Consider the following 72,089-nt stretch of genomic DNA (forward strand, 5'->3'; position numbering starts at 1 on the left):
TTCCCTTGTTGCCTCTTCCACCTTTTGACAAGGAAATTGTCTTTCAGGCAAGTGAGGAATTTGCTAGACCTTAAAATAGCAAGAGAGATGACAGGGAGGAGAGGAATCATGCCCCCCTCATGCCATGTGAATGTTGTCCATTGTTGCTGCCATGGAAGTGACCTATTTCACCAGGGGGACTAATGGAATAGGAATGATATTAGGAGCCTATTGACAAGCTTTCCCTTTCAATGAACAGGTGCACTACAAATATAAAGGAAATACAAAGCAGCAACAGAATAGACAACATTGTGGGATAAGTACTGGCCCAATATGCTAATATCTTGCTTTAATTCTCATTTACTCCCTTTTGGGATAAAGTCCAAAGTTTTAATTACTCAAAAAATTTAACTAACATCACTTTAGAAATCCCTCTTAACATTGATATGAAAATGAATCTCAGGGCCTCATCACAGAACTCAGTCTTCCCCATAGGTTCACTGTTGTGTTCCCCATTAAGGATAATGTGCTGCAAGAAAGGGAAAAAAAGAGAAACATGGAAGCAAAACTCACTATTTATAAAATAATTTATTTATGGTGTTTCTTTGTTATTCCATAACTGAAATTCCCTGACGGTATACATAAAAAGTGGTTAAAACAAAAGATCAACAATAAAAAATACAGTATAAAACATGTAATAGAAGTTTAAGTTATACAATTAAGGAAGTCAGGTCTTCACACGTTAAAAAGCCAGACTAAGTACTGGCATAATGTCATGAAAACATCCGTTCCCAGCTAAACTATCTTGTACACTCAGCCCTCCATATCCATGGATTTTTTTTATCCACAGATTCAACCCTCCATGGCTGAAAAATATTCAAAAATATATAAACTCCAATAAGCAAATCTTGATTTTGCCATTTTATATAAGGGACACCATTTTACTCTGCCATTGCATTTAATGGGACTTGAGCATTGACAGATTTTGGTATCCACAGTGGGGCCTGGATCCAAACCCCAGTGGATACCAAGGGTCCACTGTACTACTATTCTGGACTAAATGAAATTCACAGATGTAAACATAAGCATGGGTAATGGCAGCAAGGCTCTCTCAAGCCAAGAAACCCAAAGTTGACAAAATGCATTCTGAACCACCTAGATTTCCACTGACAATTCTGAATTGAAGACATGCTCCAAAAATGCAAGTCCTCTCCAGAAGAGGACAAGGACCATTCCACTAGCTAGACAATGGCAAACCCTCCTCTGAACAAACTTGCCAAGAAAATCCCGTGTGATAGGCTCATTTTAGGGTTGCCGTAAGTCAGAAATGACTTGAAGGCACACAACAAGAAAAAAGCTAGACAAAACGCCCACAGAGAGCAAGTGAAACAGATCTAGCTGTTAGATCTATTTGAGTGTCAGTGTAATGCACCTTAAAGCACATACATTGCTATACAGCCTTATAATTGTCATAAGTTGGGAACAACTTGAAGGAACGCGGTAACAAAACAATAATAGCTGCAAAGAAAATACAAGTAATGCTGAGGTAACTGTAACAGGTTCCACTGTATATATATGTTCAAAAATCTCCTGACATAATTTGCTCCTTCTTAAGCAGAAACATGTGGAGGACTTCTTGTGGTGCCTGGAATGGACTGAGAGCCAGCATGGTATAGTGGTTTAAGTGTTGGACTAAGAATCTGGAGACCAGGATTCAAATCCCCACTTGGCCATGGAAATCCATGGGTAATCTTGGGCAAATCACACCCTCCCAGCCTCAGAAGCAGGCAAGGGCAAACCCTCTTTGGATAAGGACATTATCACATGAGCCACTAGTCTTGCTGCAACTGCGTTATTTAAGGAAACAAAAATATACCTAGTTTGGGATTATTCATTATCACACTTCTCTGGAATAGCAGGAAGGTGCTATTTTGGTGATTGATAGTTCCCCACACTCTCTTCCATGTGTCCTCCTTAACTCCACCTTACTGCCCTATTCCCTGTCCAATATGATTTTCATTTTTAAAAATTTTAATTTTTAATGCAATTACAAAGTTATGGTAACGTGATTTAATTAAAAAATTTAAAAAGAAAAAAAGATAAACAGCCTGCTTGGGAATAGCGAGGGGGAGGAAAAGAGAGAGCGAATAATCCGACTGTCACCACATGCCTTCCCAATATTGGAAAGGCAGCAAAAAGAATGTATCGCATCAGAGTACTAATGGAAAAGCCGTGATATTGGGAGCTTATTGACAGGTTTTCCTGTCAATTAAAAGGGGCACTTTACCAATGCATTAAGGATAGAAACAATGTCATGTGGTAAATGTGGCCAAAGACACTATTCTCCAGCTTTAATTTCAATTTAAAAGCCTCATGTGGTAATCTTGTAAATCTAGCCAAGAAAATCCTATGACAGGTTTGCCTTAAGGTTGCCATAAATTGGAAATTACTTGAAGGCACATAACAAACTGGGAAGAACTAATCAAGGCAGCAGTCTGGAACTCCTGCTAAGCAGCAAATCCATTCCCAAGGAAGTGGTTTTTCAAAATGTTTGTTCAGAAATCACTTCTAAGGTTGCAAGGAAGCACGTTCCTCTTTGATGTAAAAGCCACTTTCCCACAGTAAAATGTAAGAAAACAACTGTACCCAGAACAAGAAGTTTAAGGTAGTATTTTAACTGGGGAAGCAAGAAAGACTCTTTGCAAAAAAGACTCATTACTCTTTGTAACTCAATGTGAGTATAATAGTAAATATTGTTAAAGAAAAAGCAACATGGGATATACAGTGAATGAAATAAAACATGTATGTGAGAGTCAGGATGACTCAGCAGAAGCAATTAAGAGCCACACAGGTGTAGAAGGTAATGGAATTAACAAGTCCTGAATGCCAAGGACAGAAATGCAAAGTGGATAATTGAACACACCTGAGAATTGTTAAGTGGTCAAGGCTGAGATGATGAAATCATTAATTCTGGGTAGAAACAAGAGAACCAATGAGAGTGGATGTACACGCCCACTGGGTGGATACTGACAAGAGTGGGTGGTATTATCCAAGGACTATAATAATGGCTATGATTCCTAATGTATTTTGTGGGTAGTAGCAGTGGATAGTAGTAGTGAGGAGTATTGTTTTATTGGAGTTGTGTTGGATAGTTTTGGAGCTGTATATAGTAGAATAAAGTAGATCTTTTATATAAGACTTCTCTAGAATGAAAAAGAGATCAGAGCTTATTCCAAGTTGGAAAGAAAGAGTTAAAGTCTCTTTAGTTTATTTTTTGTCTTCTCTCCTACCACATTACAAAAAACTAAAGATGGGGACAGGGAACCGGTGGCCCTCCAGATGTTGCTGAACAGCTGGAATCGGCTTGGCCACTGGTGAGACCTGATGGAAGTTGTAGTTCATCTTCAGCTGATGGGATGGTTTGTGGTCCAAAGGATCACAAAGAGCCAGGTAGTTCTCAGTGACATGAGACCATGAAGTAGAAGATTGCTTTGTTTTGACTGAAGAAAAAACATACATATGAAATAGAAGCAGCAGCCTAGGAGTACTGAATTACACTAATAGCCCTCATGTATTGTAACAGAGATGTAACAGTCTCCCAAATAAACTGAGATATAAACAAAAACATAGCACCCTCCATGTTTCAAAGATCTCTGTCTATGACTGGCAAAACCACAATGAAGCCATTCTAAAGCAATTCAGACCTTGAAAAAGTTACTTTTGGCTATATCCCCTAGCCAGCATAGACACTATAGTCGGAAATCTGGAACTTACAGTTTTGTGAGATATTTATACTTTTCTGTCAGAGCGTTCCAGTGCCACAACAAACGACAATCCCAGGATTCTATAGCATCGAGCCATGATAATTAAAGTGGTGTCAAATTGCATTAATTCTGCAGTGTGGAAGCAGCCCCAGTCTATCTAACAGTGTCTGACAGTCAAGTGGAACTGGCAATCAACTATACCCAAAGGTGACTGAGAGCTTAGCCTCAAAGAAGGTTTTAATTTAAAACTACACTTTAGCAACATGACAGGATATGAAAATACTGGAACCTTCCTTTCTTACTATTCAAATTTCAAAGAAAATGGTGATTCTTTTTGTACTTAAAGTTGTTTAGTCTGTAGCTCACAGAAATGGTATATGTTGATTCGATTACGATTCAGGACAGTGTTGCATATATGTGTATATATGAATAATATTGATTCCATTACACAATACATACTACTTAGTTCTTTAACATATTGGAAATAATCTGGCACATTGATCAGAGCATTATGAAGTGGTAATGTGTATCTCCATTGCTTTCATCTTCCCATATAGCCAACATTAACTGTTTCTGAATCAGATGACTCACTTTCTTCACTAGACCCACTAGAATTTTGCCATGCGCACAAGAGGCTATGGACACTCTGCACATTTGGGATGTCAGTGAAATGGATTGATTCAGAATCATCATTAATGCATGCTTCTTTCAAGTTTGCTGAATCCTCTTGGTCAGGATCTAGAGTTGCAGGAACATCCAAAGTGTCAACAGATATTCCTAGCTTTACAGTATTTAAGTTCACATTTAAACAGCTGCTGGGCTTCAGCTCTGGTTCATTTGTGGAATTCACTTCAGAAGAATGATTAAAAAATTGGTTTGTTGTTCCACTTTCGCCTTCATTAATCTCATTCTGAAAGCTTTCTGCTTCAGGAGTTCCAGGCTCAACTGTTTCATTTGCAGAAGATGAGCAATCTATAGACAGGTCCTCCATCGTATCTACAGTGGAACTGTTTTTAAAAATCTTACGGACAGTATAGAAACCATTATTTTCAACATCACTTCCACTGTCATTGTCATCATCAACATAATCATCATCATCATAGTGCCATACTTTTTTTTTACTCTTTTCTGTGACTTTGACAGTGTGCACTTCTTCAGGAACTGAATCAAAGACAGAATAAGCCAGTTTGGGGATGATTTCCTGGAGGGAGGAAAATAAAGTAACTTGGAAATTTACAAAAAAACAAGCAATAATAATAATAATAATAATAATAATAATAATAATAAAATCAATGCTTCCAAAACAGCACTGGTCTGTTTTAAAGATGACAATGAATACCTCACATTTGATGTCAATAGCTTGCTTGGTTTTAAATATGGAACCCATAAAAACATGCATTCTCACAGCTTTCAGTAACACACATTTGTAATTTTGGCATCTTCAAAATGGGAGACTTTATTGAGAAATCCTTTTTTGAGAAAACCCTGAGAATTTAGAATTCTTTCTTCCTCATTTTGTTAACCCCCGTTTCATTATCTTGAGGCTGGATAGCTAATACACCGGTCTGAACATGAGTATAGTTGTGCCTCAGTTAATGAAGTAGATGTGTTTCAGGGCATTATCACTTTAATGTAAAAATTGGTACTGGGGCAGAAAGAACGTGGAAAGAATAGGAATGGATTCTTACATGATACACCACAAAAAAGAAAAGCAATTCAACATGTTTCTGCACACTTTGTATTCAAAATTAATAATACACACATGGGAAATCAACAACCAGGTCAATTGCACCTTGTGTAGGTAAACAAAAATATTTTAAACCTTCTAAAGACCACTTGAAATGCCTCTGTAATGCATCCAGAGACAGTTTTTTCTTTCATCAGTCTCCAATATTATTATGATTTCTGTTTTGGTGACCAAACATAGAAGACCAAATGTATAGATCTATGCTTAAAAAAAATAAGGAGAGGGGAGTTGATAAGGTTGGCGTATCTGCTCTTCCCATTCTGCATTTTATGCATGCTTCGTAAGGGATTCTGGAGAAACCTGTTGTTTACACTGCCTGTTGTAGGCAGGTACCCACAGCTACAGTAAGACTGGCTAGAGCACAATCCCATTCTTTCTCAGTTCAAGCTTTATTGCAGCATTGTTTACTATAGACATGTTGCTGCAACCCAATACTGAACATCTGTGTTTCTCCAGCCCTCCTTTACCATCCTCCCAGTGCTGATGGTGCAATTCCAGCTAGACAGAGCACAAACAAAACAAACAGCTTCATTTATATACTGCTTCATACTGAACTAACAGTGTCTAAGCGGTTTACAACTGTCAGCTAATTGCCCCCAACAATCTGGGTACTCATTTTAGTGACCTCGGAAGATTACAAGCCTGAGTCAAGCTTGAGCCCTTTTGCTGGCATTGAACTCGCAACCTTATGGTTTTGAGTGAGCGGCTGCAGTACAGGCACAAGAAGGGAAAGAGTGAGCTAGAGGGTCACAAAAAGGCTTTGTAAAATGGAATTTCACTACTAGCAGATTTGTAAATTGAGGTATGCCTATATTACAATGATTTAAAACTACACAGCTTATTCACCATGTTACAACAGGAGGACACAAAGTTGCTTGCTATATACCAGATCAGACTATTCTCCATCTGACTGGTAGCAACTCTAAAGGCCAGGTCTAAGTTATAGGAAGTTCATCCACCTTTCCATTTCCCCCCCTTTTTTTATTTAAAAAGGAGATGCCAGGGATTGAACCTGTGGCCTTTCAGTGCAAAGGGGGTAATCTATTACTGAATTATAGCCCCTCACCAAAATTCAAGCTTGCATTCAGAAGCACACCTGCATGTTTACTCATCTAACAGTAGAAAAAGTTGTTTAAAACAAAAGCAGAGATACAACATGCCATACTGTACTGATTTAGTTAATAATGGAAAAGATACAAAATGAAGTGAATATAAATCCTAAATGTCAATCAATTACATTGTTTAAAAATGAATGCTTTCCATCAAGGGAATAAGGATGAGTTTTTCTGTGGGGCTTCTTTGTTTTGTTTCTGCTGCTTTTCTTAGAGCTTGGAAAGGTTACTTTTGTGGGATACAATTCGAGAATATCATGGAGATTTGGGAATAGATCAAAAGAGTAACTTGTCAAGACAAAGATGGGAAGATGGCTCAAATGGAGAGAGCTGCTGTCCACATTGGATAGGGCAGACATGGTTTGTCCTCCCTAGAAAGTCTCTAGGGCGGGTTACAGACCGCCTATTTGGGGCGGGCTGTACCCGCCCCTTTCCCCGGTGTATCGGGGCCTCAGCTGCCAGAACGGCAGCTGCTGAGGCCCCGATCCGCCGCTTTTCAGGTTGCAGGGAAGCGGCAAAACGCTGCTTCCCCGCAGCCTGAAAAGGGGTGTCCTTGGGGCTTCAAGCCCCAAGGACACCCCGCAGCGGCGGGGAGGGGGAGAAAGGGGCTGCTTGGCCCCTTTCTCCCTTGCTTCGCTGGGCGCAGCCGTCTGAAGGCTGCGCCCAGCGAAGCAAAGCGGCGTCGCAAACCAGGAAGGAGCTCCGAAACGGAGCTCCTTCCTGGTTCGCACAAAGGGCGCCTTAGGCGCCCTGGCGCAGAGCGAGGATGTCACGTCCACGCCGCCCCGTATAGAGGCGGCGCGGCCGTGACGTCTTCATGACGGTGGCCGTCTGGAACGGCCGCCGTCATTTTTTACGCGCAGAGCGCGTATTAGGGTTAGGGAGGTGTGGAAGCACCGCACCTCCCTAACCCTAGTACGCGCTCTGCGCGTACTTTCATGGCGGTCTATAACCCACCTAGGTGACCTAAGAAAAAAGTTAAAGCACTTCTTGGAAGGCCCAAGGGACTGAGCTAACATAATTATTCAGGCAGTACAGTAGAGATATCTTTTTCTTTTGGGTATGCCTGTTCCACCAACACAGAGAAAAACCTGCGTATAAAGATACAAAATCTTTTTTTAAACAGTTGAGCAATGTATACTTAATGAAAAGCGTTGGACATAATCTTTTCCAAGAATACATACCAAGACATTAGGCCAATCTGTCTTTAAGCAGATAAGACCGACCTCATAGAGGACAAACAAAACCAGTACCACTAATAATGGCATAAAGACCCCAGTCAAAGCTGCAGTTGTAATATGATCTGCAAAATAAAAAGATATTAAACAACATGGCATTTGGGAGTTACTGCCGAGTATCATGGCTTTGTCAGATGCAGAGAGCACTAAATATGAAAATGCAAAAAAAAAAAAGAAAAAAAAAACAGAGCTTTTGTTGCCCGATATAGATCATTGCTTGGCTTTCCCAACAAAATAAAAGGCAAATCAAGCTCCCATTAACTTCCATTTACTCCCATCATAACTCACAGTACCTGATTTATTCTTGGAGCTGGTGATGATACATTTTGGTGAAGATGGAGTGCACTGTTTGGTAGCTACAGTTGTACACACATCTACAGTAAGGCAATAATTTCTGTTTGGAAGCAAGTTTCCCATAACAGCATAGAAACTCTGTTGTCTGGTTGTATTGTTATCTTGCTGTAAGAGACAAATAGTTCTGTTTAGCAATTGCTAAATGTTCTGTAAACAGACTATAATGCTAATCTGAGAGCATGTGAGATGTAGTGGTGTGAACAGGAGTTTCACCTAGCCAAGACATCAATGCCCTCTCTTAGTTTGAGAAATCTGTCTTTAATGAAGGGGAAAGCAATACTAGTCCAGAGCTTGTAAAAAAGTCATTTTGTGGACTGAAACTTCTAGAATCCTCCAAATAGTTTAGCTTGGTGTGTGCTCTATTTAGACTTCTAAAAGACCATATCTCCCAATATCAACCAGCAAGGATTCTGCGATCTACAGGGGAAGGCTTTATCTTGGTCTGACCACCATCCTGTGAGGACACAAGAGAGAGCCTTTGACAAGGCTGCTCCCACCTTCTGGAACACTCTTCCAGGCGAGGCTAGGCTGGCCCCCTCCTTACTTTCCTTTTGCCAGTTGGGAAATATGTTTTTCTTCACGCAGGCTTTTAATATATAATTGGTCAGGGAGGTTTTTAGGAATGAGAAATTCAGAGCAGATATGCCAGGTGGCTTGGTGGGATGCCTGTGCAAACAGCCATGGTGGCATAGAAGAGGAGACAGAATGGAGCTCCTGTGGGGCCAAGATACTCTGGGTTGCCCTGGAGTATTATGGCCAGTGCAGACAAGGCCATAGTTGTTTCTGATATTCTGCTGGTACAGATGTTGGAATGCTCATTTCTTAATAGATACTGGCACAGGAGCAGGAGAGCCTCTGCATGGTGGAGTGATTTCAGTGTTAGTCTACAACTCTGCATAACAGAGTTCAAATCCCTGCTTGGGCATGGAAACCCGGTGGGTGACTTTGGGAAAGTCACATTCTCTCAGCCTCAGAGAAAGGCACAAACAACCCTGCTCTGAATAAATCTTGCAAACCCCCCCCAAAAAAAAAAAAAAAACTGTGATAGGCTTGCTGTAAGTTGGAAACTACTTGAAGGCACTAAAAAAAACAACAAACTGGAATAGGTTTGCTATATTATTATAACTATTTTAATCCAATGGATCCTTCCAGAGTTTGGAGGAATATATTGATCAACCTTGCTCACTATCAGTCATTTCTACCTCAATAATGTTGAGTTGTCTGTCATGACTAATTTATTCCGCACTGATTTCAATGAGGAAGTCTCAGTATGAGAAAGTCTTAGTTCAACACAATGATAATAATAATGTCAATGTTACTATTCTTTGGCTAAATTTTTGTAATTTGTGCATTGACATAAATCCTCTAGACCCCAAGCCTTGCATTAGAACATTAAAAGAAATCTGCATCAGGGAGTAGTATCATCCTAAAGTAGAAGATACTAGAGCAGAAGAATTAACACTTTCATGATTAAGTATATTTGCTTTGATTTTTTTCTAAGAATTTCCTGTTAATACTGTAACTACTGACCTTGTCTGGCAAACCTGCCGTTGATGCCGTGACTGTATATTTAATGTCTTTGTACACGTTCAGTAATGAGGATGATGAAAGTTTCACTGTCACATTTACACAGTTTGGACAAGCTGAAATATTAAACTCAGGCTCGCTCAGGCATGCTGTTGATCAAATAAATTTAATAAAAAAATATATATCAATGACATTTGCTAACATAAACTTTTCTGGCTTATATTTTTGTAAGTCAAGTGTATGAATTAACCAACCAAAGCACAGCTAATTTGAACATAGGATTTTAAATGAAATTAATTCATTGGAATGACTTACTTCCAAATATATATACTGAAGATTCAAGTGTAAATATTTACTTCTTTTACCTTTGGTGCTTGTCTTGCTTTAATCCTCATTAAATTCACTACATTAATTCCACTAAATTCTGATTCTGAAGGCCAACACTGAATCTAACACTAGGTTTTGTGTGCTGACTTTAACGTCTAGTCTATTTTTTTAAAAAAAGGTAGATGTATAGTCTCTATTGCCACTCCTTTAAGCAGAAGGAAAAGGATTAGAGATAAACATAAACTGTGCTGACTCCAATAAAAATATTCAAATAAATTGCATAAGGGGTGGGCAGTACATGCTCCAGTTCAGTAGCGTGGTGTGATAAAAGTGGTGTTTTTATTTTAAAAGAATAATTTTTCATTTAAATAGGGTGTACAATCTCCATGCATCTTGTTTACAAGTAGAACTGCACTTCTAGGAGAGACTTCTGGAAACACATGTCTGCCTACAAACAGGGTACATAGGGAGATTAAGCACTGTTTAAATGAAAAATGGTCAGCCACTGTCACTACACTGCCAAATTTCAGCAGCAAAATCAGCAGTGGCAGGTTGAGGCAGCCCCAAGTGGTTCCAGAGGAGGGGAAATAGCTCCTGGATGCATGAATGTTGTTTATTTCTGAATTAAATACTTCAAACACTAACTACTCTTAAATGATACTGATATGTTACATCTTGAAATTACTATCCAACTTTTAATGGTAGGACAGCCTTCCTCAACCTGCTGCCCTCCAGAAGGTTTGGACAACTCCCATCATAGGACAACACCAGGTAGAGAATACTAGGGAGGATATTTATACAGAAGGCTTGCAACCAATCAAGCACTTCAAACATAATTAGAAAAAAACACATACTCACTGTCCAAGTATGGATTGAACGACGACGTTGATGAACGTACTCCATTTTCTGTGACCTGCTCCACTAAAATTATGTATGTCTTGCAAGGGTCTGAAAATTCTTTTGTTAGGTTGCAGAATGATCTTGTGATATTGGAACATTCCATGACAGTTCTGGGGAATAATTTTAGAAAAAATTAAATGGAAATGAGAAAGAATGCACAAATATTTTCCAACTGGATCTAAAGTGGCAACTAGTGTGACTACAATCTGGAATCCTATCGGTTAGTTTCAATTACAACACACCTATTTAATAAGTTAGAGAATGGTACATTAAGAACAGTTGCTTACCTGTAATTGTGTCTCTTCAATTGACCATATGTGAACTCACACAATAGGGACATTTCTGCACGTGCACAACAGAGTTTTGGAACATACCAAAGCTTCTAAAGAGTTTTGTGATAGCCCTGCCCTTCCCAGTGTGCATGTCTGGTGCTGCTTCTGCTATTTCCTCTCAGTTCCTAGACCACTGAAGCTCCATGGCAGCAGAAATGAAAAGGACACACAGTGGCAAGGTGAGTAGGTTTGTGTGAGTTCATAGTTGACCACTCAAAGAACCACAGTTCCAGGTAAGCAACCTCTGTGCTTCTTCATGCAGTGGCATCACTAGGGGGATGCAGACCTCACCAGGTGACACTCTAAGGGGCATGACACCATTACTTTTTGGCAAAAATGGGCTGTGGTATTCATTTGCTTACCTTTTAAATACTTTAAAAGATGGTGGGAGTGGGGTGAAGCTCAGTGGGAGAAGAAAGCTGAGGCCTCAGGGTTTTTTAAATTAAAATTTCAAATTTTAAAAAATTGAATTAAAATATTATTTTTACATTTTCTTTTAAAACATCACATTTTAATCAAATATTCACTATGCATATGTTAATGCATTTAGGTTGTGCATATGATATTGTAATTTGAAGGTATAATTTTAATTCTGCTAGTTATTTATGTCACAACTAGTAGCATTACACTCAATGGTATATGGGAATTACGATTTATGAGTAACAGCAGCGTAAAAAGCATTGCTAAAGATTCTGTATGGTGTGAAACAGGAGGAGGTCAATGGGGAGGGTGACACCATGAGTTACTGCACCAGGTGACACAAACCCTAGGAATGCCACTGTCTTCATAAAACCTTTGCAATGAGACTACAGTATCTTTCTTAGATCCATCATTACAGAGAATGTAATTTCACCTGTGTCAGAATGTGGAGCCAGAGGACTGGCAGGTTAATCTTCTAAAACAGGTGAAAATACGATGTTACCTTAGGAAAAAAGGATATGTCAGGTTGTAAAACCACCTTGTCCTAGTGCAATCTCATGCATGGTCTGTCATACTGGAAACCACAAATCTCTCTTGCTTGTTGTGTCTAAGTGATTAACTTACAATTAATTTACACACTGTAAACTGCTTAGGGAGTGCTTAAGTGCACTGATAAGCGGTACAGAAATGTACTTGCTCTTGCTAAGTGTGCATCTAAGGAAGAAGGGTCAAGTATATGAAAGCTCATGCTACCAACTTCTTTATTTCAGTATTGAAAACTGCAAGATCCCTTTGTCATGCTGATTCTCCTCTTCCAAGTGTGTCAAGAAGGAAAGTACCTGTAGCAAGGTGAATGTTCACATTGTATTGTATGCTGGCTCCAAGAAGTTACAAAAACAAACTCTTCAAGTGATAAGAAAGGTTAGTGGAAAACTTGTGGACAGCCTTCAATATCTGCTGAACCTTGTGCAGGAATGCCTGGTGAGATGTATTGTCTACACAGTTAGTCTTAACATCTGTACACCTGGATGGCAAATCTGTTCCTCTGACTTATCAAGACCTTCAGTTCAGCAAGATTCAGAACAGGAAGGAGAGATGAAGAAGAGGTCCCTCAGCCCCTGAGAAAGGCAGAGACTTTTGTGTCTGGCTCAGACCATCCCCTACAGATGGAACAAAAGACTGCATTCCAGGTGACAGTGAGAACTGACAAAACAACTGCAAAATCCACTCCCTAAATACTACTTGGAATCAGGTCTCTGCCTTTATAAGCAGGGACTTTCCTTTAGTCAAACTGCTGGAAACAATTTTCAGTTTACCTCTGGATGGCCTGAGTCAGCTCTTGTAAGTACTGGATTTATGACTCTTGGATTGTTCAACAACTTTGCTACTGCAACTGTTTGGAGTCTGTTCTGTTTGGATTGATCCTGGATTGTTTGACAATGGATACCTCCAGCATCCATGGCTTCTGAACATTGGCATTTTGAATTCTTGTTCAGTGTTGAGAGCAGGACATCCACCTGTTGAACAAAAACTGTGCTACTGACCTCTCAATTTGCCACTCATAGTTGAGTGAAGTTGACTTGCTTAATGTATTGGCAAGCAGGTTCAACTCCTCTGGAGGGTGGACCACTACTGGCCAGATGCCCCTCAGAATGCATGTTACAAAGAGATACCATTAGCTGGGATAACATGTGAGGCATCATTTCCCTGTTTGTGTACTGTATAGCTGTGGAAGTGTCCAATACTACATTGTTAGCTCTGTTGTGCAGAATTAGTTCAAAAGCCCACAATGCACTGCCAGAAGCTCTAAAGCACTGATTACTCCTGAGCTGTCCAGTGACCCTTGATTGTGACAGACTAGACATACCCTCCCCAGCCTGTCATGGAGGCAATTGTACTGAGAGCTTTGTTTGGCTAGAGGATACTGAAGCATTTCTATCTCCAGGTGAGAGGACATAGTTCACCAGTGTACAAATTCCTGAACCTACTGCAACACTCAGTGGATCTGGTGGGCATGATTTCCAAGGCTGCACAGCACTGGATCGTAAGTCCAACGGGGAACCAGGAGTGCTGAGAAGGTTCTGGTGTTGCCATTGCAAGGGTGGCATCAAGTCAGTGTCCCCCGGTAACAAGGGGTGTAAACGTGGATAAGCAAACAATGGGTGATTAACCGGTCACACCCCTTTTATCATCTCAAAGCTTGGCCGTGACCAAGCAATTGGGTTCATTGACCAATAGCAGATTGGTAGATGACAGATCCAAACCTCATGCTTTGCAGGCCAAATCTCTTTCTGTTGCTCAATAAAGTTGTGGCCTGTTTCCCTCCAGTCAAGATTCCTTGTGGCGATAGACATCTTTTAGGTGTGTTTTGGTCAGCCAATCCCCTAATCGCAACAATGACAGAATAGTGGAATGGGTAGCCATATGGTAATGCCTGGGCCTAACAAACCTGTGGAGGTTGCAGAGATCTAGAACTGCATGAATTCTTCAACCTGGCTTTGGAATGATAAAATATCTGAAATAGAAGCCTTGAACTCTTTTGATTACCCTTTTTGTGTAAAAGAATGTCTATCTCCTGCAGAAGTTGGGGAGCTTTATTCATCTGTGGGACATCCAGGTTACTGTCCATTTTGGACAAACAACTACTTACTTTCACCGGATGTATCCACATATACTGTTATATCTTCTATGCTGTAACAACAGCCTATTCCGACCACTGACGAAGACTTGTTGTTGAAACCTGTTTGGTCTTATTTTATCAATTTATCTCTTGTAATGGGCTTGCTATGTTATCCCTCCCATCTGTTTACTTGGAGGTGTTGAAAACTTCATTTGTATTTGTATGTGTATTCAGCATGTATGACATCTCCATATACTCGTTTAATTGGTTGGGATTTATAGTTCTTAAAATAATTTGTTACTGTTAAGACCATGTCTGATTTTGGAAGCTAAATAGCAATAGGCCTGGTTAGTATTTGGATGGGAGACTATTAAGGAATATCAGGAACTGTAGCCTGTATTTCAGAAGAAGGCAATGGCAAACCACCTGAGAACTCCTTCCCTAATGACAGGGATGCCATACGTCAGTTTCAACTTGAAGGCATGTAACAAGGTAGCACTAATGTATTAATGCTAATGATATTGTTACCAAGTTCTACTGCCACTTTTTAATTCTTTGTGATGGATGAAAGAAGGTAGAGAAGAAGGCAGATTGGGAAAAGTGCTGTCTTTTGGCTCTTCTATTACCCATTTGGGTAATAGTGGGAAGTGGAAAACGAAACAGTGGGAAAAAGAAAAGAACAGAGCATATGAGAGTAGCAGCCCTGGATATAGCTTCTAAGTGCAAGCAACTAATTTCTTATGTAAATATAGTGTGTTGCTGCTCTTCCTCCTTCTTTCTCATGACTGTTTTTGATCTGAACGTTTGACTGCCTTTTGACACAAACCTGTACTTGTTGTTTTGCAATTGCACACTTCCTTCTGGCAGAGATGGACAGACAGGTGGTTCCCCTGGTTGAAGAACTTGATGATCTGGGTCCTCACTTTGCTGAGACCTAGTAGACGATAAAGAAGAGAGTATCTGTGGCAGAGAAGCAAGATCTCAGGAGAGAACAACAAGCAATAATCCTTTATTTTCCAGTACTCGTTGATGACTGTTCCAATAATAATAATAATAATAATAATATTTATATACCGCCTTGTGGCAAACCAATCCGGGCGGTTGACAACAGTAAAATATAAAATATAACAATTAAAAACACTTTATCCCTCCCCCCTTAAGACAATATTAAACAGTATAACATATTAAAAACACAATATCAAGCATAAAAACAGCAATTAAAACTAAAAACCCTGATATCCCTCTGTTGATCCTCAACCATCACTAAGATGGGGCCACGGGAGGAATGAGGGAATCAGGGAACCTGGGCCGGGATGGTTAATCTGGAAAGGCGTGTCAAAAGAGATCCGTCTTGACCGCTTTTTTAAAGCTGTCTAATGATGTTATCTGACGGATCTCATCCGGCAGGTCGTTCCAGAGTTTGGGGGCGACAGCAGAAAACGCCCTCTGGGAGGTCGCCGCAAGCCTAGATTTTAGAGGCTGCAGTAAGTTCTTCCCAGAGGACCGGAGAGCGCGGGGAGGATTGTACGGGAGGAGGCGGTCCCTGAGATAGCCTAGACTTTGAACACTTGTGTCACTACTGATTCACAAGTGTGTCAGACCCAATGCCCTGGGAATCTGCTTCACAGTTTGACAATGTATGCATGAAGGAGATACAGAGAGATATTCTGATAAAATGTTCCATAGCTGGCAAACTTTGGGGCTTGACAGACCGCTCCTTTCCTAGCCAGATCAGGGCTGCAGCAAGCTCATGCTACAGCCCCAAAGTGGTCTTTCGAGGGGACAAAAAGGAGCCTCAAAAAGCAGCTCCCTTTACACCCTCGAAAGGGTGCCCTTTAATCTGGTGCCCTCCAGATGCACTGTAATATAACTAACTGCCAAAGGGTTCAATTAAAAGTCAGCTTGTTGGGTTACAGGGTAACTGTCATCCAACACAGAGGTAGGGCACCAAGTTGGGAAATGTGAATGTAGCTCAGATTGAATTAAGAAAATGGGAGTGAACCCTCTTCCCCCTTCACAGAACAGAATTTAATGAAATATATTACAGTAGGCCCTTGCATTACATGGGGAACGGGGGGTGCGGGCGCACTGTTTTGACATTTTCTAAGACATTATGCCTGATTTAATCCTCAACAATGAAAGCCAGTTGCAAAAAAGAAAAATAATGAAGCACAGTGATGTTTAACAGCTAGGCTATTAATGTCTGAATTCAAGGATGTTTATCCCCCACTGATGCAAAAATGCTGTTGTTGCTACCACTACTACTACTACTACTACTACTACTACTACTATATTTATTGGATAACAAAGAAAAACTGTCATTTGGATGTTCTCACTTGGAAACAACCCAAGGACCTACATATATTTGAAAACCAACTTCTAACAGATAACTTACTTACCCGGACTTGCTGGAAGATGGATCTTGTCCCTTGCCTTTTTTGGATAAATCTGACCCTGTTTCAATGGGGCAACTCAGAGTTCTACAATGGAGAGAGGAAAAGGTATATCAAAGGATTAATTTGCTTGATATATTTTCTGTAAGGAACTTATCTAAAAATCTCTAAAAAGTGGGCAACATTAATAATGCAAAGTGGGCAATGCTACCTGCCTGCTGACATCGACCCCCTGCCCTTCATAACAATTCAGGGGTCTCTGGCAGAAATGTAAGTAAATATATGTAACTATACTTAGTATCTGAATGGAAGATCACCAGTAACTATCCCCTGCTGTAGATAGAGGAAAGAATTGGCAAAACCACCTCTAAATATTCCTTGCCTAAAAAGTCCCTATGAAATTTATGGGGTTGCCACAAGCTGATGAGAGGTTTGAAGCCAAGTACACACATACACTTAAAGTAATGTAATTGATCACATCATGACCATTTACAAAATGTGAATATATATTAGATATAGATATAAAATAGAAACCTTGTGCGTTCATAATACATCACACTGAAGCATTTTGGCATCCTTGTATTATTTCCAGTTTCCCATGTTAAAATATATTCAAAATCCCTTGGATTCATTTTCAGTGTTGGTTTATCTGTTATGTGTGAAAGAAAGAACATTTATTATGCTAGCAAGAAGTGCAATTTTATAAATTATGGAAGATTAAATATCATGGCACTACCTTTCCATGGTGATAGGAGTGCATGCTTCTGTGAGGAAAGAAACAATGCTGCTGGTAGCAGTGCATTCCTAGCAGTAGAGTCTCCTATGTCAGACAGGCTTTTGTTAGGGAGTCAGATGAAAAGTGCCAAACAGCTATTGGGCAGTAGCAGCAATACTGGAGCCCCCAATATTGGTGACACTGACAGAGGATCATTCAGAGACAATGGCAGTGGCACTATATTTTACACTTGTTAGTACTGTGCAGAAGAAGGCAATGGCAAACCACTCCTGAGGCTTCCATCTTGAAAACTCTATGAGGAGACAATCCAAAATAATAAAACAAGAGATAGAGCCAGAAGATGAGACTTCTAGGTCAGAAGACACTCAAGGAGCTACTAGGGAAGAGCAGAGGACAACTACGAGTAAGGATGTGGCTAATGACACAACTGGAGTAAAGCCAAAAGAACGATCTGCTGTTCATCTGCCCAGAGGTGAAAGCAAAGTCCAGAGATGCATAACATATACAATAATAATAATAATAATAATTATTATTATTATTATTATTATTATTATTATTATTATTATTTTCCTGTCTCTCCCAGATGGGAGGAGGAACATGGAATGTGAGAAGCATGAATCAAGGGAAACTAGGCATTGTAAAACAAGCAGTGGAACCTATAAACATACACCACAACAGGACTTGTTATTAATCACAGGCAATTGGAATGCAAAGGTAGGAAACAGAGCAACATCAAAGATTGTAGGGAAATTTGGTCTAGAATCAAGAAATGCAACAGGAGAGTGACAGATTGAATTTTGTGAGGCCAGCCAATTGTTCATTGCAGACACATTCTTTAAGCAACTGAAGAGATGACTGTATACAGGGACATCAACTAATGGTCAGTATAGAAATCAAATAAACCACATAATCAGAAGCAAAAGATGGAGAAGCTCCATTCTCTCTGGAAAAACAGGACCAGCAGCAGATTGTGGCAAAGATTATGAATTGTTAATATTAAAAAAATAGAATTAAGCTAAAGAACACTAAATCAATTATCATGCCAAAATACAACCTGCACAACATCCTCATAGATGTTTAAAATAATGTAAAAAATAGATTTGCACTATTTAGCCTAACTGACTGGAACCAGAAGAATTCAGGACTGAACCAAGGGACATTGTCAGGGATGAATGCAAAAAGACCCTGTCTGTAGCCAAAAAGAAACAGAAGCCTCAAAGGATGGCCAATGAACCTCTTCAAGCAGTTAAAGTGAAATGAGAAGTAAAAGGGGACAGAAATAGGCTCAGAACCCTGAATACAACTGTTCAGTAACTAATGCACAGGTATAAAAAGAACTATTGTAATACTTAATGAAGAGAAATAGTCAAAAAGAAAAAGAAAAAAGGAAGAACATATTTCATAAGATCTGAGAAATCAGAGGAAAATTTAAACCAAGAGTGGGGATGCTATAGGACCAGCAGGGGAACACAATACATGATGAAGCACAAATAAAAAGGTGATGGAAACACTACACTACAGAACTACATACAAGAGGTTAAAGAATGACAGATTCATTTAAGGAAGAACAATTTGATGATAAACCTACAGTGTTAGAAAGTGAAGTTGAAGCTGCACTCTGAGCACTTGGTAGAAATAAATCACCTGGAACAGATACCACACCAATAGAGCTGCTTCAAATTACAGAGGGAGAATCTACTTTAGTTCTAGCTAAAATCTGTCATAAATATGGAAAACCAAAGACTGATCCACAGACTGGAAAAACCCAGTATACAGTAGTCCCTTCCTTTATGTGGGGATCCGTTCCGGACACACCCGCGTAAGGGAAATACTGCGTAATCTCAAGCCCCATTAAAGCTAATGGGGCTTGTGCTCTCGATGGTGTGGGCATGCATGGCGCATGTGTCATTACTCTTTCCAGCAGGTGGCACCATTTCTTCCTGCGCAGCTTCCAGCGTTTGTGTATAATGGAAGTGCACTGTACATTCCAGTCCCTCATTACCCATCCGAGCAAAGTGATACCCAAAATTCTACAATGAAGACTTTTGCCATATACGGCATGAAATATGCTAGATGTCCAAGGTTACAGGTGGACATTAAGAAAACAAAAATAAAGACCACAGATGATATACATAGTTTTAAAGTAGACAATGAGGACAATAAAATAGTTCAAGAGTTTCCATACCTCATTTCAGTCCTTAAATCAGAATGGACACTGCAGTTGAGAAATCAGAAGAAGACTTAGAAGAGTAGCTATGAAGGAACTAGACAAGATTGTTAAGTATAAAGGTAGATTATTGAATATTGAAGTTAGGATGGTCCATGCCAATCATATTTTTGAATGTCTATGTACGGTTGTGAAAGCAAGACATTGAAGAAAGCTGATAAGAAGAAAATTAACTCCTTTGAAATGTGGTGCTGGATATCATAGATTACTAAAATGAGAAATAAATGTGTCTTAGAGCAAGCCAATCCTGAACTCTCCCTAAAAACCAATATGATTAAACTAAGACTATCACATTTTAGACATATCATGAGAAGACATGATTCAGTAGAAAAGACATGCTTGATAAGATAGAAGGCAGCGCAAAAAGAGAAAGAACAAGAGGAACACATTACGGATGGATAGACTTAATCAAGGAAGCAATATTGTGACCTGGAGGTCTCTCATTCAAAGGGTCACCATAAGTCAAAGTCGACTTTATAGTACATAACAACAACAGCAAGAAAGTGTGTACAGATGTAGAGATGAAGTGGAATCTTCTATGATGGTTTGTTTCACCAGGCTTTGCTTGGCTTCACAACTCATGTGACAGACATACTGACCAGCCAGGCCAGCATTAAGTTCTCTCTCTTGTTACTTGTCCCTTACACTTCAAAAAGGCTGTCTGCCCCTATTTATGTATTTATATTTATTAATATATTTATATCAAACCCTGTATCAGAAGGGTGGTGCACAAATAAAACAATTTAAAACAGTAAGCAATAACTCAAACAGTCTGAACACATGCTAAAAGAACATGAAACTATGGACCTGTACAGATTTGGGAAATGTAATTGAGATCTCAATGGCTCTGATAAAAAGTCACATTTTAATGTGCCTCTAGCATTGAGAGGAACAAACACCTAAAGTCTAAAAGACAGTTGGGCAGTTTAATGATTATAGCACAACATGGCTAAAGCAAACTAGGGATAAAGAGGAACAATGGGATTGTGAAGGATTAACCAGAACTGTGGAAACTTGCCAGGAAGGCAGGAAGGCAGGAATTAGTCAATGAACTAGTTCTGGAAATTATTAAGAAAGGTAACTTGAAGAAAGGATGTTGCTAAAACTATGCATTTTTGAATGTATAAAAGGTTTGAAGAAAGACAATTGGGGGTGACAGTCTTGGAATTGCCATTTAGGCAGCTGTCACCCCGTACGGAGAATAAAGGTGTGCTTATTTTGAGCTAAAGTCGGACTCTGGATTCTCTTTGTTGCTGGGTGCTCCAAGGACCCTTCCGGCATAGGTTGGGAGGGCTTGCTACCCTCCCCCTTCAGCATGAAGTGTCAGTCAGACCTTGAAAGAGAGGGCATTCTCCAACCAGAACTGAGAATGACATGTGCCACTTCTTCATACAGTGTATAACTCCCACTGGTGGGATATTTTACAGCTGACATCCTGATTTATTCAATTAGATAACCACTCATTTCCTTATCTCCACTTTTAAAAGAAAAATAATATTTAAAAAAAAAACACTTGTTGGGCTTCTGCAGAAGTTATTCTGATGGAGACAGTTTAGAAAATTTACTTTTGAGGACAATAACTGCCAGAACCAATAAGCAAGCATAGACAATTGCTGAGGAGTAGTGCATTCAAGATGTGACAGTAACAGAGATTCAGTTTGGAAAGGAAGAGCTTAAAGCAGTTTAAAAATCACTTACCAAGTAAGCTGCATGAAACAGAAGTTATCACACTGATGTACACTATAAATATAAACAATGCATTAGAAAAGTATCTATAAAAGCCTGATCTACAAAATTAGCATTATTAATACTATGGAAACTGAGTGGAACATATTTCTCATAGAACATAACCCAGTATTTGAGATTCATGGTGATTATTCCAAAGGTTGTTGTTGCTGTTATATTTATTTATATCCCACCTTCCTCCCAGTACAGGGACTCAAGGCGGCTAACAAATCTAAAACAGTCCAAGTTAAAACATCATAAAACATATAAAATACAAGTTTAAAAAAACAATTAAACAATTCAAACAATTAAAAACATTACATTATTACAATTTAAAGTTTAAAACTCTTAAAAAAACAACAGCATCCATGTCATACGAAAGCCTGGTGGCATAAAAATGTCTTTATCTGCTGTGGGAAGGACAGCAGGGATGGATCCATCCTGGCCTCCCTACGGAGGGAATTACAGAGATTGGGAGCAGCCACTAAAAAGGCCTTTTCAGTTGATGCACACAGGAGGTTTTTTTCAGACAATCTTCAAAATAGTTTTACAAAGTGTTATTGGGCAACATCTGCACTGTAGAAATAATCCAGGTTGACATGACTTTAACTGCCATGGCTCCATCCTCTGGAATCCTGAGACTTGTAGTTTGTTGTGGCACCTGTGCTCTTGGACAGAAGAGGCTAAATATCTCACAAAACTACAGATCCCAGGATTCCATAGTATTGTGCCTTGGCAGTTAAAGTTGTGTCAACCTGGATTATTTCTGCAGTGTGGATGCAGCCTAGGAAAATGACCACATCAGGGGATCTGCTCACACTACCACAGTTATAGCACTATGATTCCCTTTGAAGCCATAGCTTCATCTTAGGAAATCCTAGGAGTTATCGTTTCATGAGGCACTGGAGTGCTCTGGCTGAGAATTCTTAATCCCTATCCTTGAATTGAAAATCTCAGGATTGCACAGGGCAGAACTATGGCAGTTACAATAGAAGAATAGTGTTAAAGACACCAGATCCTGGCTGATCTTGGAAGCTAAGCAAGATCAGCCCTGGTTAGTACTTGAATGGGAGACCGACAGGTGCTATAGGCTATATTTCAAAGGAAGGAACTGGCAAGATCACCTCTGAGTATTCCTTGCCTAAAAAAACCCTATGAAATTCATGGGGTTGCCAGAAGTCAAGAGGTGACTTGAAGGCACATTCAGACACAGTGGTATATTCCAGGGTGATGGGGAATGTCTATTATCTCTGACCTTCTCCAGGACTCCCTCATTTAATCCATTTAAACTGGTTTGTGGCTGCCATGATGGTGAGGTAGGGAAACCACTCTAGGTTTTAATCTGAACTGTAAAGCAGTTATCTAAGGTACACAAACTATATAACCGAGTTAGGCAGACTTCAAGCCTGCAAGATCTACTGAAAATGAACCTTGAGCTTGTTTGGAGGTTCTAGCAGGGGAGCGCAGCTATCGTATACCCTTGACTGAAGAACGGTACACTCCTTCTATCTAGGATGGTCGTCCTCTTCCACCGAGCTGCAGCTTCGGGAAGGACGCACATGGAGCGGTGAGGGAGGAAGGGGACACCCGCCTAGCCAGCCAGATCAGCCGAATCAACCCTGGCGATCAATGGGGTGACAGATGTCGCAGCCAGATCGCCCTCACATCCGTGATCTACTGTATTTGATTTCCTTCCTTCCTTTTTTCTTATTTAGTAAATCTCTGAGATTCATTAACTGAAGCCGCATCCTCACAGCAGAAATAATTTAGGCTGATACCACTTTAACAGCTGTGGCTCCATGATATGGAATCCTGGGATTTTTAGTTTATTGTGGCCCCAGAGCTCTCTGATAGAGAGTGCCTCAGAAAACTACACATCCCAGAATTCCAAAGCATTGAGTCATGGTAATTAAAGCAGGGTCAAACTGGATTATTTCTTCACTGCAGACACAGCCTAGGGCACAATGGAAAAAATGTTGTGGAATTAACAAATCTGGATACGAAGAATTTGTTCCAAATACTGGAACTAAACAGAACTCATCGACCTCCTTGAAAAAAAAAACCCTCTTGGTTACCTCATGTTTTCTTTATTTCGGAAATATAACTGAAGAAAACTATAGGGGGAACAAGCCCTGTAGGGAGGAATCATTGCTTGGCCTAGGTGTCAGCAGCATAGCTGACCGATACACCTTTTGGATCCAACCCTTCCTTCTAAGGTAGGGTTGCCATAATTCTGGACCTCCAAACTGGGACAAATGTAGGACAAAAGTAGGACAAAATTTTCAAATGTAGGACACATTTTTTTTTAAAAATGGAGGACACGCAAAAAAATTGATGATTTTTTAAAAAATGTTAATATAAATGCATGTTTCTTAGGCATGATCAAAATGGAGGACATTTTGGCATTGTTCCTAGACAGATGGCAGAAATGTACTTCCCTTTCTGGCTAACCTCCCCCCCATTCCAAACAGCATATTTGGGCATTGAAGAGGAGGAAGAGTGGAAAAGGCAGAGGAGGAGGAAGAGGAGAAGAAGAAGAGGAGGAGGAAGAAGGGGAGGAGGAGAAGAAGAGATGGAGAAGAAGAGGAGAAAGAAGATGAAGAAGAGGAGGAAAAGGAGGAAGAAGGAAGAGGAAGAAGGGGAGGAAGAAGGGGAGGAAGAGGAGGAGTAGAAGAAGAGATGGAGAAGAAGAGGAGGAGGAAGAAGATGAAGAAGAGGAGGAAAAGGAGGAAGAAGGAAGAGGAAGAAGGGTAGGAAGAAGGGGAGGAAGAGGAGGAGGAGGAGAGGAGGAAGAAGAAGAGGAGGAAAAAGATGAAGAAGAAGGGGAGGAAGAGGAGGAGAAAGAAGAAGAAGAGGAGGAGGAAGAAGGGGAGGAAGAAAAGGAGGCAGAAGAAGAGGAGGAGGAGAAAGAGGAAAGGCTCTTTCCTCTGCCTGGCTGCCTCTGTCGCCAACGGAGGAAGCCAGGCAAGGGAATGGGGCCTCGCTGAAGCCAAGCCCCAAACCCCTGCCTGGCTGCCTCCGTCGCCGTTTTGCCCCCACCCCCGGGATTTCCCCCCCCCCCCCCCAGAGACGGAGGCAGCCAGGCAGAGGTTTGGGGCTTGGCTTCAGCCGTCCTCCAAGCCCCAGCCAAGCCTGCAGGACTCTGCGATCGCGGAGGAGCCCCCTGGGCATGGCTGGGGCTTGGAAGACAGACGTCCTCCAAGCCCCAGCCAAGCCTGCAGGACTCGCTGGGGGGGGGGAGTCCTGGGGGCGGGGCCAAACCGGGGTGGGACCGTGCGGATCCGCCCCAAATCGGGAAAGTCCCGCCCCCAGGCGGGATATGGGAAGCCTATTCTAAGGCATTGTTGAACTTAAGGTGGAAGAAGATCCTCCTAGAATGCTTCATTAAGCTCTCCTGAAAATATGTCTTCCCAGCCCCAAGAACCTATCTAATTTTACTTTGATTATAATTTCACTGATTTACTTGTCTGAGACTGGTTGACTTTGATATCCCCTTTGTACTGGAATGGTTGGCTGTATTTTAGCAAGCAAATCATTGTAAGGGGACAACAGCAACAGCAGCAGCACAGTCTGTTTTATAGACATTGGTACCTATATATACATCTTGGAAGGTTCCACTGATTTTTCCAGTCTGTGCCAACAACTTTCCCATCCCTGATAAATAGCACTGGTAATTCTGATCTGCTTGTGTATTTGCACTCTGACTAAAGGCCTGGGGGTTTGATTAACCAATCCACAGCCCTGGAATTGTAGGCAGATCAGGGGTATCTGGACTGAGTCTTGTTCTAAAGCTTGTAGCTCTACAAACAATTGTACAACAGAGAATTCTACTTCCCAGTCATTTATGTTTCATAGAGAGGGACTTATTTGTGGCTGCTTAATGCTATTCTGTTGTACACAATCCGCCCCGCACACTTAGAACATCTGGAAATAAATTACTAGAGTACCCAAAAATCAGACTGAAATCGACCTATGACAGGACATTTACTGCTGCTGCCCTCAGACTTTGGAACAGCCTGCCAGAGGAGATCCATCGCATCAACACCCTAAATGCTTTTAAGAAAGCACTTAAGACGGATCTCTTCCGGCGGGCCTATCCATTTGATTCACCATAATGGAACCTCGGTAATACCCTATCTTCCACTAATTTTATATAGGTATGGACTGTATTAATTTTATGAATTTGTCTTGTGCATTAATTGATTGTAATTTTAGATAATTTGTGCTTGTTGTAATGCTGATTTTATGTGTTGTACTCCCGCCTCGATCCATGGGGAGAGCCGAGAAATATAAATAAAGATATTATTATTATTATTATTATTATTATTATTATTATTATTTTCTGCTTTCTGATATCCAGTGGTCCTTGGTTAAAGTACCCTCTTAGTGCAGCTTCTCTCATATTCCAAAGAAAATGGGAGCACTTAGATTCCAAATCTTGACTAAATCACTGGAATCATTAACCTTCCTGGAAGGGAGACACTTTCTGTGCTCCACCCTCACACACACCAAAAAAAATGCAACAAAAATATGTTCTGGTAGTGTATGGTGAAGCTGTCCTTCACAAAAGTCTCCTCTTCTGTAAACTGAAGCATATGCTACAGAAGAGAACAGGACATCCACAACCCAGCTGCCAGATGGTTGCATAAACCCTTCCCCAAAAACTGCTTAGTCTTCTCCATTTTGCTGTTTCCTGTTTTAGCTGATGGAACTACAGCTCCTGCCTTTGAAGAACCATCTCTTTTCTCTCATCAGTTGCTGAAAGATGATTAAGCTTGGGAAAGTTACTTTTCAGATGACAACTCCCAGATTCCCCCAACCAGCATGAAATAAATTGGCTAGGGGATTTTAGGAATTGTAGTCCCAAAAGTAACTTTCTGAAGTTTGGAAAGGCTTATGAAAGAGGAAACCAGAAAACAAACAAACAAAATCCATGCTTTCGGAACTCAACACTTTTGGTCTGACAAAGTATAAATGTATTTTTCTTTATATTATATTCAACCTTTTGTTTTTTGGGACACTATCTTCATAGCTAAGATTGCTTGCCTATTGTCTGTATCAAACCATGGAGAGCATGAGTTTAATACAGCATTTTCCTGCCAGTTCCCCATATCTAAATATTTTTTGTAAAGCACAGATTGATTGTTTCAGCATTCCTTTTGGAATAGGAATGATCACAAAACATTGGTGCTGTACATGTCGTTCTGATTTGACCACAACGTTCTTCTTTTTCCTCATTCTTTTGTTAAAATAAAAAGACTATCACAAAATTGTGGTAAGTAGCTTTTGCTAAGAGAATTACATAATTGTGAACTGAAAGCTGGATTGCAGCCATATTGAAATTCATGTGTCTTTAGTAAAGTGTAACTGTAGATATGACATATTTGCAATAGTCTCATAGTACTGTCATTTATTGGCACTATTCACTATTATTCTGCCTGAAACAAGCAGCCTAATGCTTACCAGTAGCATTAGCCCTATTAGGCTGTATCAGCTTTCTCAAGTCCAATATTTGCCAAATGTAATGGTCTACAATTCTCATCATCCTCATTCAGGGAAAGATGTTGCTGGAAGTTTTTTCAGAGTACAGTACAAGATAATGAGCTGAATTCATGCTTAGAGGAAACTTATAGAAAAATAATTGGGACTTCAGTTAATCCTGACTAATTCATGATTTCAGACTCTTTCAAGCCTACTAAGTCTGGATTCTACCAAGTGACAGGAACAAGTCCAAAACCAAGCAAAGAACAAAGAAAAAGCCTTTTAAAAATAAGGATTACAGATATCAGTTTTGTACAGCTTTTAAGACAGTTTTTATGCAGTTCATATTTCATTATTATTCTTTATTCACTTCATTTATTCATTTATATTCTGCCTTTCTCCCAATAATGGGACTGGATGCAGCTAACAACATATTATTAAAAAAACAACAACTTCACTTTAAGAATACAATCTTATACTTGAGATCCTATAGCTAGCTATAGAGCTGAAGAATCTGTGAGAAGTCATGAAATACTGGCAGCATGACAGACAGACACAGTGGTGCTATTTACTCCCCAAAATGAGTATTGGTATCAGTTTCCAAACTCGTAACTGTACTCTGCTGCAGCAAAACCAATCCAGACTTCTGTGGCATCTTAATGGCTAGCACCTTTATTATAACATGAATTTTTGTAGAGTGTAGCTCACTTCATCACTCTTAACTAGGATTTCATACACACACACACACAACCCCACCAGCAGCATTGCCAATTTCTGGGGAAATCCCTAGAATCTGGGGAATTTAATTAATTTCTTTCCAGGGATTTTGACAGAATATTCCGGTAAATATTGGGGAATTCTGGGGAGTTTGGATTTTGGTAAAACATTCCGGGGAATATCTTCGAGGCTTGTTGGCAACACTGTACACCACACAAAGGGAAAGAGAAAGAGAAAATCACTCTGGCACTAGGTGAGTCAACCAGCACATAAAATGTTATCCTGACTCTAACCTGTGATTAAAGAGTGGAACTTCCCAGAGTTTGCAAGAATGGATTTTTGGTTTTTTTTTAATTTGAACTCCCAGAATCCCTTCAGCCAATATGGGGCAATTCTGGAAGATGTAGTTCTAAGAAGTGAAACTTTCTAATATATTATCATTCAGTAACCTCTCTTACTGTATTTCCCTATGATGTTTCTGTGATGTACTGTGGTCAGTGGCAAAGTGTTCTAGAAGGTTGAAGAGTTTTCTCACTCGATTATGAATACTATAAGGGAGGGACTGCAATTCAGTGATATATTGCAGAAGGCCTGGGTGATTCAGTTTAAGCAGAGCTTGGAAAAGTTACTTTTTTGGACTACAGGCCATTCTGGCTGGGAGGTTTTGGGTACTGGAGTCGCAAAATAGGAATTTTGGAAGCTTTTTAAAAAGGTAGCTTCCCATCTTCCTCACAGAATAAATTCAAATTTTCAGATGGGTGAAATCCCCCTTTTCTTTTCCACCTTCATAATGGGATCATTAATGCTAAGAACCATCTTAAGACCATGGTCTTCAGCATATTTAACCAGGCAATAAGAACTGCTGAACTTATTATTTAAGGTTTGCTTTCTGGTAAACATTACATCAGAAAGAATCTCACTGAAATCAGTGGGATTTAAAAGTGCTTAGCTCTGACTCCATGCTTAGCAGGGGGCTACTTCCCTTATGTCAAGACTTTCAGATGATTCTATTATAAGTTTATTTATTTATAAAAGCTTTCCTCTTAACAAAGTTGCTCAGGAAGGAAGAACTGAACAAACAAGTAGCCAAAACAGTTAAGATCAAAGAGGGACAGATGTAAAGCTTATGAGGCAAAAAGATAGACAAATGAAAAACAGGCCTTCAAAGGCTAAAAAACAAATCACCAAAAGCTTTTGCTCTGTGCACAGAACCTTGACATATGAGTATCCTTACAATGGCAAATAACAGATGATTAATGAATTTTAATAGTATTCTAAAGTGAGAAGGAAGAACCTTTGTTCGTCTAGATATTTGGGCCTATAATATCCATCTTCACCAACCAGCTTTGCCAATGGTAAGGAACTGTGGAAATTGCCGTCCAACCCTTTTCTAAGGGATCCATTATCTCTTGTTTCTGATTTAATCTGTTAGTAAATCATAAGTATAAATTCCTCAAGGTGAATATGAAAACTGAACAGAAGAAATGCTTGACATAAATGACCACATGTTGAGCTACGAGTCCAATTGATACATTTTTTCCTTTTAAATTTATACCAAGATAACTGGGTTGCTCTGGAGCTGAGTGGGCAAAATCTGTCAAGCTCTCAAACATACTTTTGTTCTTATGGTTAATATTAATCAGATGACATTAATGGTCAAATCCTGCTAGAAGGATTAAAAGACTGTGGAGGTAGTCTGGAAAATCAGTATGCAAAGGGATCTAGTAGTACACTTGAAACTAACTGAAAGAAAGAAGCTGGTACCATGAGCATTCATAGACTTGAGCCTATTTCCTCAAATGCATAGGGCTTCTGAGGAAGTAAGCTCAAGTTTATGAAAGGTCATGCTACCAGCTTCTTTCCTTCAGTTAGTATCAAGGGTGCTACTAGATCTTTTTGCATACATCCTGCTAGTGATATGCAGTTTATATATGTCTGTGCCTCTTTTTGGACAGGGCTGTGGTTTGAGAACTGGAATAGGACTATGGAGACCAGGGCTCGATTCCCAGTTTAGCCATGAAACCCACTGGGTGGCCTTGGGCAAGTTATGTGCTCTCAGCCTCAGGGGAAAGCAATGATAAACCTCATCTGAACAATTCTCGCCAAGAGAATCCCATGACAGCATCGCTTTAGGGTAGCCATAAGTCGAAAACTACTTGAAGGAATACAACAAACGTCAAATTTTCTTGCCCTTGCACTCTGTTCCAAAACTCTCCACCACCACAAGGCAGATGATGCTGGTGCTTCTTACTGGTGGGAAGCAGTGAGAGGCAACTCAGACCATGAAGATCCAACTGGTTTAGATTCCCAGGTGAAACAAAGGAGAGTACATTTGATCCAGGAGTGCCTGCTCAGCCCACCATAGCTGAGTTCATGGGCTGAATTGTGTCTGCCTCTCCTCTTCCCACTAGTAGACAACAGCAGCAGCCTTCTGGGGCTTTTTAGTTCCTGGGGAGGGGAAAGGATATAGAATAACATGGGTAGAGCAGAGCTACCTTCTGAAGTACGATCTCAGCCATTCTGTCATCTCTCCTTCCCACATCTCTAGCACAAGTAACAGCCAAATCTCTATACAAGTCAAAAACCACAGATCAGGTTTCTGACTGAGAACAGGAAATGGAACGTTGGACTTACCTGAGAGACGTCCCTTTACAGCAGAGAAGGTCCGAGCATCCTGATCTTGGGTGGCTCCGCCCACTTGGCTCCTGGTAGGCAGGTAGGGAACAAAAGAGACAAAGGGCATGACCGGGGCCCTGGCCCCCCGCCCTTGCGGGCGGAGCTACCCAGGAACCCCAGTCGATTTTAAGCCGAACGCACCCTAGGCTGAATGCGGTCTAGAGAAACTTGTCTCCCGCCCACCCGCGCCAGTAGACAGATAGGGTGGGGAGGATGCTCGGACCTTCTCTGCTGTAAAGGGACGTCTCTCAGGTAAGTCCAACGTTCCATTTAGCAGCAGAGAAGGGGCCGAGCATCCTGATCTTGGGATATAAAAAAGCTGACCAGATACTAGGGAGGGCTGGCTGGCGCGGAGGGCGGATCTGACACTATTTGTTGTAACACCCTCCGGCCAAAGGCCGCCTCTGCCGATTGGAAGAGATCGAGCTTATAATGTCTGGTGAAGGTAGACGGGGACTTCCAAGTGGCTGCCCTGCAAATCTCAGCCAGCGGAGCGTTGGTGGACAGGGCCGCTGAAGTAGCTGCGCTCCTTGTCGAGTGAGCGGTGATGTCCCCTGGCGGCTGTAGGTTGAGTGACCTGTAGCACTGGACTATGCACTGCTTGATCCACCTTGCCAAGGTAGACACCGACACTTTTTTGCCCTTAGAGCTAGGTCGAAAGGAGACGAATAGCGCCTCAGACTTTCGAAATGTGGCCGTTCTCTTGAGGTAAACTTTTATGGCTCTGCGAACATCTAGAGTATGCCAACACTTCTCCAAGTCGGTTGTAGGTCGAGGACAGAAGGAGGGGAGGACGATGTCCTGAGTGGTGTGGAAGACGGAGTTGACTTTAGGGATAAAAGTTGGATCCAGTCTCAGGAGAACGGAGTCTGGCCTGATGATTAGCAGTTCCTTGCGGACGGAGAGAGCGCCGATCTCAGACACACGCCTCGCCGAAGCCAGTGCTGTCAGCATCAGCGTCTTGAAGGTCAGGAACTTGAGGGCTACTTCCCTCAGCGGCTCGAAAGGCGAGATGGTCAAGGCCTTTAGGACTTGGTGGAGGTCCCATGACGGAAACCTATGTTTGGTTGGGGGCGCCTTGTTGGCGACCCCCTTTAGCAATCTACGGACATGGGGGTGTTGGGATATCCTGGCCGCCGCCTTATGGGGCAGGATGGAGGTGATGGCTGGCAGCTGTCTCTTGATGGTGTTGGGCCGCAGGCCCTGGAGAAAGCCTTCTTGTAAGAACTGGAGCACCGTCGGAACAGAAACCTTGATGAAGTCTTTGTTCTTGCGCTTGCACCACCTTTTGAATGACCTGAAGGTGTATTCGTAGATCCTATTCGTAGATTGGCGTCTTGATGCGAGGATGGAGTCAACCACTTCTGGGGAGTATCCGTAGCTACTTAGCATGTGGCGTTCAATTTCCAGGCGTGAAGCCGTAGCCAGGCTGGGTCCGGGTGATGGATCTGTCCTTGAGCGAGGAGGTCCCTCCTGAGTGGAAGGGCGAAGCCTTGCGACGCCATGGCGAGGATCTCTGAGAACCAGGGTCGCCGCGGCCACGCTGGAGCTACCAGGATAACTTGCGATTTGGACCTGCGTATCCTGGCCAGGAGCTTTGTGAGAAGTGGAGTCGGGGGAAATGCATAGAGGAGGCCCGGTGGCCGGGGTAGTTGAGGGCGTCCATTCCCTCGGCCCCTTCCGTTAGGAATCTGGAGAGGAACCTGGGTGTCTTGGCATTGGCGGGGGAGGCGAACAGGTCTAGGATGGGCTGGCCGAGTCTGTTGACGATGATCTGGAAGGTCTGAGGATGGAGGCTCCACTCTCCTTGATCTATGTCTGTTCTGCTCAGCCAGTCGGCTTTTGAGTTTAGGGATCCTTGAAGGTATTCTGCCTCCAAGGCTATGAGATTGGACTCTGCCCATGCTAGAAGGGATTGAGCCTCGCTCATCAGAGCCCTGGATCTGGTTCCCCCTTGTCGGTTGACATGAGCCTTGGCCGTGGTGTTGTCGGTTCTGATCAGGACTGACCTCTGACGGATCGTCTGCTTGAAGGCGAGGAGAGCGCAGTGAATTGCTCGGAGCTCCAGCCAGTTGATGCTGTGTGTTAGTTCTTCCGGAGTCCACTTGCCCTGGGCTAGCTGTGTTCCGCAAACCGCTCCCCAGCCCCGAAGGCTGGCATCCGTGGTGATTTGGACACTCGGGGCCCCCCAAATTAGGCGGCCTTGGTGAACTGCATCGGACATCCACCAGCGAAACGACTCCCTTGCTTCGCTGGAGAGGTGTATCATCTTGTGTCTCTTGAGGGCAATGGCCCGTTGGTGTGGCAGAAGGAGCCAGTGCAGAGGTCTCGAGTGGAATCTCGCCCAGGGAAGGCACTGGATAGCTGCTATCATGAGACCCTGGAGGCGAGCTAAGAGCTGGAGGCTGGGGCGCCTGGAGGTCAGGGCCTTTGAGATGGCCTCCTGAATGGACTGGATCCGGTCTGGAGGTAGGCGCACTGTCCCTGCCTGGGTGTCTATTATGGCTCCCAGATGGTGGATCTGCTGGTTTGGGAGCAGCGAGCTCTTCTCTAGGTTGAGGAGAAACCCATGATCCTGCAGAGACCTGAGAATGCAGGTGATGTCTTGAGTCCCCTGTCGCCTGGAGGACGACCGGATCAGAAGGTCGTCGAGGTAGGGATAGACGTGTAATCGCTGGTTCCTCCACCTGGCAACCAGCGCCACCATGATTTTGGTGAACACCCTGGGGGAAGAGGCTAGCCCAAAGGGGAGAGCTCTGTACTGATAATGACGTTTGCCATATCTGAACCTGAGGAATCTTCTTGAGGAAGGGTGCACCAAAATGTGTAGGTAAGCATCTTGAAGGTCCAGTGACGAGAGAAAGTCTCCTGGTTGGAGACCGTCTAGGATGGACTTGAGCGTCTCCATTCTGAACTTTTTTTTCAGGACGAATCGGTTGACCCCCCTGAGATTCAAGATGGCTCTCCAGGATCCGTTTTTCTTGGGAACCAGGAAGAAGGTGGAATAGCAACCTAGTCCCCTCTCTTGTCTTGGGACGGGTTCGATGGCCTTGATGTCTAGCAGGCGCTTGATGGCCTCCAGCAGGAGGTGGTGCTTGTTGGGATCGGCTGATCTGGGAGATGGTATAAACTTGTCTGGGGGCGTACGGTGGAACGTTATCCTGTAGCCCTGTCGAATGGTATCCAGGACCCATTTGTCCGAGGTGGATGTCTCCCAGATGTGGCTGAACCCCTGCAGCCTGCCCCCTACTGGGGGGGCGCCGTCATTGGGGGTTATTCTTGCGGGGCTGCTTGGATCCCGCTCCCTCCTTGGAGGAGAAAGAGGGTTTTGTCTGTTTGTTAGACCTTGAATCTCCCCAATTTGGTCTGTTGGGTCTGGACTCCCTGGCTCGAAAGGAGTTGGAGGAAATGGGGTAGGAGGGTTGGGAGCGAAAGGAAGAGCGGCTTTTGTATTGCCTCTTATCGTCTCTTTTTCTGGAGGTGGGAAGGGCTTTTTTCTTGTCCTTGCCTTCTACTAGCACTGGTTCTAAGGATTCCCCGAACAACTTGGAACCAAGGAAAGGGGTGAAAGCTAAGTTCTGCTTGGATTTTGAATCCACATTCCAGCTCTTAAGCCAGAACTGCCTGCGGACTGCCACGGCCGCTGCCTGGGCTCTAGCGCACTGCTGGATGGTGTCGAGGGTGCCGTCGGCCGCGAAGGCTGCCGCCCTGGCAATTTTGTTAACGGTTTGTTTGACCCTGGTATCTGGGTTGGGTAGAATGTCCAGGAGTTGACGGGACCACTGGAGACTGGCTCGCATCACCATTGAGACGGTGGTCGCAGCCCTAATGGCAATGGACAGGGCCTCGTGGGCCTTTTTGAGTGTTCCTTCGGCCCTACGGTCCTCTGGGTTTCTGAGGGTGTCCTCACCATCCCTGCTGAACACCGCTGATGAGACGAGCGCCGACACAGGGGCATCCACGGATGGGACCCTGAGCCTGTCCATGACGGCTGGCTGAAGTACATAGTACTTGCGGGTAATGCCGTGGTTGGATCTGGCCGAGGCTGGTTTTGCCCATTCGTCTCTAATAATCTGCATGATGTTGAGTGGGCATGGGATTTGTTGGACTGGGGAGATCGGCACTGGGAACAAATCCTCGCTCATTTTAGGGAGGTCTGAATCTGGGGAAGGGGTGGCCTGGTCTGTAGGAGTGGTAAGGCCTAAGGTTTTGGTTGTCTTTTTTATCAGTGGTGCATAGTCCTCCTGCTTAAACAGACGAGAGGACAATTGGGGGTCTAACTTGGTGTCCCCTTCATCATGTGACAGCTCGCCCTCCTCTGCCTCAGAGGCTGAGAGGTTGTGAGTGTCCTCCGAGATTTCGTCCTCGGAGGACAGTGCATCGCGAAGCCGCTTACGACTAGAGGCCCTGTCGTGTCGGGTGCGCTTGGCTGGAGGGAGGAAAGAGCGTTCCGAACCCGAGGAGGAGCCTGAAGACCCTTCATCCTCCCCTTCTGAGTCAGGGGCCCCTGAGTGGCTTAAAGGAGTCTGGTTGGGGGACGGTGTGCCTCTGGCCGGGGGCCCCCGTGTTCTGGGAGCCTTGTGTCCCTGTCCCTCCCTGGCCTGGCTTGTGGCCTGGGGCTGGCTTTTTGTGGCGGGGACCTCCCCTATCCCCCCGGAGTAGGCCCTTGTCGGCGCGGTGGCGCCTGATCCCAGCGCCACGCGGGTGGGGTGACTGTGGGCATTGGCTTCTGGCCGCCCAAGATGGCGGCGCCCATGGGCATCCGCGTGGCCAAGATGGCGGCGCCCATGGTTTACCGCATGGCCAAGATGGCGGCGGCCATGAGCGGCCGCATGGTGCCGCTGGGGTACTTCCGGGTCGTCCAGAAGTGGGCGGAGCGCCGCCCGGCCAAGATGGCGCCCGCCATGGGCTCCCTGGTCGGCGATGGCCTGGGGTAAGCCCGGGGTCATCCCCCACCCCCCCGGGAAGGAGTCGCTGGGGAAGAAGGGCTGAGGGAGCATGGATCCCGGCCACATCAATAGCGGCCCACCCCCCGGGAATGTAGCGGCCCCCCAAGGCGCCGCGCTGGGCTCGCGGGTGTGCAGGCCGGCGCCTTCGCTCCCTCCCTGGGCTGCCCCGGTGGAGGAGGAAGCTTCCTGGTTGAGGAAGGCCCTGAACCACCTCACCAACTGTGGCGGCGGGGGGGGAGTTACTCACGTCCTCCTCGCCGGTGTTGTTAAGAGAGGGCTCTCCCTCTTCAGACCACCCATGGGTCGTCTGGGAGTCCCTTGAGCCTGCAGCGGAAGGGAGGGCTTCCTCCGGCCGCTGCGGGCGCGCTTCCACGTCCAGGGGCGCCGCTGGTGATGCCACTCGGCGAGCAGCCGGCAAAGCCGGGGCTGGCCTGGGCAAAGTGGAAGCAAGCTCTCCTGTGGCTCTGGTCTCCCTGTCGGCCGCCATGTCCGTCAAGGGGGGGGGAAGGGGAGGCGGCAAGGGCAAAGGTAGCCGTAGGGGAAAAGGTGCCTTTTTTTGGGGGGGGGGGTAAGAGAGAGGGAAGGGATAAGAGGAGCGAGAAGAGAAAAGGGAGCCAGGCGAGTTCAGGGAGCTAACGATGAGATTCTGGAGATGGATGGAAAAAACCAAACGTCCTACCAGGTGCGAGGCAGGAAGAAGACTGGGGTTCCTGGGTAGCTCCGCCCGCAAGGGCGGGGGGCCAGGGCCCCGGTCATGCCCTTTGTCTCTTTTGTTCCCTACCTGCCTACCAGGAGCCAAGTGGGCGGAGCCACCCAAGATCAGGATGCTCGGCCCCTTCTCTGCTGCTAAATGTTGCAATCCTGTGTTTCTTTTAAAAACAAGATTAAATACATCCTGAGGCATCTGTAAGGAAATACGGACAGGGCAGAATTGCGAGTGTTTAAATAAATGTTCCCCACTTGACTCTCTTTTTGTTTAATAATACTCTGCTTCAAGTGAGCAATTTATTCTTAGAAACAAGGCAGAAACTAAGTGCCAAAACTATATGGTAAAGGTCTAAACCAGAAATTGAGAACATAAAGTATTATAGGATTAGGCCCCTAAACGTTACATTCCGTCTCAATTTACTCACCAAGTTTGTAGAAATTCTGTAGTCTCATGAAAAGTGCCATCATAGTTTAAAATCACATCCTACTGGTGGTCACATGTTAATGTTACTTCTCCATCTGAAACTAAAAACAATAACACCTTGTTTTCATATCACAATCATCTTATTCATCTTCATTATCCTCCTGACTGGTTAACATTAAGGCAAAATGTAACTTCAGTGGCATGGCTTCTAAGGAAATATTGAGCGATGTATCTAACTGTGTCCTTCCAGAGTTTGGAAAAGTTAATTCTTTTAAAATACATCTCCTAGAATCTCCCAATCTGGCCCTAGGGATTCTGGGAATTGTTATCAAAAATGCTCTGGTCCATTACTTCATGAAAGGCTGCCTGATCCAATAAATAGAAGAGTCCCCTATGTTCTTTTCAGTCCTACTCCAGATAGTTTGAGTACCTTCTGGAACTGTGTGGTGTGGGAGATAGCAAGTGAGAAAAGGAGAATTTGTAGAAATCATCTCCTCATCCCCCCAAAACATCAGACACCAAATTGTCTACAGTGTGTGTGTATGTGTCCCCGTCCATCCCAGTCCATCAGTGGAAGGACATAGCTGGATACAACCCATTGTAACCATCAGGCTTGAAGAGTTATTATGTACTACAGCATCTTGACCAAAGACATCAGCATTTAGCTGTCTAGTCCATTTCCTTCCTGTGCATAGAGTAAAGGTGTTGGGTGAAAAATTTTCTGGAGCTATATTCTTCTGTGGAAAATCTTTCATACCAGATACCTATCTACCTACTTATTCACTTATCTCTCTGCATTTATCCAGGGCTGTTGTACTTACAATGTTCAATTAGCTGTACTGAATCAGATTTTTCTCAGCTTGAAATAGAATAGTAATGGGTGAACAAAGCTCATACCATCTTAACTGAGAACAGCAAAAATTTAGGCATGTAACACTAGCATCATCATTTTTTCCTTTCTCCTGTATGATTTTTAACATCTTTCCCTGATGAAGAAGCCAGTTAAACTTCAAATGATGCTGTGGCATCATTACGGGAGTGCAAGGATACAGACTGCAACAGGTGACACCTCAGAGGAGACGTGACCCCTGGTTCAGTCCTCCTCTCACTGTGGTGTGTGCCTGTGCATGCTGGTGCTGTCGGGCACCCACCCCTTCTTTTCTGCTGCCCTGGCTCTCTGCACGAGGAGGAAGCCAAGGCAGCAGAGTAGGAGGGGCAGCACACAACACTTCCATCCCCTCTTACATCCTCACTTGCCTGGTTGTCTGGCCACCCCCTGGGCAATGGGGGAGCAGCCAAGTGAGGCAACAGAAGGGGAGCATGGAGTGGATAGGATGCTGATGCTGCCACCGCCCAGCAGCCCTTTCTGGGTCTGGCTGGGTGGCATGCAGTAAGGTGAGAGAGGAAGGAGGAGGGGAGAAGCAAGCATGCCCCAAATAGCTACTCCACTGCCCTGGCTTTCCTAGCCTGGCTTTCCTAGCATGCCACAACCCCAATCTGGCCTTTCCAGGGCGCAAAAAGGAGTTGCAAAAAGCAGCTCCTTTTTGTACCCTGGAAAGGATGCCATAGCTTACTTGCTAATTAGCTTACTTGCTGTTCACCGTTATGATCTTTGGAATAGCAGTATATAAATAAAACAAATTATTATTATTATTATAGCTGTGACGGACGGTGTAGCTAAACAGCACTCCTTCGGCACTGCATCGTATGGACACAGTGCTGGAGGAGTGCTGGTGCAGATTTAATTTAATTTAAAACCATTAGGGAGAGCCAGGAGCCTGCTTGGAAAGGAAACATAGGGCCTGTACAGACAGGCCCATTGTGATGCCCTCATCACATGCTAGGGTTGCCTCGGGGCGGAGCACCCACATGCCCCTCAACCCTATCATGTGATGAGGGCATCACTATGGCAGCGCCCTATATACATGGGTGTCACAATTGTTACGCAAGAACCGCGCAGCACTTGCATAACCAGTGCGCCACAGTGCGCAAGTGGCGCACTTGTAAAAAGAACCCACTTTTTGTGGGTTCTTTTTCCTCCGCAGGGAAGCCGAGTGGTTTAGCGGCTGTGGCTTCCCTACAGAGGAAAAACAGGCACCGGACAATCCCTTTTTGGGCGGTATGTACCACGCCATAGTTTATTTTTGTTGCAGCGTCTCCAGAGGAAAAAGCATCCAATTTCTGGAGCCCAGATCCCAAAGTGAACCAATCTTTTATAGTACTTTAAACAAAGAAAACTACAAATTACATTCATTGGTTACATATAAATTAAACATATACACCCCCTTTACATTCACTGGATGCTCAAACATATGTCTAACATGCATTTTTCTATCCCTTGTGGGTATCCATCAATCAAACTATTATCTATATGTTTTCTTTTATTGTCTCCAAACTGTCTCTGCAGTACTTCCTTTATTTGGGTTAGCAACTGGAAGCAGGAACCATTTCAGTGTTGTTGCATTCCAGAGCAAAGGATTTGACCCGACCTTATGTCCACAACCCTTGCCCTCAATACATTTCAGCACTATAATTCTCTACTCTTGAGCATAGTAAAAATTTCAGTTTTAAGCTATCCATTTCAGCACCATGATGACGTGTGCCTTTTGGCATGGCACATGGCATCATGGTGCCCTGGGGGCAGAGTCAGGGCATGTGTCATCTGGATACGACACCCTGTCTCCATCCCCATTCCAGCCAAAAGCGCCAATCTGAAGAGCCCCAGCCTAACCTTTTATTCTAGTTTAAAGCATTTGCAAACACTTTCAAAATGGGCCAAACATACAACTAATGCCTACAATACCAAACACAGACATACACATAGCAAGTCATAACTGGAGCATCAAGGGTATGTATATCAAGGGTATGTACCCTTGATGCTGTACCTACATGGGGTCTTCCTAGCAATTAAAAGATAAGTGGCAAAAAAACCTATCTCTATCCTCTACAATGGTCCGAGTCAGAACAGTTTTCATTTATTTTTACTATATGCACACAGAAAAACACTTCTCTCAGAATGCAATGATATGCAAATTTTCAAGGGAGGAAGTCACATGAAAAAAAGGGAACCTTAGTTTTAAATAAACATGCTTACAACTCCACTACGAATGGGATTCAGACAAAGCAAGTTGCAGTGCAGTCTCACTGTGAAAAACTCAGCACTGAAAAATCTAATCCATTGTAAAATTACTGAGTAAAAATAACATCTAATAGCAGAGTCATCTTCTATCAGTATGCCAATGAACAGAGGCGCAAAGTGCAAAGGGAAACCTCTGTTGTTGTTATGTGCCTTGGATACCCTCTTCTTGGGTTTTCTTGGCAAGATTTGTTCAGAGGTTTGCCATTGCTCCCTCTTAGTCTTGGCATGACTTGCCCAAGGTCACCCAGTGGGTTTCCATGGTGTAGCAGAATCCTACTAGGATTTGAAGCCTAGTATTCCCCCTTATATGAACTATGTTCTTGTTGTGTACATTCAAGCTGTTTCCAACTTATGGCGACCCTAAGACGACCCTATCATGGGGTTTTCTTTGGCAAGATTTGTTCTGAGGAGGTTTGCCATTACTTTCCCCTGAGGCTGAGAGTATGTTACTTATATGAACTATGTCTTGGGTTTTTTTTTTAACAATGGCCTAGCTTTTTACTTTGATGGTAGCTTTGAATAAATCTAGATTTCCCTCTTTTCACTTTGTCCTTCTTTTATGTCCTATTAATTTTGTTGTCTTGGTGAAGCATGAACTCAGCTACAGTGTATACTTGAGAATACTAGAATACTTTCATGACTGGCAGCTATTGCAGTGGCGTCACTAGGACTGGTGTCATCTGGTGTGGTAACTCATGGTGTCACCCCCCCCCCCCATTGACCTCCTCCCATTTCCCACCATACAGAATCCTTAGTAATGCTTTTTTGTGCTAATGTTGTAAATTGTAATTCCCATATACTACTTGTAAATCGTAATTCCCATATACTGCTGAATGTAATGCTAATAGTTGTGACATAAACAACTAGCAAAATTAAAATCATACCTTCAAATTACAATATCATATGCACAATCTAAATGCATTTACATATACTGAAGATTTGGTTAAAAGGTGATATTTTAAAAGATATTTTTAAAAGAATAAAATTTTTAAAATTTTTCAAAAGTTTAATTTTTAAAACAAATTCATTTTTTTAAATTTGAATTTTTTTTTAAAAAAAAATGGGGCCTCTCCTTTCACCTCCTACTGAGCTTCACCCCACTTCCACCATCTCTTAAAGCATTTTAAAGGGGAGCAGATGAATGCCACAGCCCATTTCTGCTGAAAGCTAGGTGTTTGAGCAGTGGTGTCACCCCCTCTTAAGGTGTCACCTGGTGCAGACCACACCCCTCGCACTCCTTTTGTAATGCTACCGTTACTGTGATACATTTTGAGAAATTGATGTACAAAGAATCCATTTTCATATATGTGTGTGTGTGTGTGTGTGTGTGTGTATAATGTGACTGTATATAGAGGAGCATGCTGGGACTCAGGTTTCACTCTCCTCTCTCGCTTTCTTTCTCTGCCCTTGCATCAGCTGTTTGTATTAAGAGTTCTGGCTACAAAGAATGGTGGGTACTTATTTTATTTATTCCGCAGCACGGGAAGTAAACTTGCCCCACAGAACTATGGGAAATCTGGCAACAAACATAAAAATGGGAAGAATCCCATGGATAAAATGCAAGTAGGTTTCACACTACAGCAGTTGTACAAAGAAACCAAATTCGTGAATGAAATGGAAATAAATTTCCAATATTTTCCCGAAAATGCTTATTTCCTGGCTCATGTCACTTTCTTGTCAGATTCTAAGCAGTTTGCGTGCAACGTCGTCTGAAAACCATTTGCACAATTGTGCCTCATACGCTGGTTAACTGCGGGTTCTGACCCTTTTAACTTTCCAATTTTCCCTGTGTGATAAACTCCATAGTGAGAGACAGAAGTCACTGTAGCAGTTAAGCTAGAGCCAGAGTGGTGTAGTAGTTTGAGTGCTGGACTAGGAATCTGGAGACCAGGGTTCGAATCCCCACTCAGTCATGAAAACCCACTGGGCGATCTTGGGCAAATCAAGCACTCTTATCCTCAGAGGGAGACAATGGCAAATCCCTTCTCAACAAATCTCACCAAGTAAACCCCATGATAGGTTCACCTTAGTGTTGTCATAAGTCAGAAATGACTTGAATGCACACAACAACAACAATTGCAAATTGAATTTGCATGAGAAAAAAAGAAAGAGAAAGACACAATACATTCCCAAACAGTCTAAGACCAAGGCCTGTGGCCAGAAATGTTTAGCTAGGGTAGTGTGCATATAATGTGGGCGGCCAGTATAGTTAAATGGAAAGTGGGTGATACATTATTAAGCAAGCTCTACATCCTCCACTAAGAAATAAGTACAGTGGGCCCTTTGTATTGGCAGTCTGGCAACATGGAAGAGATAAAGGAAACAAAGTCCCACCTGACAAGTGCAAGTGCATTGGGCTTTTTAAGATAATAAAGTTTGTGGACCATCAACAGCACATGGGACTTCGTTTCCTTTATCTCTTCCACTGTGAATATGTGCTTTCTGGGATTTTTGTTCTGTTCAAGGCTGGCAATATGCAGACTGCCTTCATGGAATATTATTCAGTTGTTGAACATCATTCAATGGCAGCATGTACACATGTTGGCACTGATGCATTGGTGTGCATGTAGCTGACACTGAATAATAGGTTGTGTGATTGTCCACATTTTTTGCATTCCTCAGCCCCACACCCCTCAGAATTGAACCCCTGTGTATAGGAGAAGCTGTATCTCTAGATACTAACACTAACACTAATAATACAGAAAATATGCAGGGGTAGCTGTGTTGGCCATTTAGAAAATTCAAACAAAAATCCACCAAACAGTGATATCTTTATTGACCAACTGAAATGCACAACATACTTGTTGCAAGCTTTAGAAGCTCCACTGGCTTCTTCCTCAGGTAAGGTGTCACAAACCAAACAGGGGGAAAAATGGGAGATGTTAATAAAATGCCTGCATTTTGTTGTTTCTGTCCTTAGTTAAAATGATATGGGAGGGTAAATTTTGCCGGCAATGCAGGCATTTTACTAACATCTCCAGTTCTTTTTTCTCCTGTTTGGTTTGTGACATCTTGCCTGAGGAAGAAGCCGGTGGAGCTTCGAAAGCTTGTAACAAGTATGTTGTGCATGTTTGGTTGGTCAATAAAAGTATCAGTGTTTGGTGGGTTTTATTAATAACACAGCTATCAGTTTTCAAGTGCATCAGAAGCAAGCCTTCCTTTGTCTGCATCCACACTGGAGACATAACCCGGTTTGGCACTGCTTTAACTCTTTGTCTCACTCTTTGCTATGGAATTCTGGGAGTTGGAGTTTGTTGTGGTGCCCAGAGCGGAGCTCCGCTCCGCTCTGGGCCCACAACAAACTCCAACTCCCAGAATTCCATAGCCTTGAGCCAGAAACAGTTAAAGTGGTGCCAAACCGGGTTATGTCTCCAGTGCGGATGCAGCCTCTGTTTCCAGGAGAGGCCCCAGCCAGGGAAGGGTTTTTTGGCTCTGACTTCTGGAGAGCACCCTGCCTTCTCTCTGTTCCTGCCCAGCCCTGCCTGTGCCTTACCTGGGAGTGGCTTTGCTGGGTGGCTGCTCCCCTGCTTTGCCAGCCTTGCTCACCGGAGGACAGGATCCAAGCCCCCGGGGCCTTCCTCCGGCTCAGGGAGGCTCCGAGTCTGACATGGCTCCAGCAGCAGAAGGCTGTTTTCGAAAGCGAAGGCAAAGAGGCCTAGGCTGGGGAAGGAGGGGAGAGGGAGGCAGCCTTGGCATCCGTTGCCGGGGAGGGCGAAGGCGAGGGGGGCTGCCTCTTCCTGCCTCAGCCAGCTGTTATGTAAGAGCTTTAGAGGCCTGGCTCACAGGAAGAAAAGCCATTCAGTGGAGATGTGGGGCTGGAGAAGAGGAGGGCTGAGGATCCCATGGATAGCCAAAAGGACAAAGCAATGGGCCCTGGAGCAGATCAAGCCTGGCTTCTCCCTGGAAGCCATGATGATCAACTTCAGGTTGTGGACCCAGCACAACAATCTAAGATGCACAGACAACACCATTCTGCTGGCTGAAAACATCACAGACTTGGAACAACTACTCAAAAGTGCAAAGGCAGGCCTATTGTTTAACATTAAGAAACAAACATGATGGCCACAGAAAACTTACACCAAATGCAAAGGCAGCGACCGCATGCCTTGCAACCCTACATGGCGGCAGCATAATAAAGGTGGTGCCCTGTATACATGGGTGCCGCCATTGGTACGTAAGTGCCACGTGGTGTCTGTACATTGCCACATGGCGCTTTAGTAATGAGTGCACCAGTAGCGCACTTGTTACGTCATCCCTGCAGTTTTAAAAGAACCTGCTTTTTGTGGTTTGGTGGCTGCGGCTTCCCTCTGGAGGAAAAACAGGCGCCGGCAGGCCACTGTTTTTCCGGCAGTCTGTACTGCGCCTTAGAATCACACAAGCCATTGTGTTCCCTATTGCCATGTATGGATGTGAGAGCTGGACAGTTAAGAAAGATGATAGGAGGAAAATCAATTCCTTTGAGATGTGGTGCTGGAGAAGAGTGCTAAGGATCACATGGACAGCCAAGAAGTCAAACAAATGGGTCCTACAGGAGATCAAACCAGAAATCTCTCTGGAAGCCAAGATGACAAGACTGAGGCTGTCGTACTTTGGCACGACTCACTGGAAAAAACAATAATGCTAGGAAAGGTACAGGGAAGCAGAAAGAGAGGAAGGCCACATGCTAGATGGATGGATTCTATTAAGGAGGTCATAGGTATGAATTTGTAGGAGCTGAGCAGAGCAATGGAGTTGTCTCGTCCACAGAGTTCCTATGAGCTGGGGTTCACTCCAGGGCAGCTAACAGCAACAACAACAAGGGGCCTGGCTGAAACCCATTCATTCATTCCTTACGCCACCCCACCCCACAGGAAAACTTCACTTGTACAGTACATAACAGATGAACTACACTTGTCCCTCTGCAAGGGGGCTATGACTTTTGCAGATTTGATTATTCACGGATTTTATTAACATGTTCTCTCTAGGAATATCTAGGTCCTCCAATGCAACTCTATGGTCAAAAGTCGCACTGAAGGACCTAGAGATTCCTAAAGAGAACACTCCACTAGGCATTTGTAGCTCCTCCAGCGCAAGTCTACGGTGAATACCTGGCAGATGTTGATCACAGAATTGCCCTGGAGGACCTAGAGATTTCTAGAGAGATGTTCTCTCAGGTAAAAACATAGTGCTTTTGTTATTTGCAGGTTTTCCACATTCACAGGGGTCCTGTGCGCCTCACCCCAGAAAATGTGGAGGAACATGTGTATTGAGTTTGTGGCACTCTCCAACCCCTAGTCACAGGTCACTTTATTCTCTTTGAACTGAATAGTGGCATCACAGAGAGGGAGAGAGAAAGTAAAAAGAGGGGTTGTAGAAGGACAAAAACATATATGAACTATTGAGTTTGTGGCACTCCCCAATAAAAAAAGATTACCTTTCCCACTTTGGACTGAATAGTGACATGGGGGGGGGGGGGAAGGAAAATGAGGGGGTGAAGAAGGAGCAAAACACATAGGAACAAGTTTGTGGCATTCACCAGTCCCTAATGACAGTTTACCTTTCCTTCTTTGGACTGATTAGTGGCATCACACACAAAAGAAGATCAGGGGCTGCATCCACACTGGAGAGATAACCTGATTTGGCACCACTTTAACTGCTTTGGCTCAAGGCTATGGAATTCTGGGAGTTTGAGTTTGTTGTGTGGCCCAGAGCTCTGGGCCACACAACAAACTCTAACTCCCAGAATTCGATACCCTTGAGACAGGGCAGTTAAAGCGGTGCCAAACCAGGTTATCTCTCCAGTGTGGATGCAGCCTTGGTCTGCATTTGACTATGGAAACTTAGCCAGACAATCTCTGATCCCCCTGGTATGTACCAGACACAGAATGGGTGGGGGAAAGGGGCCTGCTGCAGTGAAATAGTGAGTCTGTGGAGAGGTGACAGGGAACCTGTAGCATGCAGAACTCTTAAGTTACACATGGCCATGTAGGATCTTAGCCACAGAATGAACCATAAAAAACTGTGTACATCATAGTTTTTCTTGAGGCAGAGATATCTATGAACTCCCATTATCACTGCAAGTTCCTTGTAAAAGCACCATCATATCAGCGATGCTATGCCCTCCCCCCAGCCAATATGGCACACAATAGGGATCTATAGCACATATACTCATGGATATTTGGCATTTTCAATTGGAACTCTCCCTCAACTCCCATCAAATTAAATATATCACCACAGACTGTTCTGTCATGTGCCTGGTGTTTCACTGTGCCAAAGTAACACAAGAACAAGGTTTGAGGCACAGAACTTTCATAGGTTGTACCATGAAAATTTGTCCTCTCCCTCCACAAATAGGGCACAAAATATAGTACATATCTTCATGGATATTTGGTATTATTGATAGGAATTCTCTCTCAGCTACCATCAAATCACATATATCTCCACTGATTGCCAAAGAACCACAAAGGCAAAGTCCAAGGCACATCATTTCATAGAATCTCAGTTTAAACATACCAGTGTGGTACTGTATAGTGATTAGTGTATTGGACTGAGACTTGGGGAGAATCTGATCCTCGCTTAATCATGAAACTCACTAGCTGATCTTAGGCCTGTTTCTCAGTTTGTTCAGAGGGCTGCTGTGAGGAAGAGAGCCATATATCCTATTTTAAGCTCATTGGGAGAAAGATAGGATATAAATGTAGCATTAATGACAATGCTGTCTTACTAGCATACTGTAATCTATGCATTCTCAGGTTAGTTGTGTCCCTTTATAGTCATCTTTGCATTTATTAGCCAATGTAAAACATTTTAATCAAATTCGTGATTTTTTTTTTACAAGTCAGCTGGTTCAAAATTTAGATCTTGACCCTATGCAGAGTGACAGATACTGAAACACATTAATTTGAAAATAGTAGAGTGTGTTTTACCAGCTCAGGTTGTACATCTGCATGAAAATGAAAGTTTTTTTTACCAAATATGTTATGCATTTGTGCTTCCAGATGTGTGTGTCCTCATTTGTTCACACACCCATTATTATCTGCTTTTGAATTCACAATAATATTTGTTATGAGCTGAATAGTACATGCCATTTAGCAGAGCCTAATTCATTTAAGTATGCATTCCTCCTGTATTTCATCTTAAAAGTCTGATTATGCAGACTTACAAGTCACTGCTTCCCTTTTCCCTCCTGTTCCCCTTCCCCTTTATAATGTCTTGCTTGATGAACAGATGTTAAGATTTCAAAAGAAAGGCAGCCCACAAAGACCCCTCCCTCCAATCCATCTGCCTTGGTCCAGGCCTCAGAGGGAGAGAAGAACCACTGGACCTCATGCCCTTTCCCTCCACCATTCCCTTCTCCTTTTGTTTTGTGTCTTTTAGATTGTAGGCCTGAGGGCAGAGAACTGTCTGATTAAAAATAATAATTGTAAGCCACCCTGAGAGCCATTAGGGCTGAAGGGCGGGATATAAATTCCCAAATAAATAAATAAATAAAAATATTTGGCTTGATCTGTGGATTTTGCAGCAACTCTAAGCTGAAATTCAAGAACTTTTACATTTCTTTAACACAGATCTCATCCAAAAGTTTATGTATCCTGTTGAGAATTAAGTAATGGTAATAATTTCATGCAGCAGCAAAGTAACTTCCATCTACCTGCATTGATATCCCTTGAGCCTCTCTTAACTGACAACAGAATTAACATCTGAGACAATGTGTAGACCTGTGACTTTTTGTCACTTTTCTTCTCCTGTTTGAAGAAGACAGTGAAGCTTTGAAAGCTTGCATGGTGTATTTTGGGCTTTCTAATCGGCCCAATAAAAGTATCACTGTTTTGTGGATTTTGTTGTCTTCAGACAAACTAGAACAGTGGTGGCAAATGCGCCTGCCTATCTAACTTTGAGAAATAGTGTCATCTGGTGGTCTGCTGTATCACATAGGACAATACTAAACAGGTGTTTCTATAAAGTATTAGACCAGCTGGAGAAAGCTTTTGGTCCGAGAGATAACCAGCCTATTTGAGTAAACAGAAGGGAGGGGCATTTTGCAGTTTCTGGTGTGGTTTTCATTTCGCCAAATAGTGCATTCTTGCTGAGTCACAGTGAAGTCATAGTGAGTCATGCTGATCCTAGTTGCTTTCTGTTTTCCCCATCTCCTTAAGAATTTCCCTGAAAACAGCAGCTGGAGGATAAATGCAGACATGTCCATAGAACTGTGTCAGTTTCTATGTTCAAGTCAGTTTGCATTTGGATAACTCTGATAAGAGCCCTCCCCCCGACCACCATCTTGAGGGGGAGAGACGAGGCCTGGCCTGGAAAGACTAAGAGCCCTCCTCCTGACCACCATCTTGAGGGGGAGAGACGAGGCCTGGCCTGGAAAGACTAAGAGCCCTCCTCCTGACCACCATCTTGAGGGGGAGAGACGAGGCCTGGCCTGGAAAGACTAAGAGCCCTCCTCCTGACCACCATCTTGAGGGGGAGAGACGAGGCCTGGCCTGGAAAGACTAAGAGCCCTCCTCCTGACCACCATCTTGAGGGGGAGAGACGAGGCCTGGCCTGGAAAGACTAAGAGCCCTCCTCCTGACCACCATCTTGAGGGGGAGAGACGAGGCCTGGCCTGGAAAGACTAAGAGCCCTCCTCCTGACCACCATCTTCAGGGGGAGAGATGAGGCCTGGCCTGGAAAGACTAAGAGCCCTCCTCCCGACCACCATCTTCAGGGGGAGAGATGAGGCCTGGCCTGGAAAGACTAAGAGCCCTCCTCCTGACCACCATCTTCAGGGGGAGAGATGAGGCCTGGCCTGGAAAGACTAAGAGCCCTCCTCCTGACCACCATCTTCAGGGGAAGAGAGGCCTTGCAATTTTTTGTATTGTATCGCAATTTTTATTGTACACTGCTATGATCATTACGGAATAGCAGTCTATAAATAAAACTTATTATTATTATTATTATTATTATTATTATTATCTCCTTTTTAATTGTTTCTTTATTAGTTTCCTCCAGTGAGCTCAAAGCAGTGTACATGGCTGTCCTCCTTCCCAATTTACCTGTACAACAACTCTATGAAGGAAGTCAGGTTGAAAGAGAAGGAGTGGCCTAAATTTTTCACACCTCAGTGGGGGCTTGAACTCTGATCTTCAAAGTCCTAATTCAAAGTGGTGAAATTGGACATTGCTGGGGCAGTTGCCTCTGGGTGTGTTAGTCTTTCCCCCTCCACAGATACTTCTTTGCATCTTTCAGAAATACTTTGTTCCCATTTAAAATGACCTTAATAGATTAGAAAGCAGGGCCTAAACTAACAAAATGTAGGAGCCAGTCTGGTGCAGTGGTTTGAGTGTTGGGCTATGACTCGAGACCAGGATTTGATTTGCAGCTCAGCCATGAAATCCAATTTTCTCCATCAGTTCTGTTTGATCAGTTCTCTTCGGGCCCATTCAGACTGTCTTTTACCCTGGATCAGGAATCGATCCTTGCATGTGAAGTTCATATTCACCCCGAATCCCCCTCAAGCAAATCAGAGGCTTGCACACACGTTTTGTGTCAAATGCCCCTAAGCACAGGACATTTGCAATCGGGGCTGTTTCTTTTGAAAAAACCTGGGTTCTGCTGAATATGAACTTGCCCCTGATCACGATCGGGGCAAATTCAGGGAGGGATTTAGGTCAGAGGGTGGGTAGAGGGCAGAGCATTCCCTCCCCTTCATCAGAGGAGGAGGAGGGGGGAGGAAAGAGCTGAAGGAAAAAGGGGAATCTGACAGGAGGCAAAGGGTGACAGGAGGCTAAAAGGAGAAATCAGGGTGACTGACGGTGGATGCAAAGGGCTGTCAGAGGGAGGGCAGGGGGGACTGGAGAAAGTGATGGAGGAGGAGGAGGGAGCCGGGGGAAGAAGGGGGTCATGGAGGGCATTCTGTAATGGAGCAGGAGGAGGAGGATGAAGGAGCGGGGGAAGGGTCAATTCAGGGCAGGTCAGAGGGAGGGGAGAGTCGGAAGGAAGGAGGAGGAGGAGGAGGAGGATTGCCAAGGGAAATTGGGCTGCAGAGCTAAGCCGGAGGAGGGATGTAGGGAAATAAGGCTGAGGAAGGAGCACCTCTCTCTTTTGATTTTTTATTTTTGACAATCTATGCGCATGAGTTTTTGGGTGACATAAAATGAATGTGTGCTTGTGCTACTTTCATTTCCTCTTCCTCCTGGAACTTAAGAGCCTTTATTATTATTATTATTATTAGTATTAGTATTAGTATTAGTATTAGTGTTATATGCGGATACTACAGTCAGAATGCCTGCGCTAGATTTCTCTTTTATTCCCAATTGATTCCATGGGTCTGCTTTAGTTGGAACTGACAGGTCACTCTCTCTCAGCCTCACTGGAAGGCAATGGCAAACCTCCTCTGAAGGGAATGTAAGCAGGAGGAAAAGGGTCAGTTCAGTTCAGGCCAGAGGCAGGGCATGAACAGAGCTCCCATCAGGCACCTTCCCCCCCCACCCTTTTTAATATTTTTTAAAATTATTTTTGACAAAATATGCGCATGTTTTTTTTTCTTGAGGCAGATATATATATAGATAGAAAGAACGTGGCTAGCTGTTTGTTCACTTTCCCTTTCATTTGCTGGCTTCCAGCGAAGGGGAAATGTTGCAAAGAGTACTTTGCAAAAAACTTTTTTTTCTTTGCTAATGAATGCTACAATTTGAATGTTACAATGTTTCTCTTTCCAATTTGGCAAATTGGCAAACTGATACATGCTTTTGCTACTGTCTCTAAGGAATTCAGAGGTAGCCTAGGAAAAGCAAAGGGGAAATGCTGCAAAGGGCACTTTGCAATACTTTTTTTCCTTTGCGAATGAATGCTACAGTGCAAATGTTACAACGTTTCTCTTTCCAATTTGGCAAATTGACAAATTGATACACAGAATGCTTTTGCTACTGTCTCTAAGGAATTCAGGGGTAGCCTAGGAAAAGCAAAGAATGCATGGCATCACATCCTTTTCTGGCATTCCAAGGTGAGGAATTTATTATTATTATTATTATTATTATTATTATTATTATTACTACTACTACTACTACTACTACATGTGTATGAGGCATTCTGGGGTGTCAAGGAGGGAAGATACAGGATGCAGAGATGGCATTAGCTTGCATTTTGGGGTTGAAAATGGGACAAAGGGCAGATCATAACCTGCACTGACCCAAATGTCCACAACACACACACACACACACACACACACACACACACACACACACGGTTTTTAATTTGACAGAATCTGTGCATTCTGGCACCTGGCTCTTAAAAAAAGGAGGGGGGAAGCACACTTCCGATGCCCCAATGAATGCTGGAAACGTCACCTATGACCATTGCGGAACTAAATTTGATTGACAGCCATGCACCTTCATGTTAAACCCGATTTCTCTAAGAGGGCATTCAGGTTAAAATGCCCCTGATTTGTAGTGGGCACTTGCTTACGGAGAGATCCGGGAGCCCCCCCCCCCAATCTGCTCAGTTACATCCAGGGCAAATAGCTTTATACAACACAACCGTCTTTTATTTATTAATCCTGAACTCTGCCAAATCCCCAAATTATTTTAATCTTTCCATTTTTCTTTTTACAGACTCTGATGGATTTTCCAGAATAGTCACCAAGTCATCAGCAAGTGCCTGTAATTTGTGTGATTTTTAAAGTAAACCTAATTTTCTCATCTTGCCTTATATCTCTATACAATGACCTCAGTTACTAAGATAAACAGAAATTGTGACAATGGACCATTGTCTCACTCCTTTCCTTATCTCACATGGAACTCCGCATTGATGTTTAGTTGAACTTTTTGTATAGAATAAACCAGTCTAACTCATTACTAAAGTTGTCTCAGAAAGTCATCTCTTCCAAAACTCTAAATAAAAATATCCAGTTCAAGTTATCAAAAGCCTTTTCTGCATCCCAAAAAAAGTCAATGTGGTCGGTTTCTCATGCTGTCCTAAGAATACATTTTTAATATTATCTCTCAGTTGTCTTTTAGGTAGGAATCTATATTGATCTTCATGGATAAAATCCTGAAAAGTAATTTTCAGTCTGTCATCCAAAATCAATGTAAACAATTTGTAGTCATTATTCAACAATGATATCGATGTATCATTTTTGTCAAAGTTAGATCTTGGTCTTCTTTAGATATCAGTATCAGGAATCTTTCCAGTTTGTAAAATGGAACTCATCATCTGCTGCAGTTGGAGTAAAAGCTCATCCTCAAAACATTTATAATAAACTGCTGACAACCAATCTGCCCCTGATGCCTTCCCAGTAATTGTTATCTTAATAGCATCACAAAATTCTCTTAATGTTATAGGGCAGTGATGGCAAACCTTTTAGGGACCGAGTGCCTTCCAGCATCTGGTGTTAGACAATGCCTGGGGCAGGACTTCCAGGGGAGATGGGACTTCTGGGGTGGGACCTCTGCCCTTTGGGGGCGGGACTTCCAGAGCAGGACATCTCCCCCCTGCCCTCCCAAGCCTTCAGCTGCTTGTCCAGGGCAAGGGAGGAAGAAGAAGGGGGGACATAGTGTACAGATGACTCATGTCCCCAGATTGGGCCGGAGCCATGCCATGGCTGCCTAAGGCAGCCCAAACCCAGCTGCAAAAGGAGCACAAAAAAGCACTTCTTGCCAACAGTCCATTGTGGACTGCAGTGGTGGCCGGCCTCAGGACTGTGGCATCTGGTTGCTGCAGTCCCATGCCAAATGGGGAGCAACCAGGGCTAGAGTGGTCAGAAGCTGCTCCAAGCTGCTGGTCTGCTTGACCCCTGAGACTGCTTTAACTGCCCTGGTTCAGTGCTAGGGAATTCTAGGAAGTGTAGTTTTGTGAGACATTTAGCCTTCTCTATCAGAGAGCTCTGGTGGTACAATAAAGTACAATTCACAGCTTTGGCTAGTACTGAGCCAGGGCAATTAAACCAGTCTCAAACTGGATTATTTCTGTAATGTGTTTTGAAGGTTTTTGGGCCCGAACCGACAGGCCAAAATAAAGCTGCTTCGGGTCATTTTGGAGGTATGCTGTTTAAATGACACACACACGTCTTAAGATGTCAGAAGCTGTGCCAAAGCTGTGCTCTGGCTTCTTAGGACACATGCATCATTTAAACAGCATACCTCCAAAGTGACCCGAAGCAGCTTAATTTTGGTTTGTCTGTTCAGGCCCTTAGTTTCTGTAGCTCTAGTTCTAACAGACATTTAAAAAAAAAAAAAAAAACTCTTTACAAATTTAAACTTTGACCACTGGGTGGCAGTATTTCATCATACTTTTTCGCCACCGTTCTCCTGATATCCACTAAAAGTTTGCAAAATAGTTTAATTCAGTCCATTTTGAATTTCCCCAGCAATTATTAGATCATGTCAAACAATCCTTTCTCTTATCTCCTGTTCCAAAACAGCAATGACTGCTATTTCCTCACCATACAAAAAGTCTTTCTTCTTAATATTTATTTCTTTTTCTTCTTTAATTAAATTAGTTTCCCCTTCAATAGCCAAAGACAAACTCCTGTTATGCTTTCTGACTTGACGAAGTTTTAGCTAAAAAATTAGAACTTCTTTCTTCCCCCTCTCCCGAGTACTCTCTCTTTTTATTGTGAATCTGGCAATTTACAGAGGTTTTTAGTCTCCCCTCAGAATCGATAGACTCTTTTCATTAATTTAGAATCAAATTAAAAAGTTTAAAAAGTCAGTTTGACAAGCTTAGTGACTGTACAGATTTCTGTTCAGTGGCTGGGCAAGCTGTTTATTCACACATAAACAATACTCTGCCCACACTGTCTGCCACAATCCTGGTGGACCAGGGTCTTCCGGGGCTTTTATGGCTAAACCCTCATTCTCTCCTTATCTGTGGAGAATTTTCACTCACCTCTAAGAGTTGCCCCTAAAGATTTCTTGTATTTCTGCAAAAACTGAGGATGGCTCCCCTTTCCTTTCTCAGTGGCCTTGTTTGGGAATGAATATTTTTACCATTTTTTTATCTTCATTGTGGGAACAAGTACTGTTAGGATTTTTGTCCCCATTGTTTTCTGAACAGAAAACATAATTTTCAAATATATATATTTTTTAATGTTCTGGAAACTTGTTTTCTGCAAAGAAAATGATAACTTGTTTTTTAATGCTTTTTTTTTGGGGGGGTGGGTGGGTGAAGAATAAGGTCTCTCTTGTATCACACAATACAGTGTAATAATGCTATGATTCCACCTTAACTGCCATGCCTGCATCCTATAGAATCCTGAGGTTTGTAGTTTGGCCAGAGGCTGAAGTTTGTAATTTAGTCTCTGGCTAAGGATGATAAAGATCCCTCCCTAAACATTAAATCCTAGAATTCCATAGGATGAAACTATAGTGGTGCAATGTTTAAATGCTGGTACTGCAGCCACAATGTTGTGAGTTTGATTCCACAGGACTTCAGGTTGACTCAGCCTTCCCTCCTTTCATAGGCTAGTAAAATGGGTACCCAGCTTGTTGGGGGCAATTGGCTAACACATTGTAAACGACTTAGAGAGTGCTTAGTTCACTATGAAGCAGTATAGAAATATAATGTGAAAAGTGCTATTAAAGTGGAATCATAGTGTCATACTTGTGCCGTGTGAAAGAGCCTTAATTTCCAAGCTGTTTTGATCACAGTAGCCTATTGTTTTATTGTTAAGGCTCTAGAGAGAGTTTTCAAAATGTTAAAAACGTTAGAGGATCCACAAGGGAGGGACAAGAAAAATAGGGAAGAGGACAGAAACAGGAAGGAGAGTGAAGGTCAGACATGCCAATTGTCACATTTCAGGTGATGACCAAATATATTTTTTATTTAAAAAGAACCCTCAACTTTTTGGTAGGAACAAAATAACCCATAATGTCATGTGATTAGCAAAATGCTGTTCTAGATCCACCACCACTATCCTAGAGTGGAATATACAGCAAGAAATATTACCACCTCCCAATACATTTGCTCCATCTGGAAGGGCCTCTTGTTTCTGCATATATGTATGGACAGTCAAATCCTTTGCAGTTCCCATGCAGCTGAGTCAAAGTTGTGGATCAACAACAAAATGACCCAAGGCTAGAATAAGAAAATTCTGGGTTCTTTTTCTATACCACTCTTGGTATATAGTTCCAATGATCAGGGAGGATTATCTTTGACCCTATAGCCCACTCAAAAGTAAAGCGGCTTTAAAATTTATTGAAATGATTGACAGGATGGTGGAAAGCAACACATAATTATAAACAGTGGGTATTATAAAATATGAAGTAGTAGTAATAAAAATTATATCATAACAACATGGCTAGCAAATAAGATCATACAATAACTAAAGCATAAGTAGCATCAAACATAATGCAGTTACAGTGTGACTAGCCCAAAAGCCTATGATCAAATAATGAATAAAGCAGTAAGCAAGGCATCATAAATGGCGTCATAAATCAGACATTAACTCCTAGCTTAATCTAGCATCCACACTAGTCTAGCAAATTTAAGCATTTTACATTTCCAGCTAAAAAAGAAAGCCATTGAGAACTGACTGTTAATTGGGAAAGGGTCTTAATATGTTATGTTTGTGGTTTGTAACAAGTATGCTTTTGAATTGCATTTAATTCTTTTGATATTTTAATTATATTTTAACTTTTATATGATGTGAAATGTTATCTGTATCTTTTTAACCAGGAAAAAGGTGGTGGTGTGGTGGAGGACACTAGAATTGTATTTCTCTCCTTTGAAAAATATTGGAGGGCCGATCTGTAATTTGGGCAACCATTTCAAAATGAACATGAAGAGTCAATGTTGTCAATTTGTGTATATGCTAAAGTTAGGAGAAAATAATAGATTGTAATCCTAGACCTTTCACCTGAGATTAGGCCCCTCTGAAAGAGATGGAGTTTGCTTCTGGCTAATTACATAGGAGTGTGCTATTGAAGAAATTAATAACCAATTACATCTGTAATTAAATTCTATCAGTCCATTTTATTTCCTTCCAAGATGATTGATGTGGGATTGATTTGGACAAGTAAAGCAATGAAGATGTGGACAGATGAATTTCCTTTCTTTCTGCTGCTTCACCATTCAAAATATTGAAATCTGCTCCAGTGGAGAGTCAGATATACAGGACATGTAGGATTAAACCAAAGTTTGTAAAGCAAACTCATTTCAAATTAATGCTGTAGTACAGTATGGGCTGTAGGCGGTGCTGTTTCTGTAGATTTCTTTGGCAAGGAAGGCAATGACAAACCACCTCTGAGTATTCCTCGCTTAAGAAAACTGTGAAATTTATGATTTAGTAGACAGGCGACTTGAAGGTGCGTGTGCCCACATGCACAAGGATGCTAGAGAAAGCCTCTTTATAGAAAGAAGGAAGTCTTTCTTTGGCCTTTATCTTATTATAGATGTTGCGAGCTTTAGAAATGGTTAAAAGATATTATTTTTTGCATCAGTTAATTTGACATGCTTTTAAAAATGCTATGTATGATTTTAAATCATAAGCCGGGGTGGACAAAGTGCCAGCTTTCAGATGTTGTTGGACTGCAATTCCCATCAGCTCAAGTCATCTTAGCCAATGACAAGGAATGCTCTGAGCCACAGTGTGAGAATATCTGAAGGGTCCCATTCTGCTCTTCATTGTTGTAAGCCATTTGCACTAGTTGCCAGCTTCTTTCTGGGCCCAAGGCAAGGTGTTGGTTTTAAGCTTTAAAGCTTTAAATGGCTTGGGGTCTGGTTAACTAAAGCAGGGCTACTAAAATTAGTAGTCCATGGACTGGTGGTTGTTCATGATCCATCAGCTACCAAAACATGGTAAGTGTTTATGAAAGAAACTTGGACTATGGCTCTGGACTATGGCTCTGGAGACCAGGGTTTCAATTTCCGTTCAGCCATGGATTTGGGTTTGAATTTCCATGGGTTTGATTTTCTGTTCGGCCACTTACCTTGGGTAAGACACATTCTCTTGTGACTTGGGTAAGTCACGTTCTCTCAGCTTCAGAGAAATCAAACTCCTGCTGAACAAATCTTGACAAGAAAACACCATGTTAGGTTCACTTTCGGGTTGCTATAAATTGGAAATGACTTGAAGGCACACAGCAAAAATGACCCTGGCATATTGGGGGTGGAAGGGAAGCTGCTCATTTAGGCTGAGATGCATGGATCTAAGGGACATATTGTCTCATTGGAGTTTATCACACGGGAGGAATTTCTCTTAATTTCAAATGAAAAGAAAGTGGGGCCAGAACGCATTCACATGAATTCGCTAGTTCAGTGAATTTACGTGAATTTGAATTGCTTTCGAACTGACTTCCCATTGCCAGAAATTGTGTGTGATCACCTCTCACGCAATAACATGAACCCCTATGATTGTGTTCAGACAGACTTCCCATTGCCTGAAATTGCGTGTGGTCATCTATCACGCAATATCGTTAAACCCCATGATTGCGTTTGGATTGCCATTGGATTATACTTCCAATTTCCCTTGTCTGGTAACGTCTATTGTGATAAACTTGTCCCACTGTGAATCTGTCCAGAATTTAGATCTTCAGCAGAGATTTTCTTGAGAATAGTATCAGGTGCCATACCACTACTTCTGCTTGATGGGCACACAGAAGAAGACTTTTTTCTTGCTTCTCCCAGTTGTGGAATGCAGTCCCCTCTGAGTAGTAAACAACTCTCAGTTTTTAGGGAAAGTGTGGAGATGTCTTCAAACTGCATTTTAAAACTGTTTCAGTGTCTATTGGTTACTGATCTTAGTGATTTTGTTGTTTAAATTGTTCTGTAGTGATGGTTTTAATGGTTTTGTTGTTCAATTTATCCCCCCCCCCCCAATGTTGTTAGTTGCTTTGAATGCTTTTTTAATCAGAAGGGTGGCATAGAAATATTCAGAATGAGAACTAAAAAAAATTCTGAGGATTTCTCAAAGGGCAAGCATATATATATATATATATATATATATATATATATAATCTAAATGAACACAGAGATACAGTTAAAAGTTTTAAAAATTGGCACTTAGACTACACTTCTACTGATATCCAAAACAGAAAAAATTACAGTATTTTCCCTTTCCATAATAAACACAGACTGAAATGAGAATCCAACTTACACTTTCCTGATCTTTGCTTCCACATATTTTGTGAGGACATCTGCCCTTAAGGTTTACTTGTCTTATTCACAGTTGATAGCATTATGTGTATATTTTGTCATTCAAAATCCTGTATTATTTGTGTTTCATTTCAGCCTGTTAAATTGACTTTCACTAAATTTTATTGTAACCCTGTAGTATGTGTAGTCTTCTACAGGTTACTGGACTGCACCTTCCATCACTCACACCTATGCTGGCTAGGTTTGATGGGAATTGCAGTCTGGAAGCAAGCAGAGGGCCACATGGTCCGAAGCCCTGTCTTACTGACTTCAGTGAAACTTTCTCTTGTGTGCAGCTATTGGCATTACTAACATTGGGATGCACCTGATTCTGCTGTGAACTGCAGTCTCTTACAATTGATTTACCTTCATTTAGTAAAACTTTCTTTGGACTAAACATTATTATGTACCTGCCAAATCTCTTTCCTTTTGTTTAAGCCCACATAAGCAGAAGCAAATGTAAATTGGGTAGTTTTTGAGCTGCCACAGGATTATTGTTTGTTTGTTTTACTTGGGGCTCAAAACATTTTGCTGCCAGATGTGGAGCAACAAATTATGTGGACAAGCAAATGCGCATGCACACACACTTCACAATCAAGACAAGCCCAGCCAGATTTCATTGGCACATGAAATAGAAAATACCACAAACATCTTTCCCTGCATCTGCCAAAGGAAAAAAAAGGTGATGCCCTTCAGAACCTGCTGCCTGAGGTAGCTGTCTTACTCTGCCTAATGATAGGATCAGTCCTGCTCTAACTGTTACACAGATTGGTATGGTTACCCTTCTGGAATTTGTTATCCAGTGACAGAATTAAGATGGCAAGCAGCAACAGCCTTGCTGTGTGATAACACATTTTACCCAATGCAGAGCCATTAATTGTACATTTTTCTGAGATGTTTAAACATAGGAACCATAATAAGTAGTGTATGTATCAGCTGGGATTTCTCCATCTGCAGTTTTCAAATTCAGCTTGGTCTCAAAGGACTAATCAATATTGCAGGTAATTATTCTTAGTACATAGAGCAACGGAATCACAGATTTCTTTTCCTACATTTTCCTCCTTACTTGACAAAAATATTTTCCAAAACATTACACAGCCAAACAGGTTTTTAAAATTAGCAACAAATCTCTTAGGTTCTGCAATAACACAGCTACCTAATAACCAGCTCTTTTGCATCGAGTCTTTATCCAGTCCTGGGGAATAGTTTAGTAAGGATACTATTGCTGAAGCTTTTTAATAGAAATAAAATGTGTGAGTTGCATATTCAGAAGGCAATGGCTTTGGGCCCAGTAGCAGCTGGTTGCTTGCATGTCAATGGAGCATGAATCCACTCTGGATTTGAAGGAAGTTATCAGAAGGGTTCAGTACCTTGGATACCTTCTTTAATATTTAGATGAAAAACCAGAGTGGATTTACTACTCCACTGCCATTGAAGCAACTAGCATTTACTATTGCAAACATAGGTGAAAGAATGTTTAAAAAGCATTGCAAGGTCAACTCAACATAGCATGACTTCCTGGAACATTGCATTACTTTCATTGTTATTGAGCGTCTCAGGATTTGTCTCTGGAGATCCATGTTGTGAGAACAGAGGAAGATCATTCAATCTACAACAAATCAACAAAGCTAGAGGCAATGTATTTGGAGATTCAAGAAACCTGTAAAATAATATATTTACAGACATTGTTGCAAGATTATAATGCATTTTTCTATTTTGCTATATATGTATGCTACACAACATTCGAAAGATTTTTTTTTTCCTGATTGAGAAAAGGATGCAAAATTGCAAAATGCAAGTTTTGCTGAATGGGAATTGCCAATTGTTTGCAGTACTTTATTATTGTATTAGGAATATTGGCGGGGTACAGACCGCCGCTTTGCGGCGGTCTGCCGCCGCCGCCAGTAGGTCCGCGGGGGAGCCGGAGCCTTCAGACGGCCCGACTCCCGCGCGGACCGAAAAAGAAGCTCCAAAATGGAGCTTCTTTTACCGTCGCGTTTGCGACGTAGCGAGGCGCCAGGGGCGCGCTCGCTACGTCACAAGCGGCGCGACGCGTACGGACGCTCAGCGTCCGATACGCAAAGATGGCGGCGCCCATGTGGAAGGGGCGCCGCCATCTTGTACGTATAGGATACGTACTAGGGTTAGGGGGGTGCGGAAGCACCGCCCCTTCCTAACCCTAGTACGTATTCTATACGTACTAAATGGCGGTATGTATCCCGCCATTGTTTTTTTTTGGGGGGGGGTTTCAGTTAGTTACCGAATTGAATACATTAGACAAATTTGAATTTTAGTTGGGTTTTTACACAGTTTGCATTTTAATTATTTGGTTATTTGCTGTTTTTATTCATCCATAACATTATTTTTAATAACTATTACAATACCTATCTATCTGTCTATGAAGATTCAGCATGACAAGTCTGCAAAGCTAATAAAGTCCAAGTTCTGCAAACAGTTATGTGTGATTCTTTTCATCTGATTTGCCCTATCATTCTCATGGAAAATTAGGATCAAAAAGGGTATCGTGGAGGGCTGGCAGTGTCACTGCCTAATGAAAAAAAAAATTTCCATCATTGCCATCATCATCATCATCATCATCATCATCAATTCCCCACCTGTTCTCCAAATTTCCATGAGCTTAGGGCTGTATCACATAATAGTGGTGTGAAACCATCATGTATTCTGAATAAAAATATAGATAGCTAGATAGATAGTTTATTGCTTAGTCCAAAGACCATTGCAAACAAATAAAAATAGTCAGAACCCTGCCAAATGCTTTGAAATATTCTTTTCTCTACAGTTCAGTTCTTGAATTATTGAGGGTGTTTTTGTTGATTTGGAGGAGAATCCCCTACATTTCTTCTTCATAATCCAAGCAGTGCAGCAGCTACACATTCACCATAATTATCTGCTTTCAGTGGAGTGCTCAAGTAATGTTATAAAATGTTACTAGATGTGGGTTGAGCTGGATGATCTCACAGATCCTTTCCATCCTTGTGGTTCTGTGACTGACTGCTGAAGCAGTCAAACAAACTGGATCAGTTTAGCCTAGCAGATTTTGTCCTTCTCTTATGGGCACCACTTGACAGGCTTTGACAGGCTGTGCTTATCAATGGTTAGCAAAGATCTAAATGAATCCCCTTCCTTCTTTTCTACCAGCTGGGGATGATCTAAGATAGAAGTCTGTGTGAAGGAACAACAGTGTGATGACAGAGAGAAAAGGCACAGAAACAGAACTAGATCTGAACTTTGGTATATCTTAGGGTGAAGCAGAGCACTTGATGGCAGCATTACCAAAAACATGTTACTTTAGGTGGCAACAGGAGAATAATAGTGTCATTTTTAGGGCTGTTATTTTTCATATATATATATATATATATATATATAGCAAGTAAGGAGCAATGTTTCTTTCTTACTTCTAAAATGTTGGCTTTGGCAGTCAATCTGGAGTCATTTAGTCATTTTTTTCTATTTAAAGTATCTTTTTCTTTTTGGCAAACATGATGATGTAACTAAAAATTAACATCTTAAGATTGTGTTATCCTGGATGTAACAAGTAAAAGCTATTTTAAAGATAACTTTAAAAATAATGTTCCAAAACTCTGGGGTGCAGGCTGTTCCACTGACATAATTGGTATGGGAGTGTTAAGACTTCAGTGTGGTATAGCTGTGAGCTCTGCCTTTTACTGACTTGTGCATTTGGTAATAAACAAAAATGTTCTCCAGTGCAGAAGCCTCCTGTTACCTCCTTCCAAGGGAGACTCAGGCAAGGGAGGCACCCCTGAAGCCCTTCATGACACAGAAAACTCAAACAATAATTTCATTGTGATTGCTCCTTATCCCCTGTAAGCAGAAGATGATGCTATTGGTTTACCAGCTATAAACATGCTGACATCATTTCATAACAACAGCTGTTGCAGGGCACAGTGCAAGTTGGTAATCCAACATCTAGAAAACTGGCACTGTTAAGAGAAATGACAGAACCTTAACTGGAACCCCAGGAATTGTTCCAATATGACAATCAAACCTATTTTATCTATCTGGTTATTGTGACAGTTGCATAAAGAATGGGCAAGTACCCAAAGAAATCCAAATAACACATTCATTTAAGTGCCTGCATTCTAATACAGCTTTCTTTAGCTTCATGACCTCAGATATGTGGGTCAACAGCTTCTGTTCTCAGTCAGCATGGCATTGCCATGCTGTCCGGGCATGATGGGAGGTGGTAGACCAAAACACCTAGAGGACACTTGGTTGGGAAAGGATCCCCAAAGGTGTCTTTTTTATGTTGTGAAAACTAATGAACCCATCATGTAAAAGTCCTTCTAAACTTAGGAGAGATTTTTACTGTCTTTTTGCAACCCTAAACTGAAGCTGTGTACTTTGGACATGTCATAAGATGGTGTGACTTGTTTTGTTGGAAAGGATGATAATGCTTGGTGAAGTGAAAGGCAGTAGGAAAAGAAGAAGATCGCATTATGAGGGGATTGATTCAGTCAAAGAAACTGGAGCCCTGAATTTGCTAGGCCTGAGCCAGGCATTGGATGATCAGGGGGTCTTGGATGTCTTTCATTCATAGGGTCACCATAAATTGAAGTGGATGGAAAATAACAATAATAACAGCAACTTTATGCAACATGTTTTTCGTCTCCTATGAGAGACAGAGATGATTCAAGTAGGACCTACATTCAACATTTTTTAATGTGGAGTCTGCTTTCTCAGAGCTTCATCAACCCAGCCAACCATAACCATTTTCAAGGTACTCCATTCTACCACCCCCCTTTCTCCTCTGTTGTCCTCCCCACTCCACCCCTGTAGCACAGAATCCTGTAGCCGTGAGACTGCTTAGACAGCATTTTGTGGCTTTAGTTTAGTGAAACTGTCTCCTCATTTCCCCCCTAAAGATTTCTTGTATTTCTGCAAAACATTAGATTACTTCCTTTTCCTTTCTCACTGCCCCTTTTTGGAATGAATACTTTTACCATTTTTATTTTCACTGTGAGAACAAATACCTGAACTAGGTTTATCCTCATTGTTTCCTGCACAGAAAACAGCATTTTAAAAAAATTAATGTGCTGGGAACTGTTTTTCTGCAAGGAAAATGCCATTATTTTTTTGTGAAGGATAAAAGAATAATTCTTTTCTCCCTGAGAAAATGATGCCATTGGTACTGGGAAATGCCAGAAAATAGTCCTAGACAACAGAAATGTCATTTGGATGTTTAAAAGAAAAAGTGAACTAGAGCAACAATGCCAGAACTTCTAGCAATCTCTGAACACATTTGTCCCATCTGAAGGAGTCCACTTTATATTTCTTATAGCCAGATCCTGCCTGTAGACCTCTGGTGTCTATTTGCCAGTCAGTTCATGCACCACCATGCATGCCTGAGAGTAAGTTTTGGTATGTCGCTGCTAACCTGTATTTAGGATATCATGCAAGTAAGAATCCATGCTTTCCATCAAGTTTGGACAGATCTGCATCTGTGTTACTACAGGATCTCTGCTATGTGTGTGCATGTTCTTTCAAGCTGCCGATTGACCCAATGAATTTCATATGGTTTTCTTAGGCAAAGAATACTCAGAGGTGGTTTTGCCCATTCCTTCCTCTGAAATACATTCAACAGCACATAATATTCATTGGTGGTCTCTCATCCAAATACTAACCAGCACTATAGTTAGGAGAAAAGTTGTTCTCCATACTGAAAAAACAAAAGCAAAGATCATCTATACAAATTATTCTAGTAGTCTGAAGAATTAAACCCCTGTGGTTCCCCAGATTGGGCCACACTGTTATAATGCTTTCAATCCTGCTTTGTTTTCTTCTTGTGAATAATCACTTAATAGCATGCCAGCGTTCTGGAAATCAATGCTAATATTATAATCATGTAATTTACAGCTCAACTACAAGAGCTGATTGCAGCCTTTCCGTGCATGAAAATAATGTTTAGATCTCTCAAAAAAAGTTTCTGCTCCAGAAAGTTGAAGAGAAAAACCAAAGGATTTCAAAGTAAAAGTAGATGAAGGTGAGTCTAAATTTAAAAAATAAAGACCAATGTGGAACAGAGAAGCTAGCATGGCAGCAGAATTTGTACCAATACATTAAGACTGGATTGCTACCAGTGTGATCAAGTTCTGAATAAACTTTATCAGACCATGAAATTGGAAATAAATCTGTGGAGACATGATCCCACAAAAGTTCAGTTTCTTTAAGCCTCACTGGTTTTGGTGATAAAGATGTAACTATGTGGATAATTCTTTGTTGACAAGAAGGGAGCTTAAAATGCTTAACTCTAGCTACACTGAGCATGGCGTATGTTCATATGTGTGAGGTGAGAGGATGGTAATTCAGCCTCTTGTGACCCATATCACAAAGGGTGAAATAGCATAAAGTACAGTATGTTTCTTCATTTTTTCTTTTTAAAAATAAAATCATCAGTATTCCCCTTACTTTTTAATAATTCATATGCGATTAGAATGATCCATATAGAATCTTTGACTCTGCAGCTTTCATGTAATTAAAAAACTAATTTGTAATTTTGTCAGGAAATAATCATTAACAAGGTTATTGTGATACTTCAAGTAATTTGTGAATCTTATATAATAAAGGGAATGGATTATGGTAATGAAACATGGTTAATTATTGCTAGACTTCTGCTTTTGATTAATGCCATTCCAATTAAGGTGTTGATGTCTTGGCGCTAAACACCTGGGCAGATTGCCTAATTAGCTGAGAGAAACATGTACAGCATTTTCTGGTAATTATTTTAATTTTTAACAGTTGTTTTGTATCAAATCTGGAGTTTTCCTTTTGCAAGTTTGGTACAAAATGTGAGAAACAGCAGTCTCAGTGGGGCTCAACTATGTTCAGATATGTACACAGTAGTAGCAGATACCAGAGTCTTCATTCGTTTTTTTACTGTCAAGAGTTCTAGATCTAGTTGATCCAGAACAGAAATATACATCTGGAATAAAATATGTTCACAAATTTCATAGAGTAATAGTATAGAATCGTAAAGTTGGAAGGATCCACATATGCCATTGAGTTCAACCCACTGCTCAGTGCAGGATCTTCTGCTAACATCTCCAGCAAGTAACTGTCCAGCCTCTTTTTGAGGACATCCAGAGAAGGAGATCCACTACCTCTCTAGACAATTGGTTCCATTGCTGAGCAACTCTTACTGTCAAAAAGTTTCTTCTAGTGTTCAATCAAAATCTACTCTCCTGGACTTACCCTCTGGGGGAGCAGAAAACAGGCATGCCCCCTCCTCATTGTGACAGCTCATGAAGTATTTAGAGGGCAGTCATGTCACCTCCCAGTCTTCTCTTCACCAAGCTAAACATGCCCAGCTCCTTCAACTATTCTTCATACGTTTTGTTCTCCATATCTCTTTTCATTCTCATTGCCCTTCTCTAGACCTGCTCCAATTTGTCTATATCCTTCTTAAAATAAACTGAATGCAGTACTCCCGATGAGGCCTTATTAGCACTGAATATAGTCAGACTATTACTTCCCTAGACTTGGGAAGAATGCTTTTGTTAATGTGGGTTAAAAGAACATGTGTCTTTTTTGCTGCAGCATCACACTGATGGCTCATATTCAATTTATGATCAACAATAATCCAAAGGTCCTTTTCATGTGTACCATTGATGCTTTGTTTTCTTTTTTGTGAATAATCACTTAACGGCATGTCCTGCACTAAGACTTCAAGCTCATCTTGTTTGTTACCCAAATTCTGCATTGATTTATAGACACTTGAAACTTTGTTTGTTCTTATTCATTAGTTTTTCTGTGGATCACATTCTCTCAACCACCTTTTCTTCTAGAATTCATATCCTTGTGTACAGAGTTTGCCTTTGGATTGATATTTGCGCTATCACTTCCATTCCCCTAATAATTTAGTTTAAAGCCCTCTTGATCAGACTTGCCATGCTGCTCTCAAAGACATTCTTCCCAGTCTCTGCGAAGTTCAGCCCACCTGTAGCCAGTAGTCCTCTGTCTAATAAGTGAAGAGCATGGTCCCAAAAGCCAAACCTCTCCCATCTACATAACCAATCATTTTCTTTTAGTACCTTGTGTGGTCCTCTATCCTTCACTGGCATAACTAATGAAAATACCACCTGTGCCTCAAACAGTTTCCGTTTTCTGACCAAAGTTTCATAGAAATGATATGCTTGAAGGTATTCTTGGTCATGTCATTGGTACTTACATGAATAAGAAGAAAGGAGTATAGATATGTGTTCTTGATGCATTTTGGCAAATTGTCAGTGATATCCCAGATGCATGCACCAGGAAGACATCACACTTCATGATTCATAGTGGTTTGAGTGTTGGACTACGACTGTGGAGACTAGGGTTCAATACCCAGATTGGTCTTGACATGCTCTCAGCCTCAGAGAAAGGCATTGGCAAACCTCCTCTGTACAGCTCTTGCCAAGAAAACTCCATGAACAAATCTTCACTGCTGCTATTCTCCTGAACATGTGGGAAGTGATTGCTTGGTTGAAAAGGTTCTGAATTCTTTCTGTATGGTCTTCCCCTAACAGTGGCTTTCCTCCAGTGTTTCTTCACGTTTACAGCCTTTTTCACTTTACTTGGCAGTTTCTTCCTGTTGGTTTTGTATGATCAGTTCTCACTGTATTTTATTCAGGAAATCCTCCTGTTCTCTGGGCCACTGAAGAATCACCACACATAGCTGTAGTGCACTAACTTTTTCTTCCAAGAGAGCTACCAGTTTGCACTTGCTACAGGTGTGGTTAGTGATATATTCCAGCAAGAAGACAAACATTGCATATACACTGCAGCAATTATTAATCCTTCTGCCTCCATCCCAGCAGTTATTTCTCTCCCCTTACACTTTTTTTTTTGCAGAGTTACATTGCTTCTTGCTTTTCCCCATATTTCTTGAAACTTTCTCAGGCTCTGGAGCTTGGAGAACAGGCTTGGAAAACAGGGGTGTTTTGCATGAGAGTTTAGTGTGGGAGTTTGAGGGGGAAGCCTGGAGTCCCCTTTCAGTGCCTACTACTGAATATGGACTGTGAAGGAGCTGTTGCAGTCAACTGTATCAGCTGTGGTATGTTCTTGTCAATGGATGTGGGTAACTTCACCTGCAGCAAGTGCAAGTTGGTAGCCCTCTTCAAAGAGAAAGTCCAGGAGATGGAGGCTTGGGTATGTATACCTCAGCATATTCAGGAGCAAGAGACTTTCCTGGATAGAGTGGAATGGATGGTCCTGGGTGGGGAACACACACAAGAAGTTTCTGGGGAGAAGGTCAGTTCCCATACACAGGAGGTAGACAGCTGGAGGAATGTGATATATAGAAGTAGGAAAACCAGCAATTGTTCTGTGAGCTTGCATCTACAATTTGAAACTCTCTCTCTTCCTTATTGGGGATGACAAGGGAGAACAGCAGGGCCAGTCCTTAGATAAAGTGCAGAAGACCTTGTTAGAATCAGCTGCTGGAGGAGAATGAAGCCTTGGAGGAGGCATGTAGTGGTTGTGGGTGACTCCTTGTTGAGGAGTACAGAATCAGTGGTTTGTGGCCCTGTCAAAATGTCTCAGGAGGTATGTTGTCTTCCCGGAGCACAAATTCAACAGTGAGGCTGGCAAGACTTGTCAAGCCTACTGACCGTCGGGCGTTACCCCTTCCTTTTGGTCTGTGTTGGAACCAATGATACTGCAAGGCCCAGCCTTCAGAAAACAGCCTCCTAAGGGATTATGAGGCTCTGGGTAGTGAGATTGTAAAACAGTCCAAGATCCAATCCATTAAGTTGCAAAGAACAAACAAGCATGGAAGTTTCAGGAGGCAAAGTTAAATACAGTCCAGTCAGATCAGACACTGCAAGGTTTTTGAACACCTTCTTGTAACTAGGCAGTTGGCTACCTCCAACCAAGCATCATTCTTGCTGGCCAGGAGTGAGTCCACTTTCCACTTTGGACTTTGAAGCTCAACTATCTTACTCCAAGGATGCAGCTTCAAATGTCCCTGCAGATCAGCAGTAGTAGCCAGTTCCTCACCAGTTTTTGAGTTTGAGGATTCAAGGACGTCTTCTGACAGAGCCATGAGATCTTCCAACAACTCTACTAATATCACCATGAATGAAGAATGCTGGGAGTTGCCATCCAACAACATCTGAGAGACTGCACTTTTGCCACCCCTGATGAAGGGTGCTGCTGGTTTGGAAACTTCCCCCATCAAAATCTCTTTATGCTTCAGAAGATAACAAGTCTCCCCAAACAATTGCCCCCTACAGAGCTACAACTAGACATTCATGTCAAAAGACTACTTTACCTTTGCCTTTACAGCAGTAATATGTATCAGTGTTCGGCACTGAGAGAACCCTTGGAAAGGCCTGGAAATAACCCAGTTTTGGAGCAAGAAAAGGAACCTCCAGACTTCGGGCCGAATCCAACCCACAGAATTACCTTGTTCATCCTGCATAGGGGAATTCCCTCCTCGTTCAGGCCTCACTCAGCCCTCCTACCCAAACCAGGTCCCCTTACATAATGCTAGCCTTCTGAATTGAGAGGCCATCTCTTGACAACATCTGGCCTGCAAAGAATTCATCTGCCTCTCCTTTTAAGCTACAAATGATGCTTGAGTAAACTGAACATCTAGCATGTCGCCAGTTAGCTTATATTTTGCAAGGCATGCTCACTCACTGCAGTCATGTGAGACAATAAAACTGGATTTAAAAAAGTCATTTTGGCCTGTTACAGACAGCCAAAATAAAGCTCTTTCAAGTCACAGTGGAGGTATGGTGTTTCAATGATGCATGCGTCCTAAGAGTCCAGAAGCCACACCAAAGCCATGCTCCAGCCCTAAAGGTGCAACTTCTGGACTCTTAGGATGCATGTATCATTGAAATACCATACCTCCACTGTGACTCGAAGCAGCTTTATTTTGGCTGTCTGTAACAGGCTCTTGATACTTTTGAAAAAAGAAATGGTATTTGAAAAGTGCTGAGACAAGTTGATGTTTATTTCCACCTTTCTCATTGCATCTTCCAGTTAGCACCGAATCCCTTGGATTATCAACAAAGAAGCAGGTTTTGATCTAAATTGCCTATAAAAATTGAGGGTATTGTTTGTTATTTGACCAGTTCAGTGAATGGAAATATCAGTGGTAGAGCCTGGGAAAGTTACTTTTGGACTACAACCCCCCAAACCCCCTACCCAGCATCATCCCTGGCTATGATGACCAGGGGATTCTGGAAGTTAAGAGTCCAAACAAAAGTTACATCTACAAGTTCTGATCTATGATATTAGCAGTCTCATCTGTCAGGGCTGAAACAGTTGTCCAGATAGTACCATCAGTGCCCTGTGCGGAGACATAGCTCCTCCCTAGTTGTAGAGTAACAGATGCGCTCCCATCCAACCCACGACTGACACCTACTCAAGGCAATACATCCCTCGGTTGCAGACAAGCTGCAGAACTAGCTGGCAGTTCTCCAGCCACGAAATGATTGTTTGGTGAACAAAAGAAACAAGTGTTTCTTAATTCTGAAAAGAAACAGCAAACAAGTATCATGTTGTTTCTCTTGGAAAGATGGTGTTAAAAAAAAGAAGCAGATGTATATCAAATCTCTGCTTGATTGAAGGCACATAAGCTGGCAGGAACTAATGGTGCATGTGGACCTTAAACAAGACAATCCTTAATTGTTGTCTTTTCTTTATATAATCCATGGAGTGATTTGAGAACATCTGTAAAGTTACAACATGCAGAGAACCACAGGGGAGTACTATACAATTAGATGCTGATTTGCATACAAGTCAGCATTTATCACAAAGCATCCTCTCTCTCTCTCAAATAATTGAAATTACAAAGTGTTGACATTAGGTTTACATTGGTTAAATACAGTATATTTAACTAAAAGCAGCTGAGATGACTGTGGGAGCAAATTTTCCAAACTGATCCAGTAGTATAATCTTGAAAAATAAAAAGAATAATGACTTGAAAGCATTTTAAGAGTCTCCCTTAGAAGGCACACCAGTAGGAGACAGAATTACCAGGCATTACCAGTCACATTTATACCCATCCTTTTCTCTAATATACTCAGACTGGAATTTATGGTTGCCTTCCTTCTACTACTCTCTTTATCCTCATAATAAACATGTGAGCTGAGAGATGGGGAGGTTACACAGTGATTTCATGGTTGAGTTTGGAGTGCCCAGGTCCCAATCCAGTGATTTAACTACTGTACCACATTTGCTTTGCCACTATATCACACTGATTCTTGTTTTGTGATGTGGAGTGTTAAAAATTATGAGTTATATTCAATTCCCCCCCCCCCCCCATTTTATCAAGGGAGGGTTTTGTAGAATGCAAAAGCCCTGAAGGGGAATTTCCTTTCCCAGTAACTTAAGGATAAATTAGAAGACAAGGGCAGATGAATAAAGGATCCAGTTTAGAGAAAGAAATGCATTTCTGTCCTCCACTCTGATAGACTAGAATCTGAAGAGAATGGGAGTCCTGGAATATGAACTCTTAGATTCTTATGTAGATAGTAAAGATTGCAAAGACACTACTGCAAAGCACACGTGCTTAGACAATCCCATCAAGCTAACAAGTGTGATAGACGTTTAGGCTAGTCTGTTTGCCATGTACAGCCTCCTTTAAAGTAAACAACCATTTCCCAGTCCTTGTTACATAACACATTCCCCAGTCTCTTGCCATTCTAGGGAGCAAGATATATCATGTAACCTTTACAGTGTGAGCTTGTTCTTCTGGAAGCAATTTCCTGAGGTGAAGACAATACAAAGGAGTTTATCACACGGCAGGAATTTCTCTTAATTTCAAATGAAAAGAAAGTGGGGCCAGAACACATTCACATGAATTCGCTAGTACAGCGAATTTACGTGAATTCAAATTGCGTTCAAACTGACTTCCCATTGCCTGAAAATAGCTTGACGCTGCCCAAAATTGCGTGAGATCACCTCCCACGCAATAACTTGAAACCCCATGATTGCGTTCAGACTGACTTCCCATTGCCAAAAATTGTGTGTGGTAGTCTATCACGCAATAACGTTAAACCCCATGATTGCATTCGGATTGCCATTGGATTATACTTCCAAATTCCCTTGTCTGATAACGTCCAAAAACATTTTGCTTGGTTAGCCCATGCAAAGCCATGTTAGTTTCCCCTTTAGACTGAATAACTGTTTTACAGTGGTTAGGCACCTACTAGAGTTAAGAATTTATGAACATGTATTTGATAAACTTTGAAGGATGTAGTTAAAATATAAGACAGGAGGACAGCTCAAGTGGCAAGAAGCTTACACTGGGGCTGACTCAGTGGCATTACTAGGGTTGTTGTCATCCGGTGCAGTATGACCTCCTCCCATACTACACTCATACAGAATCCTTAGTAATGTTTTTTGTACTACTTTACTCATAGATTATAATTCTGATATATCACGGAATCTAACGGTAATAGTTGTGACATAAACGACTGGCAAAATTTTAATGATCTTTAAATTACAATATCATACACACAGAATAAATCTGTTTACATATACACATTTTCATGTGATTGAAGTGAAAATTTGGTAAAATGTAATGTTTTTAAAATAAAATTTTAATTTAAAAAAATAAATTGTAAATTGTAAAACTTAATTTTTTAAAAAATATATCTGGGGCCCCTTCTCCCCCCCCCCCACTGACTTTCACACCATCTCTTCAGCATTTTAAAGAGATACAGGCAAATGCCATAAACTGTCAGTTGTCTGTGAGGGTTAATCTACAGGTTTAAAGTTCCAGTTGAACAGAATATGATGCTCATTCCAGTCTTTTGTGGGCAGGGCCTGAAAAATTCCTTAAACTCCACAGGAAAAAGCTTTGCCATTTTAAGCAGAGCATTCTCAGAAATGTGCACAAATGCACATTATTGTACATGTGCCTGTCCATCTGCTTTGGATGGGTGTAAATTTTTGGCAGAGGGAGGGTGAATAGATATGAATAGATGCAAATTTGCACAGGAAAGTGAATACGATTAACCATTAATGTGAAAGTGTGAAAATGTGCACCAATTTTTAGTGTTACACTCATGTTTAGATTAGCCATGAGATGGGGAAGTGTATGAAGCTTCAACTTAAAAACCTTCTCTTTCAAGGCTTTCCACCCATCAGTGAATCAGTGGAACTTGAAAAGTGTTATTTAGCCTGCAGACAAAACTCATTTTATAATTTACTCATTTGAGGTTTCCATGGTGTTCTCACTGCTGCCTGCGTGGCCACTTTATGGGCTCTTTTTTTTTTTTTTTTATAATAATATTTATTTCAGTTTTTCCATACCATATGAGAAAAGATTTTCACTTTTGAGCTTAATACAGATTATGTTTCTTCTATAGATTTATACATCCTATAAGTTTTTTTCTTATTGCTTCAAAGTGTATCAAACAAACAAACAAACAAACAAAAAAAAAGCCAGTATACATAGTTGTATTATACCTTACATACCCAAGGGGATTTTATATCTATTCTTTGAGGTTCATTGTCATATC

The 72,089-nt window shown here is 42.1% G+C and overlaps 1 protein-coding gene across 2 annotated transcripts; it reads right to left on the bottom strand.

The window, feature by feature from the left end:
- Positions 1-548: 548 nt before the first annotated feature.
- Positions 549-43,141, bottom strand: IFNAR2 (interferon alpha and beta receptor subunit 2). 2 transcript variants are annotated; one of them, XM_089512070.1, is made up of 11 exons: positions 42,989-43,141; positions 36,358-36,457; positions 21,375-21,416; positions 17,248-17,362; positions 16,720-16,800; positions 15,147-15,254; positions 10,907-11,058; positions 9,725-9,870; positions 8,134-8,299; positions 7,787-7,905; positions 549-4,944 (listed from the first exon to the last, which is right to left on the bottom strand). In XM_089512070.1, the coding sequence occupies exons 2-11, from the start codon at positions 36,398-36,400 to the stop codon at positions 4,285-4,287; spliced, it is 1,632 nt and encodes a 543-aa protein (XP_089368196.1). In that variant the 5' UTR covers positions 36,401-36,457; positions 42,989-43,141; the 3' UTR covers positions 549-4,284. The 2 variants fall into 2 exon arrangements, with proteins under 2 accessions (XP_089368196.1, XP_089368197.1); XM_089512071.1 differs by lacking the exon at positions 42,989-43,141 and adding an exon at positions 17,450-17,741 and having other exon boundaries at positions 36,358-36,372.
- Between the last annotated feature and the right edge of the window lie 28,948 nt (positions 43,142-72,089).

Source organism: Sceloporus occidentalis, unplaced genomic scaffold (assembly GCF_023333645.1).
Source record: "Sceloporus occidentalis isolate IW3139 unplaced genomic scaffold, rSceOcc1.0.p SCAF_2, whole genome shotgun sequence".
NCBI classification, from domain to species: Eukaryota; Metazoa; Chordata; class Lepidosauria; order Squamata; family Phrynosomatidae; genus Sceloporus; species Sceloporus occidentalis.

Bases quoted from the DNA above. Each gene is read 5' to 3' on its own strand.
- IFNAR2 (XM_089512070.1), bottom strand. From the start codon at position 36,400: ATGATGGCACTTTTCATGAGACTACAGAATTTCTACAAACTTG. The intron at 21,417-36,357 runs GTGAGTAAATTG...TTATATTTATAG, and splicing joins ACAGAATTTCTACAAACTTG to TGTACATCAGTGTGATAACT. The intron at 17,363-21,374 runs GTAAGTGATTTT...CACACATAACAG, and splicing joins TGTTTCATGCAGCTTACTTG to ATAAACCAACACTGAAAATG.